A 68,280-nucleotide genomic window follows, 5' to 3' on the forward strand; every position below is an offset into this window, starting at 1 on the left:
GCCCCTCTCGGGGGTCCCCAGGAGCCCAGAGGCCACAGGGCTTCCCAGCCGCTTTCCCTCTTTGGAGGAGAATGAGAACACAGAGGAGGAACAGAGAGAAAAGAGCCCCCCAGCTGCCCCCCTTCTTTCCTCCCATTCCATCTCAGAACCTCAGGGCCCACCTGGCCTGAGGGCATCCCACTCTCGCTGCTCAAACACCTCCAGGGATGGGAAGCTCACTCCTTACCAGAATGCCCAGCCCTCTGTGGCTTCCTTGGTTGAGCTCAGCCATGTGGGCTCAGAGGACAGAGTTCCTCCAAGGCAGAACCTTCTCAAGTGCAAGGTGGCTGGCGACAAGGCGGGACTCACTGGGGGACGCATGTGAGTGACCCCTGCCCCAGGCTCCCGTTTCCTGTCATGATGTGACGGGGCTGGACCACATCACCCCTGGCTGCTCGGCGTTCTGTGATTACCAGGTCTGGAGCCTCTTGCTGGTAGATTTTTTCCTTTATAGAGTTTATTTTCCAAAGACTAAATACTAAACCCTGGGGAAGAGGTAGGAGAGGTGTTTCTAAATGCCTAGTTCCAGCGTAGCTTCTCAGAAAGCAGAGGTGCCTGGGGACTTCTCCCTGCAAATGGAAAATTTGGCCCCGAGGACAAGCTCTCCGGGGTCCAAGACTTGGATCTGGGCTGGGAGTACATGACACAGAGAGGGAGGAAGGGACAGAGCACACCCCCTCACCTGCTGGAGGGTGGTCTCCAGGCCTGGGGGTAAGAGGACTACAGGTGGTGGGGGCGGTCCCAGGAGCCCACGCCTGGCTTGTGAGCTCCACCCCAGGCTCCTCGGTCAGGGAAGGTATCTGGGGTAGACAGAGCCGTGTCTCTCTTTCCATCTGAACACACGTGCATATAACCCAGTGCAGACCACAGGCCTGTGATTGCCCACTCCCACATGGTGCCCACGAACCATGCACACAAGGACAGACCCTCCCCCACACGCCCTGCATGGGGACAGAGGCCCCAGCACGCCATGGCTGCTCCCCCTTCACCCTCTTGCTGGTCACCCCAGAAGGACAGGAAAAAGGCCTACGGTGCCAGATGACCCACTTTGCATCTCTGCACCCATCCCCTCAGCCCACTCCTGGAACCACCCCTCCCCAGTCTGGGCCTCGGTTTATCTCATTAAAGCGTGGACTCTAAGAACAACTTCCCCAACAAGTCAAGCCTCTCCATCCCGGCCGGCACGCAGGATGCTGCCCCCAGGATGCTGCCCCCCGCTGCCGCCCCCCTCCCCGCTCTCAGTCCTCTCGCTGCATCCAGGGGACCCCGAATCGGCTGCCGCTGCGGCCAGTCAGGCTGGAGTTCACTCTCCTAGAGTTAAATTTTCCCCGCCTTTTTGATGTCACATCCTGTCCCGGCCTGCTTCCCCGCCGCCGCCGCCGCCGCCGCCCCACTCCCGCGCGCGAGCGTGGCGCGCGGGTCCCTCTGCGCCACCCCGCCCCCGCCCCTTGCCGGCAAACTTTTGGCACCCAGGCCGCCCAGCCGCGCGCCCGAGCTCTGCGGGCGCGGGGCCGTTAGGAGGAGGGGCCGAGGAGGGGCCGAGGGGCGGCCCGCCCCGCCCGCCCGCCCGCCGCCCAGCCCGGCCGACCGCGGAGCCGCGCGACGCGCTCGAGATGCAGAACGGAGGCTCCGCGCAGCAGACCCCACGCGCCGCCTGCTCCGGGTGCTGAAGGCGCGGGGACACGGCCAGGCGCCGCCGGGGAGCCAGCCGAGCCAGGAGCGCGTCCGCGTACACGCAGCCGCCGGCCGCCGAGCACCCAGAGCTCCCTGCACGCCAGGACGTTGGAGGTGGCCGTGAGACATGCAACCGGCCCGGAAGCTCCTCAGCCTCCTCTTCCTCATCCTGATGGGCACCGAACTCACCCAAGTACGTGCATCCAACGCCATTTTCCTCCCTGCGTGCGAGGCGCCCGCCCGGCCCGGCCTGGGGGAGCCGGCTAAGTCGGGGAGCAGCTCCGCGCAGCCAGGCGCCCAGCGGGGGGGGTTGGGGAGAGGGCCTGAGTGCCGACCGTACCTGGGGTGGAGGAAGGGGTGCAGGCTGACCCCAGACTGGTGCCGGGTGCCCCAGGACCCTCAGCCCTGACCCCTCCCTCCCAGACTCCCTGGGTACCCACTCCCTGCTGAGAAGTTCAAAGGGCAGCATGGGGAGGGGCATTTGGCTGCTATTGTCATCTGGAGGGAAGGTGGAGCAGGATATCCAGGCCCCCCGGCGTTTTCAGAGGAGGGGACTGACCTAACTCCCACCCCAACCCGTTTCTGGAGCTTCCTGAGCCCCTGCCTTTGGCCATAATGCTGCCCTTGGGGCTCCCCGGGCAGGACGTGGGCACGGTGTCTTGGCGACCAGACCAGGAGGGCAGGAGGCATGTCCGGGGCTGGGGTGCATTGTAGACTCAGTGTGGAGGGTGGGGGTTTTGGCCACATGCGCGGCGTGAAGTGTGAGTGGCAAGCGTGTGCGGGGGCCGCTGGGCATTTTAAGTGGGCTTGCCTTCCCTGAGCAATGTATCAATAGAGAGCCTGTCTCCGGCTGGTATTCTCCATTTTAAAAATGCATTTCAGAGCTGGCAGGTCTGGGAGGAGAAGGGCTGCCTGGGAGGAGAAGGGCTGCCTGGGAGCGCTGGGCTGGGGGTGTTGCTTTGGCACCAGGGTGCTGGGAAGAAGAGCCTGCCAGCTTCGGGAGTCAGGCTGCTCAGAGTGACATTAAAATGCCCTTTCCATGGTGCCACTGTGCCACGGTCTGAGCTGGGAGATGCTGGCTGTTAGCAACTGCAAGTCTGGGAGATGGATGGGCTGCCAACATCTTGGCCTCAAGTCCCAGCTGCCCCTGACCCTCTTTCCGTGTCCCCCCACCCTGTCCCTGCCTCTCTCCCTCTTAGAATAAAAGAGGAAACAAAAGAGAGAAGAGAGGGTGTGAGGTGGCTCACAGGAGAGAAGGCTCTGGAATAAGCTTCCCTGGCTTTGCCTTGAAGCCCTTTGGGCTCCCTGGCTCTGCCGAGAAGTGCAGCCCCAGCCCCGGCACCTGGAGGGTTTGTCATCCCACCTGCCTCAGAGACCCCTGCCCTGGGGCCACGCAGTCAGCCAGGCCCCCTGGAGATGTTCTGCACCACCTTCAGGAGAGAAGCATTCTTGGCTGCGGGGAAGGGCAGGCTTGTGCCCTGTGGATGGACAGTTGTACGCATGCATGTGCACACACTCACACACACCCTCCCACACGCTTACACCCGCAGACACGGGTGCACACGGCAGAGAGGAGCCAGGCGGCGTGTGCCTTGTTAGACATCTTGGGCAAGAAGTCCTTCTGGCCTCCTCTCCACCAGGCTCCCTGGGCCTCTGTTCCCAGCCCACAAGGTGCTTTTCCTCCAGACCTTCTCCTCTCGATCTTTTTAAAGATCTCCTGTTCTTGGAAGAAACTTTTGGCTCAAAAGTTGAACCTTCTGTTGAAAGCCTTGTCTCGAGGGTGAGAGGGTTCACCCGGCCCCCCTGACGGCCATGTGAGTGTGGCCAGCCCCCGCACGCACATCTGCAGCCCGGCCGTCCTTTTCAGGACCCTGGTCAGTGCCCAGAACCCACGGGGGGGGTGGGGTGGGGTGCAGGAAGGAAACCGGTGCTGCTGCCTTTGGAGGGCTCCTCTTTCTGAAGCGAGCTGTGAGAGCTCTCGGGGGTGCCTCGCTCCACACAGCCGGGAGGCACAGCCCGCTCCCTGGGCCTGCCTCTGAGGCTATACCTTCAGAATCCTCTGCTGGAGGCCTGTGACCCTTAATCGTGGTGGGATTTTAGAGCAAAGGCTCAACTGGTGAAAACCTCCCCCACCATTTCGAGTCAGTGAAGGAGTCAGAGCGCGGCTGGCCCGGCCACCAGCCCCAGGGAGCCCAGCTGCCCTGGCCCCCGTGGGCCGCTCTGGGGGTGGCCCAGGTGCCTCCCTCCTTCAGCAGTGACCTCCGAGGCCGGGACTGGGACTGGGAGCGTGTGGGGGCACTGGGCTGGGCTGCTCTGATCTGAGAGCCGCTTGGGGACAGCCCTACCTGAGAATCTTGCTTTCCTGACCCCAAAGGGAGAAGCCATGTGGCGTGGTGCCAGGAGTAATGCTACCCACGTGTGCGAGGGAACAAACCACCTCTGGGCTTCAGGAAAAGAGCAGACGCCTGAGCCGTGTGGGCCGCCTCCCTTCACCCCTTCCTCTCCCACTTCAGGCTACTTGTTCCTACAGCCACGCCCTCCGTCTCAGGGCCCCTCCTGGGACGTGGACGTAAGGTTCCAGGGCAGGGCCGCCGTGTTTAAGGATTAGCACGCGTGGAAATGGGAACAAGTCAGCAACGTGCGGGTTCGACCTGCGCTTCACAAGCGCTGCTTGAAGGATTCAGGCAGACGGAGCGGGGGGACAGCACATGGCCAGGCCATCTGTTCTCCCGACAGCTCGCTTACGATGAGCTGCTCAGTCAAACGCCAACTAGTGATCGATGGCCTACTACGCGCCAGGCTCGTGGGCCCAGATGAACTCTGTCCCTAGACAGAAAGATGCCTTACTGAGTCTTGTTCTGTGATTTTCAATAAAAGGCTGGCGTTCCGAGCTCCTTGAGAAACGTGGTCTGGAGCTTCCCAGCTGGGCACCAGGAGGGGGTTGATCTCCCTGTCTTGGGCGGGGGGTGGGGGAGCGGCGCTGGGGCTGCCTGAGCCCCGCCCACCCCAGCCCGTCTCACTCTCCCTTCAGAGGGAAGCAGCCCTGTGTGCAATGGCATGAAAGGGGCGGGAAGCTCTGGGGCAACGACCTTGGACCCGACAGCCCTTACCCTCCCCAGGCTCACCAGCCGCTGACTGGTGACCTTGGGAACAGCTCTTAGCTTCGGCCTCGGCTTCCACCTTTTGAAAACGAGGAGGATGAAGCCAGGTGCTGCTTGAAGATGTCTCCCCGCCTCAAAGCCCCGCTCCGCCCTCTCCAGCTCTCCTGCCCCACGCAGCTCTAGGACGCCCGCTGCTCCAGTGGAACTCAGTCAGCTGGGCTGAGTCCGAGCCTGGCTGTCTGGCTCCTGGGCCACCATGCTGAGCAGCGTGGCCTGAGGCTCTGCCGTAGCTGTTTCAGAGGCTCGAGGGCTGCCTGAACCCAGGCTGTGGGGCCGGTGGGGGGGGGGCTCTTCCCCGGGAGCTGAGGCAGCGGGAGAAGAGGTGCCGTGGGGCCCCGAGCTCACAGCTGGGTGAGCGGGGGAGGAGCAGGTGGGCAGAGGGGCCACTCGCCCAGGCCACAGCATGAGAGGAGCCCTGTATCCGGGGTTCAGCAAAAGCGTGTTGAGGGTTTGGGTAATCTCAGGAGTGAAGTGGGTCTCTGCTCGTCAGTCCACTGGCCCCAGGCCAGGCGTGGCCTTCCTTAACGACCTGACAACCCCAACAGCAGCACCTTGGGTGTGTGGTTCCAGGTGTCTCTGAGCACAGGGCATCCTTGAGGACCAGCTGTTACTGGGGTGGTCCTGTGCCTTCAGGCTTTCTGGCGCCATGCCCTGTGCTGGCCCTGAGCTCGGGGGCCTGGAAGAGATATGAGAGGACCCTCGGGGGAGGTGTGATGAGTGCCGAGGTCAGGCCAGTGTCACAGAGGGGCTGGCGTGGGGTTCAGCCCCTCAGAATCCCCATCTCTTCAAACCTGTTCTCTCCTCCTCAAGTTCAGCCAGTTCTGGAGTGGAAGACCCCCAACCCACTCCCCTGAACAAATTTAACAAGAATAAAACCGTCCGTTCCAATAGAAGCGTGAATTCTGTCACCTGCTTGAGTCTAAACTCGGGCCCGATGACCCCACTGACTTCCTGTCCATTTGTCCCAGCCCCTGGTCTCCCCGCCTTTCAGGCCCACATCTGCTCTGGACGCTGGAGCTTTTGTGGTGAGGGAGCTGGGGGGGCTCGGACACCGAGGCCCTGCCGTGAACCAGGTAGTTCAGAGTGCATGGAATTTGCTCCGTCTTTACACTGAGGTTGGCCCTGCCTCGGGGGCTGGCGGGAGGCCGTCTGTGGACACACAGACCCAGAGGAGCTCCCATTTCTGGGCGGGAAGGCTCTGTGACACAGCGGGGAGGGGGGGAGCTGTGAATTCTCAGCATCAGGCAGCTGCTTCGTCTCCAAAAGCAATTTGCTCCTGGTTGCACTGGCTTCAGCCGTCCCCCGTAAGAAGAAAGGTGATTTTCTGCCATGGGTTGTATTTATTACCAAAGTTACCAGGCCCTGTAATCAGCATTCGCATCCCCGTGGAAAGTAATACAGAACTAATTACTATCTAAACTGAATTAGACGCATGGCAGCTGTGCGCGGGGCTGACGGGCCGGGAGCCAGCTTTTGGCTCCGAGAGGTGCCGGGCAGACGCGCCTCACGCCCGGAGGCCTGCGGCCGCAAGGTCCCTCCCACGGTGGCTGCGGTGACCCGGGAGAAGGCAGGGCGGGAAAATGCCCATCTCCTTGCGTTTCAGATTGTTACACAGAAGAAACTCGCCAGGGGCTTAAAGCACGAGGGAGAAAGCCGGGCAGGAAGGCCGGTGCTTTCTGAGCGTCAGCACATGCTCAGCTCCCCGCCAGGAACGGCATCTGGGTCGTGCAGGAGCTGCCCCGGCAGCCCCGTGTTGCTGTCCTTGCTCCTGAAACAAGGAAACTGAGGCTCAGGGGGCAGGGGTGGAGGGGAAAGTAACCGGCCAGTGGTCAAGCAGGGAGGTGACAGACCCCGGGTGCAGCCCCAAGGCTGCCTGACGCCCAAATTCATGTTCTTAAGTCGGAGAGGGAAAAATACGAAGTAGAGACAGCAGCTCGGCGTCACGAGGACCAGTGCGGAAGCGGCGCCGGGCGCCGTCAGGCCCACTCACGCCGCCTGTGCAGGACTTGAGGGCTGTGTCTCTAACCGTGTGGCCAAATGCTCGGCCGCTCCGACCTTGGAGCTCGGCTTTTCAAAGAGGGACAGCAGGGCGGGAGGTGCCTCGGCCGGTGTGGGGCCCCGCGGGGCCGTTTGCTTCCTGCCTCTGAAGCCGGGGAGCTGGAAAAGCCCCTCCATCCTGGAGGTGGAGGGCGTCTGCCCGCGAGGGGGCCCCGCGTCCCTCACGTGGTTCTCTTTGGCTAAAGCAGGGCTCATGCCGGGAGCCCAGCACCCCCGAATCTCCCCTCATCTGCTTGACGCCCGGGGTGCAGGAAGTCAGAAATAGGACAAGGGGGCTCTTAGCCGATGGGACCTCTAAATCTCCGCACCGCCCAAACACTGCAGTTCTGGTGACACCACTGTTGCATTTGGCGTAGCCTGTAACTCAGGGGAAGACCCGCAGGCACGGGGGCGGGCTCCTCCTTGCAGACACCACGCCCCCTTCTGCTGCACCCAGGTCGAGTCCCATGACCAGCGCCTGGTGACGGTGGGTGACGGTGGGTGACGGTGGCCTCCTTGCTCTCGAGTGGGGTTCAGAAGACGTGGGCTTCCCTCATCTACCTGCCCTGGTGCCGGCAGTGGGGACTGGGCCCGGAGGCTCCCAATGTTCGGTTCAAGGACATTTAAAACCAGGCGGCCAGTCAGAGGATAGGGGGCTGTGAAGAGCCTGGACTGAGGCGTCCAGGGGAGAGAAGGGAGGGAGGATGCTGAAGCCCCAGGCTTTGTCCACGGTGGACGCTCTCACCCTGCAGACGCTCACCTAAGGCAGCTCGGTTCCCTGCAGTAATTGACTGAGCACATAAGACGCCGTCCAGGAGCTTAAAGCTCCCAGCACAGAGGACTCCGCTGTGCACGTGGCTCTTAGAGTATCTCTGACAGGAAAGTCACTCTTGTTTGCTTCAGGTGATAGTTTGGGTGTCTAAGAGTCAAAGAAAGGACAGAGGTGTATGTATAAATGTGATCAATCGCTTTACTGGCCACGCCAGGGTGCTGGCTGTAACTCACGGCCCAGCGGGACTGGAAGACAAGCGCGCTCAGGTTTGGAAACACTTCTGACCTCCGGTGAGTGGGAGCCTGTGCCCCGCCCCGTCCAGGCAGAGCCCGGCCCACGAATCCTGCCCGTTGACTCTGCGTGGGTGGGGTCAGGGCTGAGTGGCAGCTGGGGAGAGGGCGTCCGCCGAGTTACTCCATGAACAGCTCCCGGGGTTTCTGCAGAGACAACCCCAGCCCTGGGTGGAGGTGCCCAGGTTTCTGCGGCCAAGTCTGGTCTCAGTGGGCAGGGGTCCTCGTCGGTTTGAGATGCTGGTGACGTGTGAGGGTGGAGTGTGTGCTCCCGGAGTGGCCCCACATGGGAGCCTCTAGAATCAGGCAGCTCCAAGACCTCTGCTCTGAGCACGTGTTCCATTCTGGGGTGTCTCATGCATCGCCAGTTGGACCCCGGAGTGGACCCTTTGATGTTTTGTAATGATGCCGCCTTCTAATTCATGTCAGGATCAATGACTTACTCAGCAAAAACAAGCCTGTCCTCACCAGCTATGATCAGTTCCCTTAGATGGAAAGTGGGGAACGGTAACTTTTGTGGGGCCCCGAAACCATGCGCTCAGCCCGGAGGACCAGCTGCCTGCTGAACTCTCCTGTCTCTGTTCTTCAAACCGCCACTCCCAGAATTGGACCCCATTTCTGTTGGGGCAACCCGGACAAGATGGGGCTGTGGCTCCCCCTGGTCTGGACGTGGCAGTCTGAAGCAGCATTCAGGAAAGGAGTGTGGAACTCTCCGGAGCCAGAGCAGAGAGTGTGGGAGGAGGCGGGGTGGCCTTGGACTCTGGACGGACAGAGCACTTGGACGGGCGCTGGCCCTGGGGCAGTCGCAGCGTCGGCAGAGCCCCTCCCTCAGGGAGGTGGCCCCCATCCTAGGGTTTGACTAGAGGCCATGCATCCAGGCGCCAGAGGGACCGTGCACCCGAGTGGGCGAGGAAGGAAGGACGGCCATGGTGGTCCCCGTGGCTGCTGGTTCCAGATCCCCATGGGCGCCCCCAGGTTTCCCCAGCCCGAGACCAGGTCCTCCCCTGCTCCAAGGCTACCCTTCCTCCCACAAGAAGGTAGAAGGGAGGGCCTGTGCGGGATGGAGGGAGTAGAGGGCCGCCCAGCTCATCTGTCTCTCTCCCGCCTCCTCCTTTGTCCCCCCCCCCCCCCCCCCCCGGCTGTCCACCCCCAGGCTCTGTGCGCACAGCATGAGGAACATGCGCATAGTCTTAAACAGCAAAGGGGTGTCGAACTTTGTCCTCTGGGGATGTCTCTGCCAAGGAGCAGCAGGGCTGGTGCTGCTCCCAGCAAGTGCCCGCTCCGTGGACCTCAGTTTTTGTCCGTGGATCAGAGACAGTCGGACATGCCTCCTCGCTCGCCCCACAGCAGTGACGGGCTTCGTGTGGTACCGCACCCACCCCCGTGCGCCGTCCCTTAGAAGAACGACAGGGCTGTAGGCAGGAGGATGCCTGCAGGCTTATGTAACGTCAGTCCTCATTTTCAGAGCCGTGAAACCAGCGGCTGAGGAAGTCGGCGCTCTTGTTTTCACGTGCGCTGGTGAATCTGCACAGACCCACCAAGGTCAAGGCTGGCTTGGGCTGGTGCGAGGACAGAACCCTGGCCGGTACAAGGAGCTCGGCAGGTGACGCAGCCTGCAGGCTCTGCTGGGGACCACGGTGGGGAGGGAAGACCTCGCCGCCCTCCCAGGGGCTTAGCTGACCAGGACCCAGGGATGCTCCGGCAGAAATGCCCGGGGCACCGTGCCCCATGGAATCACACAGCTGGTGGATGTCTGTGGCCACACAGATCACACTGCTCCCTCAACTTGAGAGATTTCGCCGTGGCTCATGCTATGGTCTGAATGTTTTTGTCCCCCCTACCGCGTTTCGTATGTTGAAATCCTAACCCCCAAAGAGGACGGCACGAGGAGGAGGGCCTTTGGGAGGTGCACTGCCCTCACGAGTGGGATCAGCGCCTCATCTGGGGGTCCAGGGAGCCCCCTCCACCACGGAGGACACGGCAGGAGGCCCCCACTGAACCAGGAGCGAGGGCCTCGCCAGGACGTGCCACGCCTGTGCCTTGATCGCGGATGTCCGGCCTCCAGGACCATGAACCATAAAGGTGGTCTCTAGTTGCCCAGTTGGTGTCTCGAACGGACCCAAACACCATGACTTCTGGAGGGCAAAGGTGGACCCTGTCTTTGGGCTCGGCCCTGGGAACAGCTGGCTCACCGTATGACCTTGGGCAGATCTTGTCATCTTTCCAAGCCCCAAACGCCTCCTCCGTAAGCGGGAGCGGGCGTCTGTAAGGTCACGGCTTAGCCGGAGGGCGCCTGGGGCGTGAGGCCTGCTTGGGGCGTAAGGACGGTTGCTTAGAGCTGTGAATGTGAGTGAGTCCTTGCTTCGAGGAGAGCGTGTGGAAGTCGGGGCTTACATTCCTTCTAAGGGACACCTGGTGTTGGCCAACGCCATGGATCCTTCCATCCAAATGCCTTCGTCCTTCCACCATCCATAGTTTGCTTTTGGAGACACACTGCAGCTTCTAAATTAAACTGCACCTGCTGGAGGGTTCTTGGACGGCCCTGTCAAATTCTTTAAAAGCCAGTCTTTCTTACCAAATCACAGGTTGCAGACGCTGGAGAGGACCTTGGTTTGGGACTGGGTGAGTGGGAAGTGACCCACCTTGAACCTCCCAGTTGTTAGAGCGGCCGGGGTGCAGGCTCCCAGCTGGGCAGGAAGCAGCTGTACCGCTATGTCCACACACTCCACCCGGGAGGGAGGGGCGCGCACAGAGCCTCTGTTCAGTTCTCTGTCGAGAACAGACAGGTCATGAGATGATGACTAGGATTTAAAGGCGGCCGGGTGGGTGCGAGTCAGCTCTTCCTCCCGCCCTGCTCAGTGCTTTGACCTCCGCGGGGTCAGCTTAGTTCCCCAAGGGCTGTGGGCAGTCCAAGGGGCAGCCCGCATCTGGCAGGCCCCATGCGAGTAGCCCACAGCCACATTTTTAAAAGACGGCTTCCCAGCCGTGCCTTACGGGAAGCCAGAAACCCCTGCTGGCTCCACAGCACAGCCGCACGCCCAGGAGAAACATGACCGGGGCTTTCAAGTCTCCAGGCGGGCCCTAACTGCCCGTGCCCTAGATGGTGGGAGGGAGTCCCGGGCCGGGGGCTGAAGGCGCCCCTCAGCCCTTGGGTCCTCCGGCCTCCAGCAGCCGCATTGGGTTCATGCTTGCAAACGACCTGGGCTTCATCTCCTCCGCTGAAGCGCCCAGCCAGTGGCAGTGTTCTAATGTAGAGTAACTGTAAATCCTGTGGGACACTGCGGCCGTGAAACTGTATCAGAAGTTCTTCAAGACCAGGAGAAGGTTTTGGGGGGGAGGGCTGTTTTGTTTCTTGTTTCTCTGCTTGTTGGGAATTCACTCTCCTAGAACGCGGCCCTGGTGTTGGGAGTTGCCTTCAGGTCCAGCAGTCCCTCCTCTGCGTTTGTCCATCTGTATCAACAGCACCTCCGGTGCGTGGTCTTTGGCCAACAGCAGCTCTTAGGAAAGGTGATGGAGGTCTCCAGGGACATCGAATCCCAGCTCTGCCAGCGGTCACTCAGCTGAGGGTCCCCTCCGAGCACCTTTGAGCCTCTGCAAAGCGAGGATGACCAGGACGGGCACCTTCCTTGGCTGCCACATCTGTTGTGGCATGGATTCACTGAATCCTCGCACACCCCAGAGAGAAAGGTGCTATTATTAAACCCATTTTACAGATGGGGAAATCGAGACACAGAAGGGCTAATTTCCTTGGCCAGAGTCTCCCAACCCCTAAGTGGCAGAGCCAGGGCTCAGAGCCTGCACACGGAGCCACCATCCTGAGATGCCCCTGCGTGTGCTCGGCCGGCAGCAGGGGCGTTTCCCTTCACACACGGTGCCTGGGGATCTGCTCTGTCCTTTCGGAGCTGCTTCTCGTCCCGGGGCTTGCGGCAGGCTGTGCCTCGTGCCGTGGCTGGGTCTGGGGTCTGCAGCGCGCTGTGCCCACCACATCTTGCGCTTAGTAGGCAGTAAGCAAATACCTGCGGTTTCCAAGAGGGGTGGCGTGAGGGTCTTGAAGATTGGGTTGTGCTGAACTTGAAGTTGCTCCAACAAAATAAGTGGTCAGTGTCCTTCTGCGGTGGGAAGCCGGTGTTAGTGATTCGGGCGGGCACAGCTTGCGGCCCTAAATCCCAGTTAAACATTTATTGAAAGAGAAAGGAGGCAGAGCATGGGTGACCCGGCGGGCAGGACCCCAGCAGCATGGATGCTGGGCAAAGCCTGCAGTTCCCGCTGGCACTGGGAGGTGGCGCCCGTCCCCAGCAGTTGGAATTCGCTGCTTCCAACCCAGACACTGCCACAGATCCCGCGTTAACCGGGAAAACAAACCAGAGGAGCCGCTCAGCCCGCGGCCTCGCACCCAGCGCTCAGGCCTGGAGCGCCCGGCTGTAGCTGAGCCCTCTGCGGACGGGGACGCGGCAGAGAGCACCCGGGGAGCTGGTGCCCATCTTAGGCAGGCGCCAGGAAGGTCGGCCCCTTCCTCACGAAGTCCCCTTTCAGTCCCCACCTGGGAAGGGAGATTAATTCTCGCCAGGCAGAGCAGAGTGCTGCCGGGGTGGGGGCTTCCCAGATGCCAGGGAAGCTGAATGGGAGGCCCAGGGAAGCGCTCTCGACCCCCACTAGGAGCCGCGCGAAGCCCTGTTACGATGTGTGACCCGGTCAGGCCTGCGCTCCCAGGGGGCCTTACACGTGTTCTGGCGCCGATGCCGCCCAGGGCTGGGGGCTCGCGCCAGCCTCCCCTGCCCCAATGCCGGGGCACCAGGCCCACCCCCGCCCCAGGGGGAGCCAGAGAGGACACGAACCCCCGCCCCAGGCCCCAGGTCCCTAACCAGGGCCCCTCCTGCACCACACTCATCGCTGGTGGGGCCACTTTAGTAGCAGTGCCAGGAGGCCTGAGACCCAAAGCCCCCCACTCCTGCACCCCTCCTGCGTGCGCGCACCCCTCACATCTGCACCCAGGAGCCCACTGGGCACCGGGAGCTGCCAGCAAAAGCCTTGGGGCTCCAGCTGCCCAGCACTACCCAGAGGGCTTCCCCTTTGCCCCAAGCCCCTCCCTCCCCAGCGCTGGGGATGGAGCCCCCCCCCCCCCACCAGAGGCTGCTTTGGGAGCGGGCCAGGAGCTCGCCCTCTGGGCTGGGTTTCAGGGTCAGCGGGGCTGGCAGGAGCCTGGAGTCACCACAAAGCAAGTCCCCTGCAGGGAGGCAGAGCGAGCCCTTGGGGGGTCTCAGGGCTGCCTGGGCCTTGCTCGCCGAAGGCCTGGAGGGTGGGAGGGCAGCCGCCAGCCCCTGTGCCAAGGCCAGGCGGCAGGCAGATTTCGATGACTTGCAAGGGGGCAGCGGTCTCTTTCCTCCGGGATCACCCCCTCCCAACTCCTGGGTGACAGGGCTCTGCAGACCTCGCTGCCAGCAGCCAGGGGGCGGCGGGGAGCCGGAGTGGAGAGGAAAAATCCACCCATTTCTTGGGCAGATTGCGTCGGCCGCCGCCCGGCCGTGTCCCCGCCTCCCGGCCGCGGCCCCCGCGCTCAGCCCGCGCGGCGCTCAGAGCCAGAGCAGGAACCGGAGCTAGCGGCCCTTCCCGGCGGCGGGTGGCGGGCGGGCGGGCGGGCGGACAGCCGCGGACGGTGAGCAGCGGCGAGGCGGCCACTCTCCTGGGCGCCCGAGGCGGCGCGGCCATGGCCAGGGAGCGCGGGGCGGCGGCGGCGGGCGGGCGGAGGCGGGCCGAGGGGGCGCGGGGACACGGCCGGGCGCCCCTGCCCGCCGCGGTGCCCGCCGCCTGAAGGCTGCCCGTGGCGTGGAGCCGGCGCCGGCGCGGCGCGGGCGCAGGAGGCATTCGAGGCGCGATGTCGGTGCCGCTGCTCAAGATCGGGGTTGTGCTGAGCACCATGGCCATGATCACCAACTGGATGTCCCAGACGCTGCCCTCGCTGGTGGGCCTCAACACCACCAAGCTCTCGGCGGCCAGCGGCGGGACGCTCGACCGCAGCACCGGCGTAAGTGCGCCCGCTGCCCGCCCTGGCGGGTCCTCCTCCCCGTCTCCCTCCCCGTCCCCAGCCCCGGGCCGGGCGGGCGCCGCGCGGGGAGCAGGGCACGCGGGGGCAAGGGCACGCGCAGGGGACCCGAGGCGGCTCGTGCGCGCTGCGGTGGCGACCCCGCTCCCTGCGCCCCTAGCCCCGGCCACTCCTCCGGTTGCGGCGCCCTCGGGGAGACGCTTCCTGCCTTTGCCTGGTCCCCTCGCGGGGCGGGTGTAGCAGCTCAGGGACTCAGAGGCTTGGAGTCCTCAATCAACTAATGAGTCCCCGTTGATAAGGTTTGGAAACTGAGGCAGGGGTCTTGGGGACTTGTCCAAGGTCACTCCGCAAGTGAGGGGTGGAGACGCGACCGACCCCGGTCCGGCTGGGTCCAGCCAGGGCTCGGGATTGAGCGCGCCCTACTTTGCAAAAGCCGGACTGGACCGGCCGGAGTGGGGCCCGGGCGGGGAGCCGAGGGGCTCTTGCCCTCAAAGTCCCGAGGCACCTTTCGCCTCTCGTCCCCGTGCAGATGTCCGTGGGTCCCCCGCTGGCGGAGGGTGCAGAGGGGCCGGGCGGGGCCCCGGAGCCACAGCTGCTGGGCTTGCCCGTCGACTTCCGCGCCCCCCTCCCACCCTGCCGCTGAAACGCTTCTCCCTTCTCGGCGCCTTGGGGGAGGGGGCCGGCGGCCCAGACCGCCTCTGGGCAGGGCTGACTTCGGCGGTGGCTGGAGCGGGGGCAGAGGAACCACCCCGGAGCGGCCGGCGGCGGTGGCGGTGCGCGCGGAGGAAGGGGCGCGCCCCAGGCCCGCTCCTTCTAAGCCAAAAGGAGAGGTGAAGGACACTCGTCTCCTCTCCCGCTCCCTTTCGGCTGTCAAGGGCGCAGTGCTCTGGGAGGAGGTCTCATGGCGACCCCTCCCGAGCTGTCATCCGTCCACCTCACCTGCTCTTTTGGGAACTGCATGCAGCGTTTTCTTCCTAACGACTTTGTTCCTGCCTGTGGGTCCTGAGCTCGGGGGTTAGAAATGAATGAAATGAAATGCATCTACTATGGATTCCCTCCGCCCAACTTCTCCTCCCCGCCCCGCGCTAAAAATAGCAGGGAGGTGGCCTGAGGCGACTGGGCAGGCTGCAGGTCTGGGCTCGGGGAGTGTTTTCCGACAGTAGTGCCTGCCCGTGTCCCTGCCGGTGGGGACCCCTGCGCTGGGCTGCAAGGTGACACCAGCCACATCAGCTCTGGCTTCGTGGCGGTCCTTGGGCACACCTCGGGACTGAGGTTGGGTGTGACCCCTGCACAACATGTCACCAGCAACTTGGTGGCATCCTCCAAATGGCTCGTGGGTGGCAGCCTGCGTGGAGCTGGAAGCCCGGCATCCTCGCGGGCAGGGACTGCCTCGGCCGGGCTGCCAGCGGGAATGTGGCCCAGGCTTGGGGTCGCTGCAGCTCTGGGCTAACAGGCTGCTGGCTCCGGGCTCTTACCTCGGGCCCTTCATCTCCAGCGTCAGGGAGCAGCCGAGCGAGGCTGCGCCAGCCCCCCCCCCCCACTTACGGGAGGAGATCTGATTTCTGAATTACGTGCCCGCTGTGAGTCAGCCAGCCACTTGCTGTCCTGCTTGCTGCTCAGCCAGCCTGCAGCCTCTGGTCACCCTCCCTTCCACCCAACGTGTGAATTTGGTCAGATGCCAAGACTCCAAACATCCCCTAAATTTAAAACTCCCTTGGATTAGAAAACAATTTTTAAAGAGCTCTACCTGTGTGACTGCCTTCCAGCCCTGGGGCTCCTGATGGGAGACGGTCTGTGTTCCCGGGGACCCCGTCCTCCCCAGGGTAGACACGTGTCCTTGGACCACTTCCTTCCGCCCTTCCCCGGGGGTGGATGTGGATAGTCACGTGCTACTTTATGGTCTCACTTCCCCCCTCCCTCTCCCTCCTCCGCCTGCCGCCTCTCCAGGTGCTGCCCACCAACCCTGAGGAGAGCTGGCAGGTGTACAGCTCTGCCCAGGACAGCGAGGGCAGGTGTATCTGCACGGTGGTCGCCCCCCAGCAGACTATGTGTTCACGGGATGCCCGCACAAAACAGCTGAGGCAGCTGCTGGAAAAGGTGAGTCTGTGCAGTGTGTGTGTGTGTGTGTGTGTGCGCGCGCACACGTGCGCAGGCGCGCATGCGTGCCTGCCCACGCCCACACCGGCAGCAGGGCGTGGCCAGCCTGCAGGGTTCGTCCCAGCTCCAAGGCCTCACTCGTCCCTGGCACGACCCCACTGGGAATATTTGTGAATGAAGTGATGGGTGAATGAATGGATGGAGACTCCCTAAGGTGGCCCAGGAGGAGGCCAATAGCCCCACTGAGGAGCCACGTGGGTGTAGAGAGGGGCCACGCAGGGCTCCACCCCGCACCACCGTCTCCCAGTCCTGCCACGTCTGTGGTCCAGAGGGCTCCGCGCTGTCACGGAGCAGCGCCTGGGGGAGCTCCCCTGGTCTTTGCCCCCCTTGTGAGTGGTTGACCTGGTGACAGCCCGGCCAGGCGTTCACCCCCACCCCCGGGGACTGCCTTCTGGGTGCAAAAGCAGATGAAACTGTCGCCTTTGTAACCCACCTGGGAATGGCGCGTGCGATCTGCAGATGCATCTAGCCTCCGTTATTTCACTCGAGCTTCACAAGAACCAGGTGAAGCTGGTGAGATTTTCACCCCATTTTTAGAAGAGGGGCTCTGGGTCCAGGGAGGTAGACTGACCGTCCCAAGCCAAACAGCTGGTTAGCAGGGGAGCCCCTCCCAGCCCTGGGGCCAGCCTCTCGCCTGGCTTCGCTCCCAGCCTCCCGGCCCCCCCTGCCCCAGGAACCCTGGGCTTTCAGGTACCTCGAGGGTCAGGTCCCCTGGGGGCCACTCAGGGGAGAAGGAGGAATGGGTGGTCCTTCTGCTCCACTCAGCACCCTCCCCCAGGAAGAGCACACATGTTGTATCAGGACCCTTAGCGCCCTGAGAGAGGGGTCACACCTCCCACACACCACGCACAAATGCTGACGGACCCGCCGGCACGAAGACAGCACACACATCACACAGCATGTGTACGTCCGTCACACAACCACACACAAATGTCACACACACACAGACACCACACACACATTACACACTACATACACCCCACGCACGCTTCTCACTCACACACACCACACACAAGTACACATAACATACACGCACCCCCTGCACATCACGCGCGCGCACACAGCCCCGTGACGCCACACGGGGAGTTCCGGCGGCCGGTGGAGGGCCGCGTCGCCGGGCCAGGCTCGGTCCGGTTCAGTTCGAGCCCAGCTCACCCCGCAGCCCTCACACAGGTCCCGGTAACCAGGTGCCTTTCTTGGATTTGGTTTCTTCAGCTGTGGAGGGAGAGGGCGGCTGAGAGCTGAGGGGCCGGGGAGGCGGGAGGGGCGAGGAGCAGCCAGGGCGGCTGGGCTCCCCCTCCCCCCCAGGAGCTGTGTGCTCTGTCTTCCGCCACCTGCAGGCCCCCGGTACACCGCTTTATCAGAATTAAAGAAAGATATGTTGAGCAGATTCCACATTTATTAACACCAAACTAGACCAAAGTCTAACTGGGCCTTTAATTATTCAGAATTGTAGAGGAGGGCGGTGGTGCTTGGAGGGGCCGCCAGGCTGCCAGGAGGTGGGGGCAGCCCCCAAACCCTTGGGACGAGGCGCTCAGAGGGTTCCAGAAAGCTCTGTGAGCCCCTGGGAACACAGGCTTGGAGCCCCCTTCCGGCCTGTGTGCACCGCAGCATCACTGCTTAAAAATGTAAAGCCCTGTTTTACACCCTAGTGGGCCCCGCGTTCCCTGAGGGCTTCCAGGGCAGGAGCCGCTGTTGGCCGCCGGCTGCTGCGGCCTCGCGGGAGGGGCGGGGCTGCTCGGCCCAGCCCCCCAGCCCCCCAGGCCCCCAGCCTGCCTCCTCTTCCCCTTTCCGGCCTGAGCGGCCGAGCTGGGCTGAGGTAGGGGTGCGCCCAGCACCATCTGAGCTCCTGTTCTGTCCCCGAGGCTGGGGTCCCAGTTGTGCGGGTTTTTCCTGCCTGGAGTCCCCTGAAAACCCACCTGGGGAGCTTCCAAGGGCAGAGCCGTGGGTCCCAGGCCCAGAGGCCCTGACTTTAGCCCACCTGCAGTCCTGGGAGGAGCCGGGCACCAGTGTGTCGTGATAGCCCCCCAGGGCTGGGCCTGAGGAGCCCTGGGTCGCCAAGGGCGGGCGAGGACCCCAGGCCCTGTCCTCTCTGAAGATGCACTCAGCCCAGAGCTTGAGAGCGGAGGCTTCGGAGCCAGTCCAGGCCCTGCGTGGTGGCTGTCTGCTGTGTGACAGGAGACTGGTCACTTAGCTTCTCTGAGCCTTGGTCTCCTTTATGTGTGAAATGGGACTTGAAATAGTACCCACCTCCCAGGGATAAGTAAGATGGGGGGCTCAGCATAGAATGTGCCTGGAATGTAGAAATCAGTCCATGGATTTGAGAGGGCAGTCGTCCCCTCTGGGCCAGGTGTGTCTGCTACCGCCCCTCGCCCCAGCACCTGCCGCCACCCGGGGTGGGGGTTAGCCTGTGCATCTGGCACCTGTGTGACCTTGAGCTCCTCAGCTGGCCTCTCAGGGGCATGTCCTACAGGTAGGAGACAGGACGCGTGCGGAGGAGGAGGTTCTAGACTGTGATCAGGGAGTGACTGCCCCCAACCCCCGGGGCTCCGTGATCTGCTTTGTGATTGGCCAGAAAGGGAAGCCCGCACCCTGTGGGAAGGACCGTAGGAAGGCATGTATTGTGTTTTAAGGCCACTGAGCTGCTTGGCATCTTTAAGATTTGTTTTCTAAATTTAAGATTTAAGTCAAGGGGGAGGATAGCGCTCAGTGGTAGAGGGCTTGCTTAGCATGGGTGAGGTCCTGGGTTCAATCCCTAGTGCCTCTATTTAATAAATCAGCCTAATTACTCCTCCACCCCCCCCCCAAAAAAACAATTTTTTAATTAAAAAAAGATTTAATTTGAAATTTTTTAACTTGCTAAAAGCATTCCTTCTCTGGCTAATGAACAGCCCAGCGTGCCGTGCGTGGCCCCCTCAGAAACGAGGCTGAAGCCACGTGGGTTCAGCAACTTCGGCTCAGCAAACCTGAGTCCGCAGCCATGTGGGTTCTCAGTCATTTCGGGAATCGTACCCCCTGGCGGTAGGAGTCTTGACTGAGCTCCCACGGTAAGGCTGGGCCTTAGGTGCGGGGCCTTGCAATGGGCAACAGGTGCGGTCCAGGAAGGCAGTAGAGACGGCTGTGTGCAAGCATTGTGCCAACAAGATGATGGTGTTTCCAAGCAGTGCCCAGCCCCTTCTGGCTTGGCGCATCAGGGAAGCCTCCCTGGAGGAGGTGGCATTTGGGCTGGGCCTGGAAGGATAAAGGAAAGACAACTTTTCTCAAAGAAGTCTGCAGTTCTTCAAAATGGTGGGGCCAACAGTTGAGTGGGGACAGGGAGACTCGAGGTAGCGAAGCAAATATATTTCAGTTTCCCGGAAAACAGCTAAAGGGAACAGAGCAGGAGGAGTCCGAGTCAGCACATGCTGTGTCTTACAAGCCTGAATGTTTAAACCGAATTCGCGTGTGACTTTCAAATAATGAGCCATAAAGTCCAGGCGTTGTTCAGTGCTGAGGTGAGCAGTACCCGGTTTCTCCGACTGAGAGCCTTTGGTCGCGCTCTCTCTTTTTCATTTGCGGGGGTGGAGGATGTGCCGTAAGAGGAACACGCCACACCGCCATCTCCTCTTTTACTGACCAGGCAGAGGGAAGACTGGGACCCAAGTGATTTTGTTCCTAAAAGGGGGGTATTTTCAAATCCAGCAAAAAGTCAGAAATGAAGATTTGTGGAATGCAAGCATCGTTCCCCTAGTAATTGGATTATTTTCTGCAAAAATGACCCAAACCATGCTGCAGTGACCCTGAGCCCCGCCGCGCCTCCCCACAGCCCCGAGCCCATTTGCCCGGAAGCGCCAGTCAGTTTCCTGAAAATAAAACGCACTGGCAGGTGGCTGCACTGAAACTGTTTTTCTTTTAAGCTCTCTGGAATCCTGTTGAATATTAAAGTTCCATCTTGAGGCTAGACTCAATTCAGATCTGCCCGTGAAGATGTAAAACAGCGATTTTTCATTTGCTGGGTGATTGATTCCTGACTCTGTGCTCTGAACGTACACGTTTGCAGAGCAGTCATCTGCCTATGATACTGTGGGGCGTGATGGATGGTGTGCAAGATGCCAAATCAGGGAGCCCGGTCCCTGCTTCCCGCGCACTGCGCTTACACAGGCAGCCTTCCCAGCAAGACAGCCAGTGAGGTCTAGGGGGACAGAGGAGCTGGGGGAAGCCCAGCGACACTGTTCGTCTTCGTTGGTGTTTATGCCTGCCTGGCTGACTTCATCCTGCCGAATAAAAAGACTAGAAACGATCATCTCTCCCTAAAAAAGAAATAAATCACCCAAAGCCACATGCCTGGAGCTGTGACCGGTGAGGAACCGGAGGCTCCTGCACCCCTGGTTATAAGAGCACGTCAGAGGAAGCGCTGACCCAACCAGTTTGCTCTGCTGGATGATTAACTAGTAAATCACACGCCGGCTGCTTCCGCTCCCTGGGCTGGTCATCCGTGGTCGCTTTTGCGTATTAGGAGGCAAATAAGATTTTGGGCACCTGCTGCAGCTCCTTTCTTGAACCCGTTGCCTTTTTGACAGGTGCAAAACATGTCTCAATCCATAGAGGTCCTGGACAGGCGGACTCAGAGAGACTTGCAGTACGTGGAGAAGATGGAGAACCAGATGAAAGGACTGGAGTCCAAGTTCAAACAGGTGGAGGAGAGTCATAAGCAACACCTGGCAAGGCAGTTCAAGGTATGTGTGCTGCTCCTCCTCCCTCCTCCCCTTCCTCCTCCCTCCCCACCTCTCCCCCTCCTCCTCCCTCCTCCCCCTCCCCATCTTCTCCCCCTCCCCTCCCTCACCCATCCTCTTCTCTCCTCCCCTCCCCCTCCCCCTCCCTCCCCATCCTCTCCCCTCCCCCTCCTCATCTCTCCTCCCTCCTCCCCTCCTCCTCCCTCCTCCCTCCCCCTCCCTCCTCCCCCTCCTCCCCCTCCTCCTCCCTCCTCCCCCTCCTCCCACATCTTCTTCCCTCCCCCCCTCCTCCCTCCCCCACTCCTCCCTCCCCCACCCCTCTCCTCCTGCCTCCTCCTCCTCCCCCTCCTCCTCCCTCCTCATCCGCCTCACCCTCCTCCCCTCCCCCTCCCTCCCCCATCCTCTTCCCTCCACCCCTCCTCTCCCTCTCCCTCCCCCTTCCCCCATCTGCCTTCTTCCTCACCCCCTCCTCCCTCCCCTTCCTCCTCTTCCTCTTTCTCCCCCTTCTCCTCTCCCCTCCTTCCCCCTCCCTGAGACCAGGTGTGTTTCCCTTCATGTTCCCCCTCTCCCTCCAGAATAGCAATAATTTGGGGGTGGGGAGGAGCTCAGTAAGCACTGCTCTTTGCCTCGCCAAAGGCAGCTGTCCTTGGAAACAGAGAGGCCGCCTGCAGTCGCCCTGGTTTGGCGAAATTTACCTCGAAAGGGGCAAAGTTGAAATGCGGTTTTCACGCCTATTAGCTTCCAAGGCCAGGGTCCCAGGGCCCGGCTTCTCCAGCCAAGTCCCAGATTAGCGGAGAAGGGATGTGGTTGGTCCTTGGCGAGCCACAGCTGCTGCAGGTGAATCACATTAGCCCAGGATTAGCTTAATTGATTAGAGCCATTGCTGAGCAGGGCTCGCTCTGGGCAGCTCTTCACATCTGACCTCATTTAGCTGTGACGAGGCGCACTGTACGTGTGCCGGGGGGAGGGACACCAACACCCTTCCCGCTTCCCAGCAAGTGTGCCTTTTCTCCACCTAACTCTGGAGCTGGTTTGACCTGACGCCATATATACATATGTACGAGTATGTATATAGACACCTGGAGTTTACTCAGCTTCGAAATGACTAAATTGACAAATTATATGCACCTTAATTAAGGTATACATGCATGTTAATTAGAAACCCAGCCCAGATGTAAATGAGCGGGTCAGATTCCACAGCCCCTGGACCAGGAAACGCTGATGCTCTGTCTTCCCGTCCTTTTTATGCTAATGTTTTCCTTTGATGTGCTCCCTGCATGAGGCAAGACCTAATTCGCTTTTAAAAGCAATACAGTCTATAGACGAAACGGCCAGCTAATGAAGTTATAAATCTGTCTCATAAATAAAATAAAAGCTGGCTGATCCTGGGGAGGAGAGATGAGCTGACGGCTCCTGGTGGACGCAGGTGGGCATGTCCTTGCTTCTGACATGCACCACGAGTTATCTCGAGAAGAGATTCTGACCTGCCCAACCGAAAAGAGCTCATGTCTCTCCTCGGAAGGCCAGCACCCCCTTCCCTGGGGTGGACTGATTCCTCTGAGGACAGGGGTGTGTTCAGTAGTTTGGGGCTAGCTCGCCTTGGCAAGCACCATCCACACAGGCCCCTGTCCCGGCTCCCAGATCTGGGCCTGTGGCTCCGGGGGAAGGAACGCGGCCTTTGCTTTGACCTCCCTTTAGCTGACTAAACACGTTCAGCAGAAATTGCTGTCAGGGCATCTGAGTACCTGTTCAAGCAGTTTGTCTGGGTTAACTCGAGCCTTGCAGTGTGATTTTTTTTTTTAAGTGACCATGAAAATCTCTGTCTGTCAGTAGCTATCTGTTGAAGGCAGGTTAGTGAGCTAGTTCCTCAACAGTGTTCGTTTTCTTGCTTGCAGGGCTAACTTAAAAGAGTTTTTTCAATGCTGCAGTGACTGAAGAAGCAGTCCACTCCCATGTAACCCTGACAGAGGACAGAGAGCTTTTTTGCGCCCTGCATTTTTACTATCACTTCCCAGTACTTAGCACCATGTCCCTAAGGAGCCTGAGCACAACCAGGATCTCTCCTGCATGCGACTGTAGATGCATTTCATGAATAGTCTGAACCCTTGTCAATGCATTTTTTGAAAACAAAAACAAAAAACAAAAAAAGAAAAAAAAAGAAACTTTGTGTATGTGACTTAAAGCATGTAACCTTAAGATGTTGCATTCTAAACTGACAATAAAGACCTTTCCCAAATATGTTGGTGTTCTGAAGACTGTTTAATATGCTCTTCTAACTCCTCTGGACCAGAATAAATAAACCTATAAATAAAGCAGGAGTGTGCACATTTTCCCTCGCCCAGGGAGAAGCCAGGCCAAGGCAGGGAGGTACAAGTTTCTGCACGCATCGCACTGAACCCAGCTTATTTTAACCTTGCAGGCAATAAAAGCGAAAATGGATGAACTTAGGCCTTTGATCCCTGTGTTGGAAGAGTACAAGGCCGATGCCAAATTGGTATTGCAGTTTAAAGAGGAGGTCCAGAATCTGACGTCAGTGCTTAACGAGCTGCAAGAGGAAATTGGCGCCTATGACTACGATGAACTTCAGAGCAGAGTGTCCAATCTTGAAGAAAGGCTCCGTGCATGCATGCAAAAACTAGGTAGGCCCAGAACCCTGCGGGGCGCGGCGCCGCCCCGCCCGCCGCCCCGCCCAGCTCGCACAGGCTTAGGGAGTGGTGCTGAAGCGGACAGCGCCCGCGGGCTCCTGGGCCCGGCTACCCCGAGAGACAGCAGGAGCGCAGGCGGCGCGCAGAGGCCGGCTCGCAGGCCCGCCGCGCTGCCCTGTGGGAAGACAGGGTGACGGCAGACGTCACGCACCATCTGAAGACTGTGCGTGTGTGTGCGTGTGCGTGTGTGGACGTGTGTGCTGGGGTGACTGTTTAAGACACACGTTTCATAGGGCTGGAGGCACACATTTCAGATTCCCTCCAGCTTGGGAACGAGGGCCGAGGGACCTCCCTGAGATAGCCAATCAGGCATAAAATTCGATCACTTCGCCGTGCAAGGCTTGCCTCTCACGGTGGGAAGGGAGTCCCTCCTGGCGCCTGGAAGGGGTGGGACGAGGGCTGACAGCTCCTGGCGCCGCTGGAGCCTTACTCCTGGCTGATACCCACTCGACTTACCAGCTCTCCTGTTAGCTGCTTTAACAAACCTCGGCGTGCCAGCGTCTGAGTCCACTTTTAAATCGCCCATTTTAAATCCCGATTCCATTTTTAGCTTTCCTTAGGAAAGATTTGCCGGCCCTGCTCCCCAGCTGTTTCCTAACACAAAGGTGGTTCGTTTTCATATTGGACACTTTTTAGAGCAACTTAGGGTAGCTTTTCGGGTGATGCTGTTTGATGAAGATGTTTCCTTAGGCTTTGCCTGATGTTCTCCCTTCATCCCCCCTTTTTTTTGTACTTTTATTTTGCCCCCTCTTTCCCTGAGAAGGAACAATCCTTTGCGAAATGCCCACTGGAGTGAACAATAACTTCATCCCTTTTTGTCTGCCCCCCCGACACACACACACTACAAATGCCTTATTATAAACTTAAAACACCCCCGAAGAACAAACACTTCTAAAAGAATCCCCAGTGCTGTTCAGTGGAAGGGAGAGAATGTTCAAAGGGCAGGGAGCTGGAGTCGGCCAGCCTTTCTGCTTCAGCAGGTTCCCAGGTCTGGGTTATTTTTAGTGCTGTTCCAGGTGCCCTAGTAAAGGCGTAAGCTTTGAAGCTCCCGGCCCCGGAGAGGACAGTGACGGGCGTGTGAGAGCGAATCCGTCGTGATGTGTACACGCTGGCTGCGTCACGTGAGGGGCCGTCTGCCGTGGTCTGTCACACGCGGTCACGGCGCCCAAGTCCTGGTGTGCCCGGGGCTGGGTGACCTGGGACTGTCCCGGAGGGGTCTGGGCCAGGCGGTCTCTACCAGCCCTTCCCATCTTGACAATCCGGCAGTCAGTGGGAGCGCTCAGAATGGTCCTGGTTCTCGGGCTTGTCCGCGACGGTGGGCTGCTGTATGACCACCCTCCTTGGGCACTGTCTTTGGGCTTCTGCCCAGGAGGGCCCTGGTCCCCCCTCAGCTCCCCAGACCCTCCAGCCACTCCCACCGGGTGTCTCAGCCTCTGAGAAATCCAGGGAGGGGAATTCCTTTGCTACTTACTTCCCCACAGCAGCCTTTCCCCTCCCTGGTAGACAGACCATGTAGACTAGCGAGAAGCCAAGATTAAACCTCCACACTTCCCAATGCTCAGGGAGCAAGACGGAAATTCAGAGTGAGGAGTTACAGCTGATGACAAGCTAAGGGCCTTTCCGAGAGGCTGCCGCCCCTCCCGGTCGCCCGGCCTTCCCGTCCAAACTTGGCCTATTTTTGGAGTAAGTGTGGGGTTTCACCTCTGAGCTTAATTCCTTCTTCAGAAAGACCTTGACCTATAGATGGACCCGCTGAGTCTGCAGGGGCCGTGGGCGGGATCTGTCTTTAACCAGTGGTGATTCGGGCGGATGTCATACGGAGAACCCCCGGCCTGGGGGAGGCAGTGTCCTAACATAGTAAGTGGCACTCGCTGGCCATGTGGCTCTCCCAAGACACTGACCACTTCGCATTTCAGCCACCTCTTCATCTGTAAAAGGAAGGTATAGGGGTCCCTGTGCCCTGGGGTCCCTGTGCAAGTCCACGGACACTACTCACATCATGGGCTATGCACTGTGCCCGGCGCAGAGTAGGAGGTGGCCGGACACGTAGGCACATAGGTAGTAGGGAAAGATAGGCAGGTGTGATTGGTAGATGGAGAGACAGCCAGGATAGGGAGGGAGGGAGGGAGGTAAGCCGACGGATGGTAGGTAGGTGGGTGGGTCAGTCGGTCCGCCGGTCGGTAGGGGGATTTAGCTGCCACTGTTTCTCCCTTTTCCTAGGTTTCCGTTCAAGCTCAGTAACAGACCCAACTGACGTCCTGTGGCCGCCTGATTTAGTCTTTATTTTGGCCGTGCAAATACTGCCATCTTAGCAGCAGTCTCCTCGCAGGGAGGTTGCGGATGAGCGGGAAACGGGGAGGCCAGCACGTGCACCGGGGCGGGGCTGGGTAGGGGGGACGTCTGAAGGGGTGGCAGATTCTGGGGGGCAGCAGGCCCTTCCCCCCCACCTCCCCGCCCCCGCTCCCGCCCCCGGGTCCGAGGCCGGCTGGTAGAGGCCTTGGTCTAGGGAGCAGCGTCTGGTTGCCCCCTGGTGTGAGGACAGGGAGGGTCCCTCCACAGCTCCCCAGAGGTGCCGTGATCAGTTCCCTCCTTGTCCCCAAATCCATGTTGCTGAGATTCCTGACCCCAGAACACACTCTGGGAGAAAAAAAAACGGATGGCTGGTCCTGCTGGCTCCCTGCTTCCATTTCAGAAGCCCTCTCTCCACGGGATTGTATGTTTTTTCCTGACGGCCAGAACTGGAACCTGAAACTCCGAGCTCTAGAACTGGGCTCTGGGCTGTCTCTCCGGGCGTCCTCTCGGGAGGCAGGTCCTCGTGGCTCCTCCGCTGCTCCTCTGCTCCCGAGAGAGGGAGAAGCAGAGCTGCCCGGCGACCCCGTCCCCCTGAGCTTTTACCGTCACCCCACGGAGAGCCTGCAGAGCACAGCCCAGCTCCTACACCGGAGACTTAAGATCAGCACAAAACCCCACTCGGCCCGGCCGCCTGGCCGGGGCATGGCACACGCCTGTCAGTGTCAGGCCTCAGCTTTCTCGTCTGTAAGACACGGGAAGCCAGCTGATTTCAGGGCTTCCCCGGGTTGGACCGTCCTGGGACCCCAGTGCTCACAGCCTCCGCAGGAAGGGTCAGTGCGGCAGAGAGAGGGGCCCTTACCTCCGCCCTGGGACTTGGATGGAGCTGGTGAGTGAGCTGCTTCCGAGCATAGTGGATGACTTGGCACACGCGGGTTTTGCATTCAGGATGGAGAGAGAAGTTTAGGGTGCCTCAGTCTCTGTCTGCGGGGGACGCATAGAATAGCAGGGAGGCAGGGAACCCAAGTCCAAGTGCTGCTCACGGCACGGCCTCGGGGGGTCCCGGCAGGCATCAGGCAGGCCCTCTGGGTTCCTTCCCGGTAGTGCTCGGGGTTTCGCATGGCGAGAGGTCTCCAACCGGCCTGGGCCTGGTCGTGCGGCCTGTGTGCAGGGAGGCTGCTGCCCGCCGGGTCGCTTCGTCTGCAGGGACGTTAGTCTGTCTAAGCTGCCAGCTTTGCAAACTCTTCCGGCTTAACTGTCCCTAGTCTTTAAGGGGCAAAAGCCGGGGCCAAGGGAGATGCGCCCGGAGGCCAGGCAGTCCCAGGACCAGTCCGCCTGCTGTGGGGCACTCAGCCCCCTCAGTCTGGTCTCTGGCCTGCGTGCTCCGTGGGCATGTCACTCCAGGCCCCTTTGGGAGATCACCTGGGCTGTCGTTCAGACATGGCCTCCTTCTAGGAACAGCAAGAGGCAGGTGACTTCAGCCACGGGGGCCCTGCTTTGTCCACGCTCCCAGCCAGCTCGGCGGGCGGCCCCCCCGAGACCCACCCCAGCCTGCTGGGCTCAGGCCCTCCCAGCTGGCTGAGCTGTGTGGGAGCCCAGCCTCCTCTGCTGGGCACCTGCTGGCCTCTGCCCTCCCCTCCCTTCCCTGGACAAGAATCCTGAGCACTCGTGACAAGAGAGGGACACTTTCCCGAACTAAATGCGCCAAGACTCCGCCTCGCAGCTCTGCCTCGGGGCTTTTTCAGACCCTGTCAATTCCCGAGGTCTTGGCAGAACCAGTCTGGACAGAGAACCAAAAATAGCTCCCTGACTCAGGCAGGGCGGGCAGCCTCCAGCCCCAGCGGAGAGCTGAGCCCGCAGCCGGGAGGTTGACGGGGGGCTCCCGGGCCAGCTGGGCCTCCTCTGCCAGCTCTAACCCGTGGTTTTAGGGCTCCCTCCAAGGGCCGGGGGAGGGCGGGCTTAGCCCCTCAGGCAGGGGAGGGAGTGGGAGACCCCGGGGCGGGGCGGGGCCGCTGCAGAACCCCCCCCCACCCCCGCCCGCAGACTGGGTCTCCTTCTCCTGGACGCAGTGGGACCGTCCAGCGCAGCCCCTGGCCTGGACTTGGCCACAGTCTCAGGGCGAGTCCCCGGTGCTGCTGGTGGCTGCTGGCCTTGCCGGCACTTCCTCTGCGTCGGGCATCCTGCTAAGGCTCCCCCCCGTTAACTGCTTAACCCCCACGGCCACCTCAGACGTGAGGCCCCCTGTGCAGATAAGGCAGCCCTCCATCTAGGCCGTGCTCCGCAGAGGCACCCTGTCCCCCCTCCCCAGGCCCTCCACCAGGATGCGAAGCCAAGCAGGGTTTTCCGAGAGATGGATAATTTCATCTCTCAGGACCTGAGAGAGGAGTCATCCTCCCGTTTGTCCGTTCATGCCTTTGGGCCGCACCCCAGGCTAGCCGTGTTGGTGGGGTGGGGGGGTGCAGGTGACGAGCGAGTGCCACGGCGTCCCGCCTGGGGCGGTGAGAGCCAGACGCCCGTCCGCCCTGGGGGCTGAGGGCCCAGCCTGAGGCAGGGAGGCAGGGTGCCAGGGTGCGGGCCGTTCAGAAGGGAGGGGGCTCTGCAGAGACATGAGTGTGGGTCCAGGCACAGAAGACAGGCGGGCAGGCGGGGGGGGGGGGTGGGGACGGCGCCCCGGTGAGGGGTTGGCCTGAGCGAAGGTGTGGAGGCAGAAGAGCCGTGGGGGTCCACCTGCCACCTGCGCCTTCTGCGTCTGTCTCCGTGGGGGGCGCTCATCGCAGGTCAGGTGTGGACGCTGCCGGCTGGGATAGGGCGTTGGCGAGAGCGGGCGTCCCACTGGGAGATGTGTCTGCGATGCAGACCAGCAGGGGTCCCACCCAGCTCCCGAACCTTGACAGCCTTGGGGCCATGGCACCTTTGGGCTTGTCCTTCCAGGCGGCCAAAGGACCTCAGCGGCGGGGAGGCCCCGCACGGGACACTTGGCCATCTTAGTGGGCGCTGGCCTCCCGGCGGCAGGGAGAGGGCTGTTGCTGGTGCGAGACGGCCCCTAATAGCTCCTCCCAGTTCCCATCCAGTGCGGAGGGCCTGCTGTCCCCCAGGGGCAGCCCAGAGGCCACTCCCCGGGGTCATAGGAACAACGAGAGTGCTGTGAGGGGGCCCTCCTCCCGACGGGACCCTCAGGGAACCCCACCTGGAAGCCCCAGGACCATCGTGGGATGAAAGCGTGGTCTGGGGCTCTCGTGGGCAGCCACGTTCCCACGAGATTTCCAGAAACCCGCCCGCGCTTCCTTCCTTCCAGTCGCAGTAGACGCCAGCTGCCCTGGACGCAACGTCCGTCCCGCTTGTCTCTGCCGCGCCTCACGGGCTGGGGGTGCTGTGGGCGGGGCGGGCAGACGTGCGCTCCGCAGGGGCCGCGTCCTGTCTGCGGACTCACCTGCCCGCCCCACCCATGGGCTGCCGGGGAGCCTCAGGCCGGGAGGGGACGGGATTTAGGTGGGAAAGTGCGTGAGTCCTTCTGAGAGGGGAACGAGCCAGACACACACGGGGAAGGGATGGGACCCTAAAAGTAGCGGAGGCTTCGTTTTTGGTTCTTGTTTGCTTTTTTCAAATCTGGGCCAGCGGCAGCAGCCTGGGGGAGCGGGGCAGCATGACTCGATGAGAATTTGGGCGTAAAGCCGCGTTTCTTCTGCTTACAGCCGGCTCCTCGTCCCTGCCCAGAGCCCCGCGTTGCCCATGCGGGCTCTCCCGCCACCACAGCGCGGCACCGCCAGGCGCTGGGCAGGGCCGGGTCGAGGGTCCCTCCCTGGGCTCGTTCAGTGATGCTGATGCGTTGCCTCGCCCCACTTGGAGCTGGAGGAGGCTGGAGAGGCGGGCGTGGCCCTCCCGGGCCTGGCCGGGGGTCCTCCGCGGGATTTTCCTGTCCAAGTCGCGGTCCCTGGGCTAAGTCACCGGCACTCTCCCCTGAACTTCACAGCCGGCCGTGCACAGAAGCTCAGACGGGGCAGTCTGGCAGAGCCGGCCTGGCCCGGGGCAGGGGGGTCATCGCAGAGACCTGTCCTCCGAGCAGCGCCCGCTTCCTGCCCGAGGGGCGGGTCAGCTCCTGGGCTCGGGAGCACTGCCCCTCTGAGGCTGGCTGGGGTTATCTATTCCGGAAGGCTGCGGGCGCTGTGCACGCAGGCTGGCGTCCAGGTGGCAGGAGGGGGTTCCTGCTTGGCTCTCTGACCACCCCCGGCCGGGGGCGGTGGGGGGCAGCCGGAGGCCCACGGGGCTGTGGGAAGGGCGCCAGGCTGAGTCGGGAGTGTGGGCCCTGGCCTCAGCCCTGCCTGAGTGGCGGTGCGGCCCCGAGTGTGTCCCAGCCTCCGCCTGTGAGGTGGGAGGGCGCTGGCGTCCCCACCCACGCTCCGTGCTCTTAAATCCCAGCCTCCAGCCCCTGGGCTCCTCCTCCGGGCAGAAGGGGGTCCTCACCCTGCGGGGAAGCTCACAGGTCCTCCCGTGGGAAGGCGGCCTTCCTCCCAGCCTGGCTCTAGCTGCTGGAGGGGCGCAGGGCGCTGAGCCCCGTGTCGTGCAGGGCGCCAGTCCCGGAGTCGCTTCTTGAGATGAGTCCAGCCTCACGCGCCTCGTGCCCAATGAGTCCAGCCTCACGCGCCTCATGCCCAGGGCGGCCTCTTACCCAGCAGCTCTAGGAGGTCCAGCTGCCGCTGCCCCAATTCCCAGAGGAGGAAACTGAGTCTTGGGGAGGCTGACTGCCCCCTTCCCCGGAGGTGCAGCTCCGCCCCCCACCGCCCCCAGGCCCGGGAGGCCCTTCCCTCGCGCTGCTGCCTGGCCCCCTTGCTCTCTGCTTGGGGCTGGGGGTGTCTTGGGAAGAGCAGGGCAGGCGCCGGGCTGGACCAGGGTGCTCACTCCCCTGGGCTGTGTCCTGTCTTCCAGCGTGTGGCAAGCTGACTGGCATAAGTGACCCGGTGACCGTCAAGACCTCCGGCTCGAGGTTTGGGTCCTGGATGACGGACCCACTGGCCCCAGAAGGCGATAACAGGGTAAGCGCCCCCTTCGTCGGGCCTGGTCTGGGGTCGTTTGGGTTGAGCTGGGGAGGCTGTGGACGAGCGAAGCTTGGTGCCCCCAGAGGTTTGTCCCAGGTCCCTTGCTGAGGTCCCTGCCCGAACCCAAGTCACAGACGGCAGGCGGGGCAGCGGGTTCCACACGAGGATGACGGTGGCAGCGACGGGTGGGGGGAGCCCGGGGCGCCCTTCCCCAGGTGTGGCTCTGTCCCGGTCGCCCAGAGGCTGCCGCTGGGCTGAAACCTCCCCAGCGCGCAGCCCTGCCCCCGCACCTCGTCTTAATGACTTCTCATTTGTGTTTCGTTTGCCTTTCCTTTCATGGCTGATGGAATCTCGTGTTCTTTTTTGATTTAGGAAAAAAGCCCCGTTCTTTTTTTCGTAGACGTTTCCCCCGGGGTAAAACTCAGAAAAAAAGGAGCCCAGAGGCACGTCTGCCTTGATCGGAGTGGGGGGGCCTGGCTCTGTTGCTGGCGTCCCTTGGGGGTGTGGGGGGCAGGGGCAGGCTGGCTGGCTGGCGCTCGGCGGCGCTCGGCCGCCTGGCAGGGACCACGCCCGTCACCACAGCATCCTTTGGGAGCATTTCGCCGAAGGGCGGCTCTGCACGCCCAGGGCCCTGGTTCTCGGAGGACAGGAGCTTCGGGCTTCGCCGCCCCTCGCTGGTCCACCAGCCTGGCCGCCAGCACCCATGGCGACCATCAGCACTCCGGGGCCTTTCTTAGCCAGCCTCTTAATAAACTCTTAAAACAACACAGCTGCTCCCCCGGGCAGGTGGGAAAAGCCGCTTAGCAGATCAAGCGCCTCTGAGCCTCGTCTGGAGAATTCTCACGGGAATGGATCTTGAGTTTTCTGATCTCGGTGCCTCCCCCTGCCCCACCCGCATCCTTTAGAAGGAAGTGATGGCCTCTAGTTAGAACGGGGGTGGCACCACCCTCTCCTCCCGGGGAAGAGGCCCCGGCTCCACCACCCCTAGCAGGCCCCCAGCCTCCTCTCAGAGCTCGGCCCGCGTTGGCCGGCAGAGACCGGGAGCCACTGGCTGCAGGCGGCAAACCCCAGAGACGACCGGGCTGGGGTATTTCGGGGTGAAATTTGTGCTTGTTTTGTTTTCTGAATCGTGACAGCTAGCTGGTGCTTGGAAGTTTTCTAACAATTCAATTGGCCAATTAATTACGCATTAATTACCAATTAACAATTTAATTGACCAGTGATTACCCCGGCTGGTCTTCAGTTTCATCCGCGTCCCACCTGGAAAATCCCACGTCTGGCCCGAGTTCCCTTACAGCGAGCCCTTGCCGCAGATGTGGGTGGTAATGACAGTAATACAGGCGTGACGGCCAGACCATGTCAGCAGGCCCTGGGCGCAGTCCTGTGTGCCTGTGGGGCGCGTTCTGTGTTTATCCTGGAATAGCCACGTCGGTGCCCACGAGGCAGCTGTGCGTGCGCCCAGCCCTCAGTGGAGCGCCGCGTGCCTCTCCTGGTGTGGTCCCACAGCCACCCTCCAGCCCGGGCATCGGAGTGGGCTCTGCTGTGCTAATGAGAAAGCCCAGGGCGAGCAGGGTCACGTGACCCGCCCGAGCTCTCCGGAAAGGCCGATCAATGGTCTTATTAACCATTCTGAGCCGAGTCTGCTGAATCCGTCCCCTTCCACTGCCCTCTCCCCACCTCCTGCCTGCAACCTGCTTGCCCCACCACACACATCCCCCAGAAACACAGCAGGCCCATCGGGATTCGTGCCCTTGGTGCGTGCTGCCGAGGACGAACCCCGGTCTGGAGTGTTTCACCCCAGTCTCTCACCGCCCGTGCACCCTCGGTCCCCACTTCCGTGTCAGCCTCCTCTGTTGCGGTGAGCGTCCGTCCGACAGTGCTGTCTCAGACACCGAGCAGCAGGGCTCCTGGGCAGTGAGGGTGCAGGTGGGCGAGGCCTTCGAGGCGGTGATGGATGCCTTAGGAAAGCACCTGTCTCTCTTCTGCCTGATGACTTGATCACCCTCCAGGAAAGGGGGCCCGGGTGGTGGGAGGCGGGAGGGGGAGGCCTCCCTGGTGGGGGCCAACTGCATGGGGAGAGGGAGGGACCCAGCTCTCTGGCCGGGGACCTGGGGGCCGGCCGGCTCCGAGCCTTTGGGCAGTTGGCAGCCCTGTCCCAAGCTGTGAGCGCAGCAAAAGGGGCCTGTCCCCAGGCCCCGCCATCGATCTGGAAGAGCGCTGTTTTGTTTTGTTTTGATCTTTTCCGTGCTTCCATCCAATTTTGATCACACGCGCACACACACACACAGGAGACCAATAACTGGCTTCAGAAAGGAAAGAATCGATATTGGCTTCCGTGAAGGCGGCCACGGGGCGGGAGGCGAGGTAACGGGGGTGTGGCCAAACGGGGGCGGGGGGGAGTTGCCGTGGGACCCCAGTGGGGGAGCCCTCGAAGGGGCTTTTCGGTCCCCTGCCTCTGTGCTGAACTGTTAGAACCAGGTTAGCTCATTTATTGAGCACCAGCTGTGTGCTGGGCAGTGTGCGGGGCTCCTGGGTCCTCCACCCTGCCCAGAAGTGGCCATCCCTCAGCGGTGGCAGGCCCACGTGGTCCCGGGGGCACCCAGACGCCAGAAGCCAGGCCCTCGTGCCCCCAGGCTGTGCCGCTCCCCCGGGGGGGTCCCCGACCTGACTGCGGACCCTGCCGGCTCCGGCGCCCGCCAGGCCTCCCACTGGCCCGCTCCCACCGCGGAAGTCCCAGGCCCACACACGTCACACGTCCGGCGTCGGAGAGGGAGCCCCTGGCCCCCAGGAAACCCGTGCTTCGGAGGAAGCTGTCTCGTCACTGAAACGCAACCGTTTCACAGACAGCAGGGAGCTTAGCGGAGTGTCTGGAAGTCCTTCCCGACCATTCGCGCAGTGTCAGAGTCACCCAGGCATTTTATACGTTTCCTACCGAATCCCCGCTCCGGAAGGTTAAATTACCGAAATCCGCAGGCACACCGTTCGGTGTGGCCGGAGGGCAGCCCAGAGTCCGCACCGCTCGGTGCACGCGAGTGCCCCTTCCGGTCTTTTCTCTGTGCGAGCAGGGACAGTCTTGGGGCCCCCTTTTCAACCCTCACTCCCCAGTGACGTCTCTGGCGAGGACTGCCCCCTGCCTCCCCTCTCGCCCGGTCGGTCGGCTAAGGGCTCCCTTTAAGCAGCTTCCCAGCAGCCCCAGCAGGGTCTCCACCATCGAAGGCCCACTGGGGGGGAGCCAGACGTGGGAACACATTCCTCCCGCTGAGGGCGAGGCCGTTCCTTCCCGACAGGGTGCAGAGGGGGTGCCACGTGAGCTGGGTCTTGAGAGAAGCAGTGAGCCCCCCGTCCAGGAGGCGACCAAGTTGAGCGTGCCGGGGAGGCCCGCACAGCACCGCGCACCCCCGACACCCCCAGCACCGCACCTGCCCCGTTCTGCCCCGTGACCCCCATCGCTGGGGGCTGGTCTGAGGGAGGCTAAAGACAGTAAAAGCCTCACGAGACCTAGTTTTTTTTACAAATCGTGTTAAAACACAAAAAGCACATGTCTCTGAGCGTCTGAACGGCGCCTCGGGAACAAGGTTACAGGATTATTTTCCCGTTTAACCGCACGTGTAGCTCGGCATCTGGAAGCCCCCACCCCTAACCTCTGCTGCAGCCAGAGCCCCCGGCGGAGGAGGCGGCCGTCTCACTGCCGGGCGGACGCGCCGGGGCGGCTTCAGCCCAGGTTTCCCTCTGACTGGCCGCGCTGCCTTCTCCTTTGCTCCCACATTGGTTGAAAGTGACTAAAGCGTTCTGTGCGAGGTCTAGACGGCTTTCGAGTCAGCCGGCACCTAAGCGATTGTCGGAGCCCCTTCCTCTGTGGGCCCAGACGTGGGCCTCGTGGTTGGTTTGGACGATCAGAGCCTCTGGAACCCACGCTCCTTGGGGAGAGGCACCCCCAGACTGGGCGTGACAAGGAGGGGTTACCCTCGAAGTTTCCCCAAATGCCAAGTTAATGAGGGTCTGCTCGCCAGACCGCCCACTGTGACTGCCTGGCTGACAGGGGAGGCCTGATGCTCGCCCCGCCTTGGGTGTGGGGCGTTGTCCCTTCCGGGCGACCTCGCTAATGGTCATCCACGCAGACTTTCCGGTGCTGGGCGCTTGTCCTCATCCGGGTGCAGGCAGCCGTGCCCTTGGCAGCAGCGTCCTGCTGGACGGCGGTGTCACCCGCTGGTGGAGTGCCCACCCCCCACGTACCTTGCACACCAGCCGTGTGCCCTCGCCGGGGAGAGCAGTGAGCAACCAGCCGTGCCCGCTCACCCACAGCCTGGGGGCACCCCAAAGAGACGCTCTATTTGGGGGCCTGTGGGGGTGGCTGTGGGCCAGTCGGTGCTGGGCTGTCAGCTCCCACACCCGTCGGCACGGTGTCCCCACCCAGCCTTTGTCCAGATTGGAGGCTTTGTCCTCTGGTGAGGAGACAGTCCCGTCCCCTGAGGAAAGGCGGCTTTGCAGGAGGACACGGCCCTGCTCAGCCTTAGTCTCCCCTGGCCCTTCCAGCGCCTGCCCGGGCGGGGCCCCTCCCTCCGAAGCGCTGACGGCTCCGCTCTCCCCGCAGGTCTGGTACATGGACGGCTACCACAACAACCGCTTTGTCCGCGAGTACAAGTCGATGCTGGACTTCATGACCACGGACAACTTCACGTCCCACCGCCTCCCGCACCCCTGGTCCGGCACGGGGCAGGTGGTCTACAACGGCTCCATCTACTTCAACAAGTTCCAGAGTCACATCGTCATCAGGTTCGACCTGAAGACGGAGACCATCCTCAAGACACGCAGCCTGGACTACGCCGGCTACAACAACATGTACCACTACGCCTGGGGTGGCCACTCGGACATCGACCTCATGGCGGACGAGAACGGGCTGTGGGCCGTCTACGCCACCAACCAGAACGCCGGCAACATTGTGGTCAGCAAGCTGGACCCCGTCTCCCTGCAGGTGCTGCAGACCTGGAACACCAGCTACCCCAAGCGCAGCGCCGGCGAGGCCTTCATCATCTGCGGGACCCTCTACGTCACCAACGGCTACTCGGGGGGCACCAAGGTGCACTACGCCTACCAGACCAACGCCTCCACCTACGAGTACATCGACATCCCCTTTCAGAACAGGTACTCCCACATCTCCATGCTGGACTACAACCCCAAGGACCGCGCCCTGTACGCCTGGAACAACGGCCACCAGGTCCTCTACAACGTCACCCTCTTCCACGTCGTGCGGGCTGACGAGCTGTAGTCCCACGGGGCCGCGTCCTCGCCCACGTGGAAACGCCTGTGACGCAGCTGCCGGAGCAGTCCGAGCCAGACGAACAGTGCTAACTTTGAAACATCATCAGCGACGTGGACTCCGGCGTCGCGGGGTGGCGTTGCCGCCGTGTGTCTCCAGCCCCAGCCGGAGGGCAGCCGGTGTGGGAGGAAGTCCCCGTGTTTGCAGCTGGAACTGCAGTCCAGGGCTCCCTGGCCCCCTTTCTGGTCAATGAACGTACTAAAGAAGCAAGGCGATGACTGTTGGCCAATCCTCGCCGAGAACAACCCACAGTTAGGCTCGCATGGACTTGTCCGTAGATCATGGTCAGCTCGATGGACATAGTGTCGTGTCTCCCTGAGACCCCCCCGCCCAGCCCCGCTCGGCCTCGGAGGGGCGCTGTAGGCTAGTGTCGCCCGCATCCCACCACCACTGCTGTCCCTCGACCGTGTGTTGTGTCTTAGATTAACTGTGCCAAGACTCCAAGTAGCTGTGGCCCCGAGTCTCGTCCCGCCGAGCGGTGGCCGGCGTGTGCGGGGCGGACAGGTGTGCGCCCCGCCGTGTGACTCCGAGTGCCCCGTAGGCCCATCGCACCACGTCCTTCTGTCGTTTCCTCCAGGTGGTGAGTTGTACAATTAGTTCATGCCATGAATGTTGTAGATGCAATGCCGTAGTTTGGATTGATAAGTGAATGGTTTTTGTTTCTAAGAAGAAGAAGAAAAAAACACACGTCAGTGTTTACCCTCCCAGCGGGGCGACCACGTTCGTGTGGATGACAGCTAAAGGCGGTATCCTCTTCCTGTTAAATTACCTGAATGATGTAACCTCGGATGAGAAGGGCCCATCGACGGGGCTTCGTTTCCAGCAGGAAGGAAGTGCTCCTGAGGGCAACCATAGGCGGAGAGGACGTTTTTTAAGTAAAACAGAGAGCAGCTTTGTCCTATCTGGTTATCTGAGGAACAATAAAAATACTAGGAGATGCGTTGGCCTCATTTGTCGTTTCTGAAGCTTTTAAAAGGAGCGAGACTTCAGATCCCTGCAGACGTAGTCCAGCGTGCACGTGCCGCCCTCAGACGGGGACGAAGGGGCACAGTCTGGACTCAAGCCCCACGGGGTCTCTAAGGCCCATCCCCCGAAAGTCAGAGCCGGAGAAGCGGCTTGGAGGTCCCCTCCCCGCTGGGTGAGTCTGAATCCAGGACTATGCCACTGGGAACCCCACCCCCAGCTCCTCCAGGTCACAGCTGGAGGGCGTCTGGGACAGGCGGGCTGGGGGGACCCAGAGCCCCTCTGGCCACTTCACCCTCTAGGGGCCCTGGGGTGAGGGAGTGAGCGGCCAGCCCCGTCTAGGGTCTGGGCCTCTGGGCCTTGGACGTGGAGAACCTCACAGGCCAGAGGAGCTCAGGCGAGCACACCGGGCCTGCCGCTGCTGTTGGCCCCGCCTCTGAGAAGACCGGTGGGGGGTCTCTGCAGGACGGAGCCTTTCGAGGCCTGGGAGCCTGTGTGGCAAGAGAAGGAACCGGTCAAAGTAACTCTCTTCATGAGAAGGAGTCAGGACTGGCCTTAGCACTGGAGGCCGAGGCCGGGCCTGGCACGTGGGGGCCGCCCACTGCCCTCCCCACCCTCCCCTCTGCTCGGGGCCGCGGGCCTCCTTGGCAGGTGGGCAGCAGGGCAACAGCCAGCTGCCCCCGTGAGGTTGGCCCAGTGGGCACCACACACACGCCAGCAAGCAAAGGTGCTGACGTGCTCCTAGGGGGCCTCCCCGAGTCCCGTGCCCTGTCCTGGACAGAGGCTGGGCAGGTACCAGGCGGGACTCAGGTGGGGCGCAGCTGTGGTCACAATGCTGGGTTGCGCAGTGTCCACCTGAGATCATCTGAGAACGTCCGACTCTGGTCCCCGGGGCCCCTCGGAGGCTGGAGCCGCTGAGATGTGGAGCCGGCGGGGCAGCAGGCAGCTGCGGGTGTGGGGACCATGCTGGCTTACTCACAGTGGCCCTTGTGATCCGGCCCCGGCCAATCTTTGGGGAAATGTAGGATGAAGAATAGGGCAGAGGCTCCCCGGCCCCCCCAGGAGTAACACCCTGAAGCAGCAGATGTCCACTGGCCAGGTTTCACCCACAGCCGGGCTCACCTGGGTAGTTCCCTGGATGGCGGTCAGCTTCCCCCGTGAGAGCCGAGAAATCGGGTGGGCCCTGAACCACTGGGTGGGGAGGGAGGGAGACACAGGAGGACTCTGGGAAGGCGCTGGGGGTGTTGGCCAGCTGCTCCCCACTTGTCGCGGGGGAGGGGCGCCTGCCTGGCCACTCCTGGGACCCCCTCCCCACCTATCCCGGGGGCCACGTCTCTACCCTCTACCGCACACCGGGCCCTCGACCCCCATCACTGGCCACGCAGACTGCACTGTACTGCGGGGGCGGGGGCCGGGGAGGGCCACCTTGTGCCTGGCACCGGCCACCTCTGACCCCATCGCACCTTAAACCTTCCCCTCTGCCCGCTCCCCTGCGCTCACCCGAACTCCCCAAGTGGGTCTCCACCTCCAAGCACACTGCACTCTGAGCCCTTCAGTGTCCTCACCTGCGCCCCCCACCAGCCTTCCTGCCCCCCCCAGCTCAGAGCTCCCCGCCTTCTGGACGCTTCCCATCCCCCATCTCCAGGGAGGAATCAGTGCTGCCTCCTGCCTTCCCCGCGTCCTCCCTCCATCGCCCAGGCTCTGGGCCACCCTTCTTCCCAGCAGCTGATTCTCCTGCCCCCGGGAGGGCTGGATGTGCCAAGCCCTGAGCCCTGAGGAGGAGAGAAGGGGGCAGCACGGGAGACACCCAATCCCTCATGAGATCCTCATTAGCTGGAAGCCCTCCCCAGGCAAGAGGGCGCGCGCAGGACGCGGGCGCCACTGAAACTTTCCTAAGTGGGAGGCCTTTCCATGCTTTCACGTCCGCAAGTCCCTTGGACTGAGCCCGCACACAAAGCCCTCACCGGGCCGACGGGAGACTCTGACTTCAGTAAGACACTCCAGGAAGCCACGGACTTCCCCTCGCCCAGCCACCCCGCCTGCATCGCGGTAGAAGGACCGCAGGCCGGGGTTGTTTCGCAGCTGCAGCTGCAGTTGTGGGCCGGCTGCTTCCTAATTTCCCCTAATGACCCAGGAAACAGCAAATACACAAACGCCTGCTTCCAGTCACCAGAAGACAAAACAGTGGCCTGATAGGTTCAGAACGGATTTGCACCCTCAGACTGTGGATTCGCTGCGGGACGTACTCCTCCAGGATATTAAATACGCAAGAAAAATGGTTCCAACCAGAGAGCAAATAAAACCACCACCCTGCCACTAAATCTCCCGGAACTCCAGGAACTGGATGTATCGGCTGATGGCAGAGCACCTGTAGATGAATTTTCTTTATTAAAAGTTTGGTTTGGAAGCAAAACCCAGCAGTTCTCTGGGGAGTCCCAGAGGCCAGAGCACCAGACTCCCAGCCCTGCGTGCCTAGTTTCCGCGGGGGTCTTCTTGAGGGAGGCGGGGGCGGGTGACCTGCCCCCCCACCACTGCCCACAGAGGTCTCCTCTGGTCCCTGGAGTCCCGACGCCCGTGCAGAGTTCATGGAAGCCGTGCGCTGAGGGCGACCAAGCTCTCACAGGCCACCAGGAAGGAGGAACAGCTCGGGTTCTTGGGAATCGCAGGGTCTCTGGGCAGGCGCCAGGCTCCGTCTGCGAGAAAGGAGAGGATGGCGGTGATTCCAGGTGTCTGGGCAGGCCCCGGTGGGGGGTCGGTCGTTGTCCTTTATTTGCCGGGATGGGGGAGGTAATCAGACTTTGTTAGTCAGTTATAAATGGAGGTGCTGGGGACTGAGCCCAGGACCTCGTGCGTGCTAGGCATGCGCTCTCCCCCTGAGCTCCACCCTCCCCGCCACCAGGATGTCGTCTTTATCGGACCATTTCACGGAATTCCATTTGAAGACTGCAAGTGGTAAAGACGGGCACGGGCACCACTGAGAAGCCGATGTTAGCCCCCGCCCGCCATGACCTCACACCGCTCTGTGCAGGAGGCACCAGGCTCCCCGTCCTCAGCTAGGACAGCCCTTCGCCTAGGGGTTTGTCAGGGGGCTGGAGCGAGGATTTGGGAGGGCGGGGGCTGGGGTCGAACCCTTGCCCAGACGTCTGTGTAGGTGGGGCCCAGGAAGACGTGCCACCTGTCACTGAAAGAAGCAAGATCTGGAGGAGGTGGCCATGGGGGTGCTGGCCCGTGAAGAGTGAGGCTGAATCCTCGGACGCACTGGACGGGGCTGCCCCTCGGCCCCAGGAGCGCGCAGCCGGATGGTCCATCTGATGCTGTGCGTCACCAGACCCAGGCAACTCTTGCTGGTTGCCAAGGGGCCTGTCTGCTCACCAGCTGATAGGATATCCCCTCCTTGATGGCCCAAACCTGTGGCACCGAGGAGAAGCCCCCGTGAGAACCACCTCCATGTGGTGCCCTGTGGGTGAACTGTTTCTCAAAGGGTCTCCTGTGGCAAGATTTTATTTTAATAAATCCACTGTTACAGATGATTTTCACAGGCTACAAGAATAAACCAGCAATGAGAGGTAGCAAGTAGTGCCCTCGCCCCACTTGTGTGTTACTCTGCATCTTGCCGTTTTCACATAACTTTCCCTGAAGGTGACATTAGGGACACGGAGCCCTTCCTTTTCGTCGCTTTGTGCTCGTCCCCTGTGCAGAGTGGCGTGGTGTGTGTAACCGGCACCCCACGGCATGTATTTGGGTCGTTTCTAACAGTCTGGTCTTGACAGCCACGCCGCTGTGAACAGCCTGTGTAAAATCACCCTGAGGCTGCACGTGGTGTGTGTCTTTGGAATAAAGGGTCTAAGGGCCAGCGCTCTGTCCTTCTGCCCGACGGGGTTTGAGTTTGCCTCCTTCCAGCAGCCTGCCGGAGCGCCGGCTTCCCGGAGTGCCCGGGGCGTCTTTGGGGGGTTTCCAGCCTGGGAGGTAAGACGCGGTGTCCCCGAGCTCCTTGAGTCTTCCCGTCTCCGATGAAGAGCCAGGACGGCGTCTCTCGCGTGCCTCTGGGCCGCTGGCGGGGCCTCTCTGGGCCTCTCAGCTCGGAGCTCTGGCCTGTTTTCTCCCTGCTCAGCTGTTGAGATTTTTCTCCCATATCAATGTTCGGAGCTCCCTGCACCCGTGGGAAGTCAGCCCTTGTCTGTGATTCTGTGAGTGGCAAACATCGTGCGGTTTGTCGATCTTTTCTGGACAGTGGTGACAGTGGGAGTTTTCAAACGTGTTCAGAATTGCCTCCGTGCCAGCGCTTCTGGCCGGGGAGTCACAGCTGGGACGGTCACGGCTGCGTTCCTCTGGCGTCTCCCTCAGCGCCTTTGGGGTTTGTGCCGTGTGAGGTGCGGGTCCAGCTTTACCTTCTTCCAGAAGGCTGCCCCGCTGCCCCAGCACGGCCCGGCTGCCCCAGCAAGGCCGAGCGTCCCACGCCCTCGGGGCCCCACCTCGGGCTCTTCTCTTAGTGAGTCTGTGTTGCTGGAAATCCTTCCATTTGCATAAATTCCCATCAGTTTGCCTGTAGGTGGACATTCACGGCCTCTGTGAGGCGGGCACTCGGGCCATTGCCTCTTAAAGTGCTCTTGAAAGGCTGTGTCCAGTGCTGCCACGTCCCTGTGCTCGCGAGGTCTCACCCCGGGGTAGTTATTCCATCTGAGTGGGACTTTTGCCTTCCCCGACTTTGTCAGGTCAGCAGAGATGTAAGTGGCCTCGGGACCCTGTGTCTCCCCGAGGCCATTCTTTGTTGTTCTGGACAGAATGCCGAATCCAGGACTCTAAAGCCAGGAGGGGCCCGCTTGGGGCAGACCCTTGGCCCCACGTGGCACCTCACCTCCTCCGAGCAGAGGCCCACCAGGGAGCCAGCGCAGGCCGCGCTGACTGGAGCCCCACAGCCCTCCCCCTGCCCTGGGCTGACGGTCGTCTGCGCGCAGGGCCCGTCCTCCAGCCGGTGGGTCACCAGACGCTCATTCATCATCACGCAACAGGCAGCGGAAGGTGCCAGAACGGTGGGCAAGGATCCGGGCCCGCCCTGCGGCCCCGGCCCGGGCGCGGGTGAGTCCCCGCTGCCGCCCGAGCAGCGCGGCGGCGGGAGGCGAGGCCCCGGCCAAGGAAGGCGGAGGGCTGGCGTCCGTCTCCGCTCCACGCTCGCCGGGAGTGGCCAGCAGGCGGGGCAGAGGGACCTTTCCTCCATGTGCCTCCGTCCCGCTGCCCGCTGCACACGCACACCTGCGCACGCGCGTGGACGGGCACACACTGGCTACTTCCAAGCGCTCACCCAAGCTTAGACACGGGGCAGCGAGCCGGCCCGGATGCGCCCTTGGCTTCAAGTTTTGGTTTCCGCTTTGGTGAAATGGGAGGGGCTGCTGCCTGCTCCCGAGGGGGACTTCTGCGTTAAAGACCTCACCCCCCGCCCTGGCCACCCCGGCCTCCCAGCCAGGTCTGAGCCCTGCGCTGGCACAGGGAGCAGGGCACGGCTCAGGCGTGAAGTCACAGGGCTCAGGCTGCAGTCCGGCACCCGCCCCCAAACCCCGCCGCGCACACGGGCCGGGCCGCAGGGGAGGGCTGCCGATGGGGGAGGGCTGGTGGGAGCAGCAGGCGCCACACAGATGACGTCAGGGAGCCCATCCCCCGGGCGAAGTGCCCTGTGGCCCCTCAGACCCCTCCCTCCCGCCTGGTGAAAACTGTCTTCCTCGAGCACTCCCGTCGTCCTTGGCTGCCCTGCAAGGCACCAGCAGGCGAAGGCAGTGGGGCCACAGAGACTAGTTAACACCCGAGCAGGCTGGCGCAGCTCGCTAGCCGCAGACCCGGGGTGGGACCCCGTCCCGGCCACCCAGCCTTGGGCTCCCACTGAAGGAAGAGCCGCGTTTGGGGAACTCAGGGCGAGGTCACACTGTCTGCTAACTGGCCAGAGTCCCCAGGAAGAGCACAGGCGCCCCACTCGGGCCGTTTGTCCTTCCCCGAGTCAGGCCCGAGAGCGAGGACTGTGGCCTCCCAGGCCGCGCCCACAGCGGACTCTGGAAAGAGACGGTCACCTCCTTAGTGATCGTTCCCTGCCGGCTGCGGGCTTGGAAGCAAGGTTGCCAAGAATGCTGCTGTGCGGGGCCTTCCTGTCGTTTCGTCTTTGCTTATTGAGGTCTCGGCTCATTCCTGGGGGACTGCCCCACCCGCTGCGGCAGCTTCTCCCACCCAGGGCTCTCGGATCTGCTGAGCAGCGTGTTCCGTGCCACTAGCTCCAGCCCAGACCCCCGGGCCGCCCCCGAGGCCAGAGACCCAGAGATGCTCGGCACCTCCATCCAGGCTCCCGACTCCCGCCGCCGCCTCCTTCAGTCAGCAGGACAGGCTCTCCCATCCACTGCATGTCTCCCTTACGCGGGCGCCAGTGCCCGTTAAATTGGCCGTGGCAGGCCGCAACGAAGAACAAACCAGCGGCTGCGTCCGGCCACTCAGAGGGGCAGGCGTTACGGCGGGAGGGGCCGGGAGAGGAGACGCTTGGGGAAAGTTCTCCCACGGCCTGGCCTGCGAACCTGGGGCTGCAGACGTGGTGTCCGGAAGAGCTTTCCCATGTCCTTCCTCCCGGGAGGCCGTCCGCCCACACTCATCGGGGGAAGGCGGGCGGGAACGTCGCCCGGGGCGGGGAGACCCGGGGTGGTGAGCTCCAGGCCAGATGTGACAGCCAGTCCCCAGGGCACCCTCAGTCCTGCGCAGGAGCCAGAGACAGACAATTCCAGACGGTGTCACGAGTCTCTGCTTCAGTTTTGCAAAACTGACAGTTTCACCCACAGTGAAATAAAATAACAGGAAAATTCTGGCAGCCTCTTCCAGCCCTTAGTGGGTCTAGGAGCACAGTCCTAGAGTAATCCAAACATCCCGTTCTTAGACCCGCACCTCCTCTTGCTCTCCTCCCAAACGCGGGCTTCCGAGAGGAGCCATCTTCCCAAAAGAACTCAAAAGGGACATAGAAAGTTAACACCCAGGGCCTTTCTGTGCGCGGTGGAAAAGGTGGTAGATGCTGGAGCTTAAGCTGACACAGTCAAATCCCTGCCCCAGCACTGGACACCGTGTGATGGCGGCCGCACCACTGCCCGTGGAGGGGAGGGGGTCCAACAGGACCCACTCGGATCACTGCCGGCGACCCCTGAGCCACGAGCTTCCAGGAAGCACCCAGGCCGGGGCCGGACGTGGGCGCAGGGGCTGCAGCTGGGGCCGAGCGGTGGGGACTCTGGGACCAGGAGATGTGGGCCGCTGGGCTGGCTGGCCTGGCTGGCTGCTCCCCGGGGCCCCTGTCCGCTGAGCGCCGCGTGCTGGACTCCGGGCCGGGCCCTTGAGCTCATGACCTTATCTCGGCGTCGCGCAGTCAGCTGACTTCACGCAGACCTCAGGGCGGGCCGGGGGCCAACCACCTCGCTGTGCTCCCAGGCCAGCCTCACGGACCAGAGTGAGCGACGGCCAGAGCGCACCCGTCTCAGAGCCACAAGGCCACGCGGTCGAGGGACGACTGCCCGTGTTGGCGCAGGCGCCCACTTCCAGGTCGCGTGGCTGAAGCCTCACGCCCTTGCGCCGGCTGTCCCTGCGCCTGGCGCGTCTGCCCCCACCGTTCACGTGGGCAGCTGCCTCTCCTGCGGGAGCGCATCCGTCAGTCCAGCGGCAGCGTCTGTGCTCTGCGCCCCTAGACAACAGCGTGGGGGACCTGCACGTGCGCCAAGGCCCGGGACCCACCCTGGGCCTGCACATAGTAGGTGCTCAGGGGGCATCTGACGAATGAATGACAGGTGTGCTCCCAGGACCACAGGACCCCAAGGGCAACGCCAGTCAGGTCGGCAACCAGCTTTCAAAACGCAGGTCAAACCTGGAGGGAGTCAGTCCTCCAGTCCAGCAGAACAAATCCTTCCAGACGCCCTGAGAGGTGCCCATCGTGTGCTGAGCCCTGGGAGCGAGACAAGGTTTTCACCCCCCGAGGCATGTGGGTCCTGTCGTCAGGGCTTGGGGACCGGAGACGTCCATCAGTGACGCTTCTCCGTGACACACAGGGTGGGGCCTCTGCCCGTCTCCTTTCCACGTCTCAAAACGCTGATTCAGGGCAGGACACAGGAAGGACGAGAAGGAGCCAGCAAGCCTCGAGCCCCTCAGGGGCGGCGGAGGCCTGCCACGCCCCCTCTGCGCCCGGCCCGCTCGCCTGGAAATCGCCCAGCCCCGCCCGCGGAGGCCAGGGGAGGCCGGCCCCCCTCCCACTGTCCGCCCGCCTCCCCCTCCACATGCAGGAGCCCAAGCAGTCTGGAGGGTGTGAGTAATTCAGGGCAGCAGAACAAAGAGCTGAGGCCCCGCGCGCAGACAGAGAGTCAGGCCCGAGAGCCCAGCTCGGGGAGCCCCTAGGGCTGGTGCCGAGGACGAGCCAGCGGCGAGGCGTGGAGGCGCTGCTTGACGAGCCGCGGCCAGCCGGCCCCAGAAAGGCGCTCGTGAGCTGCCCTCCTGCACACAGGTTCGGCCCCAGCTGTTCTGCAGGCCTTCCCGGAACGTTTGCTGACGCCCGCCTTCCAGGTCCCCATTTTAGCACAGGAGCCCCTGGAGGACAGAGGCCCTTCTGACGCACTCACTGCCCAGTCCCCAGGCCCGCACGTCAGCCAGCCCATCACAAGGGCCCAGCAGAGCGCCTTGGGATGGATCAGGTCCAGCGTCCAGTTCTCTCGCGTGAACCCCTCAGGCCATCCCCGCCCTGGCCCCAGACTATGTCCCTGATCCCGGAGAAGCCCGAGCCGTGACCCCCACCAGCCTGGCGGGGCCCAGCCGCGGAGCCCACCAGCGTGCAGGCAAGTCACTCACGCAGTGGGACGACGGCCTTGCTGGAAAGCGCAAACCCCGTTATTGTAGGGACACCCCGACCCGGTGCTGCTGGTTTGAGGCCTGCGGCAAGCTCGGGGCCACCCCAAACCCACTGCTCATTTAAGCTGGGCTGCAAAGGCCCCTGTGTGTCCCGAGATGGGGCACCCCTCGCAGCAAAGTGGGAGCACAGAGTTTGTGCAGATATTAAAACCATCGGGTGACGGACATGCCAGGCAAAGGCTCAGGGGTCCAGAACTTTCCCTGCTTGCAGAGCAGGGCAGTGGGGCCACTGGGTCTGGCCACCCTGGGGGAGCAGACAGGAACACCGTTTGTCAAGGCTGCGTGTGCCGTCCAGCTGGGGAGAATCTCTCCATGACTCCCGCTCGACACCCAAGCATGAGCAGTGAGTGACAGGCGTGCCCAGGAGCTGGAGCTGTGGGTCAGGGTCATCCTAGCTCGGACAGGCCTGCTGGGTCCGGCAAGGCCGTGGCTCTCAACCTCACTCCCCTTCTGAGCTCCACGATCTAATAAGGTCCTTCTGTCCTTACGTCCTGGGGTTCCATCCATGGGCACCTGCTGCATGACAGCCTGGCCCAGAGCCGTGGGGAACACACAGACCTCAGACCCAGATGTCTGCGCAGAGAGGAGTGAGCTCGGAGCCTCAGCAATGTCCGTCCTGTGGTTGCTCTGATGGGTCAGTTGATCGGGGCCATAGGTTACTGTTTCTGAGCTCAGTTAACCAGATACCATTCACCCTCCACCGTTCACTGCCTCCTGGGCGGGGGTAGAGCTAGTCAGGGACAAGCACCAGGCGTGGAGGTCCAGGGGGAAAGCAATGGGGAGATGCTGTCGAGGGGCCCGGACGGATCCAGATGGGTGGTCAGGAGTCCGGCACCCTCTTGGAGGCATAGCCGTGTAGCTGGATCCAAGTCCCCAAGACGGTCACAGACCTGGTACACGTCAAGCCAGAGGCAGTGAGCTGGGTGTCCGAAGCATGGAGAGGGAAGGGCAGAAGCCCGAGGAAGGGGAGAGGATGCAGATGAGGGAGCAGAGCTGGTGACACACGGCGGTCACAACTCCAGGGGCTTCGGCTGAGAAGGAAGTGGCAGCTGGAGTCAGACGCGGAGCCCGGGGACAGAACTGCTCATGTGAGGCCCTGGGCTGTTCACGGCACCATCAGAGAGCAGGAGAGGCTGGTGGTGCGGGAGAGTGGGCTGGACGGTCAGGAGGAGGCCCCTTAGGACGTCGAGAGGGGAGGACTCAGGAAAATCGGCCTGAGATGGGGACTGGGCTCTTCCCTCCGGGACAGCAGGGGCAGGCGGGTGGAGGTGGTCCGGGGCGGGTAACAGGCGCTCCTTCCTGCCTGTCCTGCTCTCAGCGGAGTGAGTCAAGGCCAGAGTCAGGTGGACGGAGGCGGGTGAGGACCTGGGAAGCCTTCAGGGAGAGGAGGCATGAGAACACTGGAGTGAAAGGCAAGGTGGCCCCGGGTCCAGGAGCCCATCTGACCTTGTGGCTGGAATTCAAAGGAGACCCACCGCAGCCTGCACCACGGTGCCGTTTCACGGGAACTCCCAGCCGGTCCACGAAGGCACAGCAAGCGAACCACTGGGGGCGCCTGGCCAGTGAGCGAAGAGTGAGGGGCGGCTGCAGTCACCTCGGACGGGGTCACGGAAACCCAGCGGGGCAGGCAGGGGAGGGGCCGCATGCCAGGAGCTAAGGTCCCAGAGCAGGTGAAGACCCAGAGGCTGGACAGACGGAGGCTTGGAACCAGGATTCCAAGCAGGAGCTGCCCCAGGGCATCCAGGGAGGGACTCACCACCGGGACCGCCAGGCTGGGGGACAAGCCAGCCACGGGAGTCAGGAGCCGAGGGGCCACTGGGGTGGGACCGTGCAAAGAACTCAGACGGGGCCCCGAGGGAGGGCGCTGCCCCGCAGTTCCCACTCAGGAGGAGGTGGGGGGCTTTGCAGAGGGGAGATTATGTGGAGAAAGGAGAGCCCCTCACTGGGGGCCGAGAAACACAGCCTCCCCTCAGGGGGCTGCAGGGAACAAGGCCCACCCCTGGGGACCAGCGGGCATCCAAGCAGGAGGATGGAGGGAGGCGTCTCTGGGGCAGACCCCAGTTCAAGGGCTTCCCAGCGGGATGGGGGGGGCGGGGTGAGCCCAGACAGAGATGTGAAGAAGGGAGCGAGGCACCGGGGTCGGGCTGGGGAGAGGCGGGCGGGGCCCAGGACTGCAGGAGGCAGCTGAGAGCCGCGCGGCCTGACCTAGCCCAGCTCCGCCTGGTCTCAGGGGCCTCCCCGCTTCTGGATGAGGAAGGACTGGACCGCTTCAGCCCCAAGAGGTGGAGACGCCGAGGGGCAGGCTCGGGGAGGGGGTCCCAGCTGAGGCCGAGGCTCCGCCCCCACAGGCTGGGCTTCCTGGCACCGGCGGCGGCAGGTGCGCCAGCGGAGCGGGGTGTCGGGGAGCCGGGCGGCTGGCTGTCCGAGGGAGTGTGACCTCCGCTCCCGCCCAGCCCCCGGGGTGTGCACATCTGAGTGTCCCGGCAGCCTGGCCCCCCAGGGCTTTATTGAGGGGCAGCTCACCCGGAGGGCCCGGCCCCACCCTGGGGCCCCGTCTGTGTTCGGTGCCGGGTCGTTTTTTGTTGCGTCAGCAGCGCAGCCCGAGAAGCCTCTGGGCTCCAGCGGCAGAGCCCACCCCGCACCCGCGTCTCCGCCTGTGCCGCGAGGGGCTGGGGCGCCCGCTTCCTGCGTGGGGAGGGGCACCGCGCTCCCCTGCCGCCTCCCTCAGCCTTACGAAGGAGTGCGCGTGTGAAAGGGCCACGTGAAACTCAGGCCGCCGTGAGCTCCGCGGAACCGCTGGCTTTATAAGCCAGGGAAACGAGCCTGCGTCTCCCTTTCTGGATGTAAGGTGGCTGACTGCCAACTTTGGAGAGAAGTCGGCACGAAGGAGCCAGGGGTGAGGAGACGGGTTTCCTAAAAGGCACCTGCCAACAGGGAGGCCTTTTAAAGGCAGAGGAGCCTCGGGGTGCGGGAAGCCTTCTCACTTGGCTTGGGGAGGCAGCGGGGCCTGGCGGGCGCTGGCCTCGCAGACTCGGCTGCAGCCACCAGCTTCCTGGAGGCTTAGCGTTTCCAGGGACCGCCTGCGCTGCCAGTCACAGACTCAGAAAGAGACCTCTCGTGTGAAGCGACCGCGGGTCTGACCCACGGCCTGATGGCGGGCTGCATTAGTTTTCCTGATACTTCAGAATGAAGGGCAGTGGACGGACGGCCCACGTCTCCTCCCTCCTCTCTCGTCCATGCGGCGCTGCAGGGATCCAGGCATCTCCATCCGTGGGCCGCCAGGGGCTTCTCGGAGCAGGAGGAGGGAGGCACCATGAGGTCGTCACTGGTCAGAGTCAGTCCGCGGCCTCACCCCGAGGGCAAGGGGGGCTGGGAGACGTAGCTTCCTGGACCCTGGGCAAGCAGGAGATGGGGGGTGATGGGGACCAGTCCTTGCCACGGTTATTGACATAAAATCACACCTGGGGCCACACCTGGGGCCACACCTGGGAGATGCTGCGCTGGCATCAGAGAGGCCGGGGTGCAGGGCTGGGTGAACTCGGGGAGGTGACTCAGCCCCTGAGCGCATGTCTGCACGACCCCAGTGGAGAGTCTGCCTGGGTTGGCAGGGGCGTCAGGATCAGACACCAGCCCCGGCCCAGCGCCAGGCTCAGCCACTGCCCGCGTGTGCGTGGGGGAGTGTGTGTGGCCGGCGTGCTTCATCCTCACGTGCTGCACAAACCCCCACAGGTGGCCTTAGCAGACCACCCTCCCTTCATCCTTCAACCTCAAAAGTGGGGATGGGGTGACTGGCCCCAACCAAGCTCCCACCCTATAGATAAATGGGCAAAGATGACCAACCCCTCACCGACCCCAGAGAGGAAGAGGGTTTTTAAGGTCACAGGCAGCTTGTGTGGGGCCAGCCCTGCGCCGGGCACTGCTGCTGTCGGCAGGCAGGGAGCGACGTTCCTGAAGGCAGGCTGTGGGCCTCCCGGCCGTCCAGCCGGCAGTCTTCTCCCCCAGGGACCCGGACAATTCTGCTCCCCCCCCCCCCGTCTGCAGGTGAGCACGCTGACGGGCACGCCCCAGACCCGCCCCTGCGGGTCCCGGCTGCGAGGAGGCTGGACCGCTCCATGGGCAGCGGGCAGCCTCGGGCACGGAGCAGGAGCAGGCCGCGCCGGCCTTCTTGCGGAGACAGTCCCAGGCGGATGAAGCAAGGCTGGGAGGCAGGCAGCCTGCCGTCACCACTCTGATTTCCACCACAGAAAACGGAAATTCAGTGGTTCCTGAAATTCCAACAAGAGGAGGTCAGGCCAGACTCAGGACTGGGGGCTTCCCTGCTGGCCCGGACGGACCAGGAAGTGGGGTTGTGGGGCTCCAGCGGGGGCCTCTGTCGCAGCCGCACGGGAGAGTGGGCTTCTACTCCGTTTCTCCAGGAGCCAAACCAGGGCGAAGAGGAACCAGGCGGGGAGGGGGCCCGGGCTTACACCCGGGCAGCGACAAGTGTGGGAAGCTGTCACTCCTGTTGGCGCGCGTGGGCAGCACCGGACAGTCGGACAGGAGAGGCCTAACGGGCGAGGGGCCCCGGGACCCGATGGAGGGCAGCAACGAGCCGTCTGGCCCCTGGGCCATCTGCTCGGCGCTACAGCTCAACTTCAGCGGCGCCGACAGTGACGTCGGCAGCCTGTCCGGGGCGTCTGGCCGCATCATTTAGCTGCCTGATGACAGCAGGAGAAGCAGGGTCTATCACCCACGTGAACGCGTAAGGTATTCTGCGACCGTGATTACATTTTGCGGCCTGTAGTGGGAGGGCGCGGTGCCTCCGGCTTTCCTGATGGCGGTGGCCAGCCTTGTGCCTCAGGTCTCAGTGAGGATCAAGCCCCTCGGGGCCTCGGCCAGGTGGGCTGTTCTCAGGCTGAGCGGAGGCCAGGGGGCACAGGGATCAGGGGTTCACACGCAGGCCACTGTGACTGTGTGGGGGACAGAAGAGCAGCCCCCCAGCGAGGCTACGTCCTGCCCCAGAACCCACGAACACGTGCCTCACGTGTCAAAGGGACTCAGCAGGTGATCAGGTTAAGGACTTGATCGGAGAGACTGTCCCGGAAGAGGCGGGCAGGCCCAGCGCCACCGCGAGGGTCCTCACTAGGGAGGGGAGGCGCTCAGTGCGGAAAGAAGTCCTGAGGAGGGAGCCGAGGAGGAGGAGGTGCCGTCAGCCCGGAGACGGAGGGAGGGCGGGCTGGGAGCCAGGGAACACGGGCTTTCCCCGCAGCTCCCACGAGCAGCTCTGACACCTTGATTTTAGGACTTAAACACTCGTGTTATTTAAGGCGCAAAGTTCGTGTGATTTGTCGCAGCAGCCCCCAGAAGCTCACAAGGCTCCCACAGTGTGCCCTGCGCCCCCACTGCCCGCCCAGGCCCAGGGCGCGCTGCCGAGACAGAGGGACTGCGGCAGGGTCGGGGCTGAGAGGGGAGGCTGGCTCTGTCCAGAGGCACAGAAACGCCCCCGACTCAGACACCTGCCTCTGGGTGCTCCGGGAAAAGGGAACCCTGGGCTCCTCCGCCTGCCACAGGGCCGCCCCCTGCACCCCCAGATGGGAGGGGAGCAGGTGCTTGTGGGTACAGAGGAAGGGGTGTGAGTTGGGGAGGGGACCGGAGGTGGGCAGGGAGAAGCCGGGGCTTGGGGCTTGGTCTGGCTGTTGGGGTCCCCCCGCCCTCCTAACAGACCCTGTGCTACATGACCCCGGACGGCCGAGCACATTCACGGCCCTGGCCAGGGGTCAGAGGTGGAGGTGGTGGCCCCAGGGGCCACCCCGGGTCACGGTGCACTGTCAGGCAGCTGGTTTGCTGCCTTGGCCCCCCACCAAGGTCCACGAGGGCAGGGGCCACGTCCACCCCCCCCAGCCCACAGCACAGGCCTGGCACAGAGGGAGGAACAGGGGTGGGGGGAGGAGGGGCAGGAGAGGGGGGGCAGAGGGGAGGGGGCTGCAGACGGAGCCCCCAGGACACCCCAAGGAGCCCCAGGAAGGCTCCGAGGCCCCTTCAGCCCTGAGCCTGCAGTGCGCCAGCGCAGGTGGCGGCCTGGTTTCCTCACTTCCAGTCGCTGCTGGGGGCTGAATCGCCTGCGCCCCCTCCCCGGAACGGGAAGGGAACAGCCAGAAGGAGCCTGGGACATCTGTGACCCCGGCCCAGCGGGGAGCCGGCCAGGACAAAGGTCTGTCCGACAGGGACCCAACCTTGTCCGAGCAGGGAGCCAGAAGCTGCTGGAAATCACCCTCTAATCCGGGTTCTAAGCCCCATGATCTAATTTCCCGCAGGACTGAGCTAAAAGACACCTGGGGGGTTAGCGACAAATTTAGACCGCGTGCGAAAGTGCTGAGTCACGCTTGCCTGTTTGGGAAAACAGAGCTAATGAAGTTGCCGCCCGGGAGGCAGAGGCCGCGGCCAAGCAGGCAGTGGAAGAACCCGTGGTGGCTCGGCTGTGAGCAGCTTGCGCAGAACCGAGAGTCACCAGGGGCGGTGTGACCCCCACGGCGGCCCCTGCCCCCAGGCCTGGCAGAGCTCTCCAGAGGGGCCTGGGATCACAGGGCAGCCCCTCGTGGTATAGACCGCGAGGCCCCGGGAGGCAGGAGCGCAGCCCCAGCCCCGCCCCCCTGGGGGCAGAAGCAGAACCGTGGGGCGGGGGGAGCTCAGGTGTCCACCTGGGGAGCCAAGGGGGCCCTGCAGTGCCTGCTCCGGGAGGGAGGGCCGAACTGCGACTGCCCGCTCTCCTCCAGGGCCCACCCCGCCTCCCTTCAGCCAGCACCCATCTGAGCATGTCTGGGCCAGGCCTCTGCTCGGTGCTAGGTACGGCCGTGAGCAAGTCTGGCCCTTGGGCGCTTACAGTCTGGCTGTGAAGACACCTGGGGTAGGGCGAGGGGCAGCTGCCTGAGCGACTCTGTGGCGTGTGTGATGGACGATGCTGTTCCTGGTGCCTAAGGAAGGGAGTGAACTCATGCACCAGGCCGGTTTGGGGGAGGCAGGCAGGGATGGTTAGACCCATCATCCCCTAGAGGAGAGTCTTTTGCAGATGAGACAACGGAGGACAGAGAGCGAGGCGTCTTGCCTGCAGTCACCTGACCCTCGGCTGGTCACTGGCGCTGTCAGGATTAGAGCCCAGATCCCCATGCCCAGTGCGCGAGCTCCGAGGGCCGTACTGTACTCCGACGCCCTACCGGAGTCTGTAAGCCTGAGCTCCAGCAGGGCTGGCGTCCAGCCCGGGCGAGGCCCTGCACGCAGCCAAGCGGAGCCTGGGATCGGGAAGGGGACGGAGGGAGATGTCACGGCCGTGAGACGCCCCGCCCCCTCCCAGCTTCCGGATCCTTCATCTCAGGAAGAGCCTCAGGAGCCTGGTGGTCGTCCCAGCCGGAGGGAGGGTCTGGACCCGTGAGACGGGGGATAAGTGTCAAGGATTTGAGTGTCCTGGGGCCTTGGAGCAGGACCACAGCCCCGTCCATCGGTCAGCCCTCGGCTGTGCCCTCCCTGCGCCCAGGTGGCCCGCATGCCCTGCACAGGCAGGGGACGGAGGCGGCCCTTGGGTACATCTGCCCCCTCACCAGATGTCACTGATCTCAAGAACAGGCAAAGCAGGCAGTGACGAGGCAAGACGCTCGCCAGGAGCCGGCGACAGCACAGGGCTGGGGCCTCCTACTATTCGTGATTCTCCTCCCCCTCGTCCAGGCGCCGGGGGAGCAGCCTGCTGGGCTGAGCCAGGGGGACACGGAGGCAGCCTGGAGTGCTGGGTGGGGGCGTCTCTCTCCCTGTGTGCCTCCCACCCCCGTCGTCCTGCCTGGGACCCCACTCAGGGACGAGCCCGAGCTGACCGCGCTCCCTCTGTGTTCCTGCCCACCTCTTGCCCCCTCAGCCCTGAATCCGGACTCTCTGGACCTCGCCCATCCCACGCAGTGACTGCTGCTTCCTGGGGCCTCAGCCTGGGCTGACCGCACTCATGTTCAAGCCCCAGCTGGGGTCCCTCAGAAACGCAAATCAGCTGCTCTCTGGTCCCAGCCGGGTCAGCAAGGCCCGTGATGCGAGGGTCCTGGGCCGGGGAGAATGTGGGCTTCTAGGAGCCCGTGTGCACGGTGGAGGCAGACAGTGGCCGTTGGGCGCAGGGCAGCGACCAGCACACCCACAGAGGCTCCCCCAGCGCCTGGGGCCGGCAGGCCGTGTCTGGGGATCCTGGGCTGTAGCCGCAGCGCCCGGCCTCCGCCCCCTTCTCCGCAGGACCTTCTCCCGGTGTGCGTGCCTGTGTGTGTCCCCTCTTCCCTTCCCACGAGGACAGTCATGTGGGATGAGGGGCCCACCGTCCTCCAGTGACACCTCGTCTTAACCTAGCAGTCCCCTATCTTCAAATGAGGGCTCATTCTGGGGTCCCGGGGTGAGGCCCTCAACATGTGGAGTGGGGCACAATTCAGCCAGTGACAGGCCCCGCCTGCTCTGGCCTCTCACGGCACACAGTCCTGCTGCTCCGATCCGCCCCAAATCACCCTCAAATTATCACGTTCAGGCTCCCTTACCCTCCCACGAAGGGTCTCAGGGTCCATCTGCCCCCTCAGCACCCACCCCCCGAGGCTGGCGCAGACCTGGGCACCCAGAGGGCGTCAGAAGCACCTCACGAATGGACTAGAATGTGCTGTGGGAAATTCTCCACCCACCAAATCCAGCCCAAGCCCCAACAGAAGCCCCTTCAGTCCAGCCAAGGGGAGGATTCCTGTCTGATGGCCAAGAAGGAATCCGGGGGACCCACGGCCCAGGGGGAGAGGGGAAGGCCCGCCGCTCCCACTGCCAGGTGGGCCCAGGTGGGCTGGCCTGGACGGCATGACAACAGGGACAGCTCACCCTGGACTGGGTCCCTCGGGATCCCCATCAGCCCTGCCCAGACCAGGAACCCTGAGACGAGGCGTGCTGGTGACACAGGAGAAACGGGGCGGGAGGGGACGGCGAGTCCCGGGGCCCGGCCAGCGCCCTGGACGGCCCCGCCACGTGCGGGTCCTTGGCTTCCCGCAGGAAGGCGTCCGGGAGCCAGCCGCAGTCGCGTGGGGGTGGATTTACTCAGGGACACACGCTCCACAGACAGCGTGCAGGCTCCCAGGGACCAGAGAGGGGGCCGTGCAGAGCGAGGGCTGGCGTTTAGGGCTGCGGACCGTCATAGGCTGACGGGGGCGGGGGCGGGGATTCCCAGGAGTCGGCCGCTGCCCACATCCCGGCCTTTCCTGGTCTCCTCCGGGGCATCCTGGCGCCTGTGGGGGCCCGTCCCACGCTGACGTAGTGCAGTGGGCGCATCGTGCAGCTCAGGGTCGCTGGGAGTCGCCGCTCCCGTTGCTGTGTCACTCCCTGAGTGGCTGTGCCCGGCCCCTCCCGCCTGCCTCACCAGGTGTTCCTTCGGAAACTAAGTCTCTGCGTTTCCCGGAAGGCTCTCGAGCCCACATCCCTCCTCACCTTGGCTCCCCAAGATCGTACACAGGAAGTCCGACCTTCCTGCTGCCACGGTTTGGGGACAGCGGGGTGGACGGGTGTTCGGCACCACAGGGAAGCCTGCAGGAGACAGTCACACCGGGGCCTCGGACTGAAGGGCGGGTGTAAGTTGGACCCCAGGCTGATGCACTTTCCTGTCTCCGGGGGAAGGAGAGTTCCCGAGGCCAGGAGGCCCAGCAGTGTAGCTCATGCCCTCAGGTCCCCAGGCCCCACCAGGGCCCAGAGGGCGGTCCCAGGGACGCTGAGGAGGAGCTGCAGGCAAGGGGGGCCTTCGGCTCCCCTCCTGGGCCTCCTGTCCAGGGACCTGCCGGCACGATCCCCGAACCACAGGCTGATCCAGAGGCCACTGTCCTCCCTGGAGCCTCCGCCGGGAAAGGCCCTGCTCCTCCGTCCCGTGGGCCACCCCTGCCCACCTGCAGGACTTCCCCGTCCCCTCCGGCTGGGGAGAGTCAGGAAGCAGACTGGCCAGTGTCCACCGGGCACCCACTGGGAGCCAGACCCTCCTGGGCGTGTGGCCCCCAACCCTGTCCAGCCCGGCCTTTCGTCCTCACTCCAGACTCACACCTCAGCTGCCCGCCAATGTCTGCACAGAGTGGGTCTCCTCTTGCCCTAGGGCCCCCGGCCACCAAATTCTTCCCGCTGCTCAGGCCCGATCCCGGGAGGTCCGGGTTGCAGCCAGCACTAAGTGGTATCAACTCAGCTCCCAGAGCCGCGTGCCGCCCCCGTCCCGCCATCTCTGGGACCCCCTTCGCCGCTCCCTGCAGCTGTCACCAGACAGCTGTGGCCCCGCCTCCTGGTCCCACTGCGCTTGGCAGCTGGGTCCCCACCCCCACCCTTCTTAGGACACCGGTGCCCTTGGCCCTGCCTGCCACCCTCCTGCTTTGTCCATCAGCTCCTCCCGGAGGGGGAACCGCCCCCTGGGATGCCCTCCCCATCTCAGACCCTGGACCTCAGGGGGCGTCTCCACCTGTCATTAGAGCTCAGCCTAATGCCACCTCCTGGGGGACACACCCCTGGACCCACTCCCAGGCAGCACCCCCTCTCTGGCCACCCCACCAGTGCGGTCGCCCCCTCTGCGGTCTTCCCCGACTACCTGCATCTTTAGGAGGGAGAGGCTGCGTGGGTGGTCTCGCTCACCCACTGCTGGCACCCCCAGACCCCAGCAAGCCCGCAGTGACGCTGAATGTCGCCAGGACCCCACAGCTGGGGAGCGCAGGGCCCGGCCCAGACCCCACACACCCCCCAGAGCCCCCCGGGCAGGCCGCGCTGCCCCGTGCTCCCCAGGCCCTCCAGCTCCGAGTCCATCGCGTTGCTCCCGCTTTCCTCCCGCGGAGGTCAGAGCCGCTAGAAGCACACAGGTCGATGTAACGCAGCCCCGTGCGCCTCCCTGAGCCCTGGGCTCTGGGCGGCCCCTTCCTCCCCACCACAGACACCCCAGGCGTCAGGGCAGCCCCGGAGGGGCACACACAAGCGTGTGCGGGGTAGATCAGCGCCTGGGGGCTGCCGAAACAAGCAAATCACCGCGCGCTGGTGAGCGCAGAGCAACGCAGTGAGCCCCTCGGGCCTGGAGGCCAGGGGGCCGAGGTCAAGGTGCTGCCGGCCGTGCTCCCTGCCGAGGCTCCCTCCAGATTCCGGCAGCTCCAGTGTGCCCTGGCTTGCGGCTCTGTCCTCTCGCAGCCTCCTCTTCTCTTGTTACCGGACTGTGGTCCCCTCAGTGGACGGGGTCTCATCTGGAGGCCCTTCACTTAATTACATGTGCAAGCACTCTTTCCGAGTAAGGTCACAGCTGCAGACTCGGGGTGGGCGTCGCCTTGGGGTGGGGGAGGCAGGGCCACCACTCGACCCACGACGGCGAGCTGTTTTCCTGGTCGTGTTCTGCACCTGCAAAGCCTCCCCCGCCCCCTGCTGTGTGAGGGCAGCGCCCCATCCGCCCGGCTCTATGTCCTCTGGGTCTGGCGCAGGCAGACACTCTGTAAGTGCTTGTCTGTGCTCCGGGCCACCCCAGGGGGGTCCTCCCCAGGCAAGCAAAACTCCAGCGTGGGGACGCTTGCAGGCTGGGCCAAGCGCCCCCAGCCCCGCAGCGTCCGTCCACCGCAAAGTGGCCCCGCAGACAGCTTGGGAGGCGCGAAGGTCAGACTCACTGAAGGACTTCCGTGACTGTGTGCGGCACATGGCCCGGCCTCCGCTGCGGGAATCGCAAGCAGGCCTCGGAACCCAGACAAATTGGCACCCAGAGATGACGCGCGGGCGGGTGGTGTCCCCCCGTCAGGCTGGCAGCTCATCAAGGCAGCGCGGGAGCCGCCAAGGGGGTGAGATCACAGCAGCGGGCGGACTCCTCATCAGCTCGCGGAAGTTCAGAACCGGGGAGGAGGTGAACGTGCCACCGAGTTCTGCCGGCTGACGGCCCCGGCGCTGGCGGGAACGCTATGGCAACCAGATGCGAGCGCTTAATTACATCAGCCCGCGGTGCCTTCTCACAAAGATTAATGGGGAGCAGACACCTTCACCTCTCAGTCAGGGAGGAGAAAGAGAAGCCGGCTCTGTGGACACGAGCAGCCGGCCCCTCCGCCCTCCAGGCCGGTGTGCCCGCGGACCTGCCGGGGCCGTGAATCCGAGCTGTGCACCGCCTCCCCCCTGCTTCCCGGGGGCCCCACGCCAGCTGGCCCTCTGGCCGTGAGACAGCCGCCCGGTCTGGCTGGGCCGGCCAGACCCAGAACACGGCTTCGCCCGTGTTCTCCTGCCCTCTGGCCTCTGCCCGGGCGCTGAGCAGGGCGGGGTCCTGCCCACGGGGGCTGGGCAGGGCGTCCGGGGGAGCCCTGGGGGCGGCCACGAGGAGGGTACCGGTGTCGGCAAGACCCTCCACCTCGGGTCTCAGCACGTGTCGGCCAGTGGGTGCCCCGGCCCCGTTTCCCAGAGTACGGGCAAAGGCTCAGGGCAGCCAGGGTCTCGCCTCTCACCCGGGACAGAACCAGGGTCCCACCCCAGGCCCCTGGGACGGCCGAATCTGGCTCTCCCCACAACACGAGACTGTTGGCCCTGAGGGACGAAGGCATTCACAGGTTTGGGGGTTCGAGGTGCACATTCAGCCTGGCCACTGCATTCCCCACCCCCACTGTCCCCGGGCGGCAGCTGGCGGGAGGTGACAGCATCTCCCTCTCACCGTGTGACCTTGTGGGTTTGCCCACTGGCTCCTGGCCGGCCAGGGCTCTGTGTGAGGGTGATGTCGCCTATTAAACAGGGTTTATCAAGTCCCGCTGTGGGCCAGCACCCAACTAGCCCGCTTGCTGTGCGGGGAGCCCCACGCCTCCTCCCTGTGCAAACTCTGGCAAGTGGAGCTGAGAGGAGAGGTGAATTCTCGCTGAGGGAGGACGACGGGGCGGGGCTTCACCCTGGCCTGGAGGCCGAGAGGACAGCGCAGCCTGTAAAGCCCACTCCTCCCCCTCCAGGCCCCCCGCCGCCCTCTCCCCTCCGGGCCCCCCGCCGCCTGCCCTCGGCCGATCTCAGAGCAACAGCTGCCCCTCCTCCTATGTCCCCACCGCAGGCCCAAGGCAGCCGTTCAATGAGCAAAAGCTGCTTCTCTGGTTTCCACTACACACCCCTTCTTCCAGGGAGCCTTCCTGGGCTCCTGGACCTACAAAATCATGAAGTGGCAGAAGCAGGGTCATGGGGTGAAGCCAGTGTCTCTCGTTGTCCCTTTGAAGCTCACTTGGTGGAGAAGTTCTTCTTAGGACGGGATCTCAGACACGGCTGACTCTGGTCATTCCGAGGCACTGAGACCCATTCCTCCTGCCTTGTCCACAGACCCAGCCTCAGACCAGAAAGAGTGTCTGGCTCCACTCCGTGTCTCCCCTCCCCCAGCCTGAGGGCAGGCCCTCCTCTCCATCCTCAGCCCCAGCTTCCCCTCGCCCTCCCAGGCTCCCACCCTCAGGGGTGCAGTCTAGAAAGTTCTCATTGACCAGTGCTGTCAGACGGGCCCAGTCTCCCGGCCGGCGGGTGCCCGGAGCCCACACGCTCCCACACTGTGCTCAGGGCCTTTAGGGGACTCCCGGGGGGCCTCCCCACCGTGTGGGCTTCACTGGGGGCCTCTCCTCTGCCTGGCACGCCCCATCCCCCACCCACAGCCTCTTTCTGCAGGGTCCCCCGTGCAGACACACACACACACACACACATGCACACACAGACACACACATACACACACACAGAAACACACAAACACGGACACACAGACACACGTACACACACACACACAGACACACACACAGACACACACAAACACGTACACACACAGACACACACGTACACACACACAGACACATGCACACACAAACACACACATATACACACACACAGACACACATGTGCACACACACACAGGCACACACACAGAGACACACACACAGACACACACACAGACACACACAAACACATACACACACAGACACACACGTACACACACACAGACACACACATACACACATACACACACACAGACACACACACAGACACACACACACACAGAGACACACACACACACACACACACAGTGGTGCACCCTGAGGGGATTCAGATGGAGGAAAAAAAATAACACGGGACACTGGCCCTAGGAAGTTAAGGTGCAGATGAAAGGAATGACCTCATTAAGCCCGGACTCTGGCGTCTTCCCGTGCACAGAGAAGTGCTAAATCCATTGACCTGAGGCGTCTGGTGTTCTCTAATTAGCAGTAATATTTTGATGTTCCGACTACCTGGTTTTTTTTGCAAAAGCTCCTGTACGTCCTGGCTCCCCCCTTACCTCTTTGGAATAGTCCCTTCACAGTTGCCAAAACCGTTGACGGGAAAAAAAGCACAGCGTCAAAGCTGAGAATTCTGTCCTACTCGGTGGGCTGAGCCGGGAACAGCCCCTCAGGCCTGTCTGTGCACCCGCTGGGCTCCCTGGGGGCTTGACCCTGCGACACAGCCGCTCAGATAGCGCCGTGACCCGCGATCGCGTGTGCGTTACAGGGCACCGGTTCTCGCGGCCTGGATCAGCCAGGACAGTCTGACAGAGTCCCAGTCGCTTCAGATAACAAGGGTTTAGGGTTCAGTTACACGCATGGACGTGTGCGTCAGCCCCAGGCCCTGCTCAGGCCGAGCACCCCCGGGGGGAGCGTTCTGGTCCCAGAGGCGGAGGAGACCGGCACTCGAGGGTCCTGCGCCTGCTATTAAATGCTCAGCCCTGAGCGCCACACCCCCTTCTGCTCAGAGCTCATTGGTCAGAAGCTGTCACACGGCCCGACCACCCTCAGGGACCCAGGAGTGCCGTCCAAGGTGCCTGGAGGGGGACTGCAGTGGTGACACCCGCAGTGGTGTGTCCCCACAATAGCCTGCGCCCCCACACCAGGACTGCAGCCCCTGGAGCTGGCAAGCCCTGCAGGCAGGGAACCCCTGCGTGCCAGGTCCAGGCGCTCAGTGTTTGCTCGCTTAATAAATCAGTTCTCTCGGAAAACAGGATGCTCCAGGTTCTTCACAGGCACAACTCCCAGAGAGGCTCTCCATCAGGATTTGGGGGGCAGACCCCGAAGTGCGATCACATCCACTCCGGAAGCCGCCAGCCTGGCTCATGGGGCACTACGAGCAGAACCCCCGTCTGGGTGACGCACCCCCGCCCCTCTCGGAGCAAGGGGGCTCCTGCTGGCCCCGCGCTGTCCTCCTCCTCCTCCCCCCCTTCCTCCGTGACGGCCAAGGGGAGAGGTCGGGGAAGCATCTCTGAGACGGCTGATGGGGAAAGGCGGGGACCGTGGTGACCTCGCTTCCCCGGTCCTCACTGTGTCCCCGGCCGCCAGCCCTGGCTCTCCTGTCACGCTAGCCCTCCTGTTCCTCCTGTCCTGTCACCCGCCCCTGCTCCTGTTGGTGGCTGGCAGAAAATGACCTTGGGAGCACAGTGATGTGGCGACCCAGGCACAGCCTGGTGTGAGTCCAGGCTCCGGCTGGAGGTGCAGCCTGCGTGTCTGTCCTGGGGAACTGTTCTGTACAATGCGGCCGGAGAAACCCAGGCCTCCCCGGGCTCTGCGGCACCCAGCTGCGTGCCCAGGCTGCTCCGCGCCCTCTGGGCCTGTTTCCTCCTCTGCAAAGGGTCCTGACGTAAGTGACCCCTGGGATGTGGAGGGTTGGAGGCTTCAGTCTGACATGGGGAGCTTGGGCCAGGCTTGCAGGGAGTCCCTGGTCCACAGCCCGCACCCCTGCTGTAGGGGAGGGAGGACGTCCTGGGCTCAAATCCCTGCCCCTCTGCCCACCAGCTGGGATGCAGGCAAGTCTCACCACCAGCCTGAGCCTCTTCTCTGCTTCTGTGAGGTGGGGATGGTGAGTCCCAGCCTGCCTCGTGGGGCTGTTGAGTGGCTTCCAGGAGGTGAGGCTGTAAGATTTCCAGCTCTACGTGAGCGCCTGGAAGAGATGCAGTGATTGTCAGTGGGGATGGCTTTGCTAACTGCCCAGTAAAACGTGTCCTGAGTTGACTTCACATTCAGCATCCTGCTCAGGTGCAGAGGGCCCAGGGCGGGGCTCATGGGCTGTCTCATACACACACACACACACACATGCACACGGACGTGTGCACACACACGTGCAGAGGACCCAGGGAGGGGCTCGTGGGCTATCTTGTGCGCACACACACACGTGCATATGCACATGCAGAGGGCCCGGGGAGGGAGGGGCTGGTGCACCATCTTGTACACACACGAGGGGATAGGACTCACGGGGGGGGGGGGGTAGTTCTAAAAGCAGATTCCTGCCTCTGACCACCAGGGGCCCTGATTGGGAGAGTCTGCCTGGCCCAGGATTCCCAACAGCCTCCCTGGTGACCCTGATACACACAGTTCCTGTTGAACGTACCAAGATTTCTCTTGCAATTCCAGACCAAAGGTCGGGTCTGCTGTTTCCTCCTCGATGCCGTGCTGAGCTGCCCACCCAGAGCTGAACTGCCCGTCTCATCCTCTGAAAAGAACCAGCACAGGTAACTGTCAGTTAACTCTCACTTCCCGAGGCTTCATCACGCGCAGACCAAGAGATGTGGCTTAAGTACATTCTCCCATTAAAGGTTCAGTGAGGTGGGGGACCCGATGGGGGCGGCATTACGTTCTGTGTCACCAAAGACTGACCTTGGCGGCTTATCCACTTGCAGATTCTTTCCTTCCCCACCTAACATATAAATCCAGAGGACTGCCCTCAGCGCCTCAGTGACATCAGGGACCCAATCTCAGCCCCTAGGTCACAAAATGGTTGCAGCAGCCCCGGGCATCATTTACACTGAGGGTAGGGGAAGGGAGAAGGGAGAAAGGCAAAAGGGGTCAGCAGCTGAATCGGCCTCCTTTGATCAAGAAAACGGTGGCTTTTCTAGGAGCCCCACCCGCCAGACTTGAGCTTACATACATCTCCACCAGAACTGGGTCTCGGGGGCCAGCCTAGCCCTGGGGTGTGCAGCTGGGGATATTGCATTGCTGTGCCAAACAAACAAACTGTTCCTAAGGCGGGAGGGGAGGGTGGAAGCTGAGGAGGCAGGATACAGTGCTGGCCACTGGGGACGCCTTCATCCTCCCGAGACAGGATGGAACTCAGACCAGAAGGCCTGAGGGAGGCATTTAGTCCTGGTGAAGCAGTTTGGAGCACAGAGCATGCGTTGTGCAGCTGGTAAGGAGCCCCGACTCCGGCAGCTCCTTCTCTGGTTACTGCAGAGGTGCCACTGGTCCTGGTCCTTTCTGAGCACGCCCTCGGTGGCGGGCGGCGCCTACGGGGCCCTCAGTGCAGAGCCCGCACGTAGCCTTCGGTGGGCTGTGTTCGCTCACATCACCGCGGTGCTCCTTTACTTTCCGGCTGAGCTCCTCGGCAGAGACCGGGGCCCCAGGCGCAGCGCGCCCCCCACGCCGGGCGGGCTCTCCCTGCCCGTCCTGGGAAAACACTGGGCTCTTCTTTCCTTGGAAATGACCGGCTTTGGCCTTCCGGCAGCTGCCTTGGAGGCGCGAAAACTGACTAAAAAGAGCACCCCGGGCCCTAGAACAGGCCAGCTGTGTCCGTCCCGGGTCCCAGGGGCTCTGACTGAGGGTGCGGCACCTCCTCCCCCGCGGAGCCCCGTCTGGCAGCCCGGCGGCCACCAAGCGCGAGGCCCGGGACAGCTCCCGCGGCCCACCAGGCCTCGGACGGAGCTCGGGACCGGCCTCCCGCGGCAGCGGCAACACGAGGGGTGGCCTGCAGTCTGCCGGAGCGAGGGCTGGACCTTCCGGGCTCTGACCTCCGCCTCCACCTCGAAGGATGGCGACCTCTAGGAAGGACTCTCTGAGAGGGCTCCGCTCAAACCCCGTTCCAAGCCCATTCGAGGGTCTGAGATGAGGGGAGGGCTGGCTCTTCCCCAAGGGAGAGATTTTTCCTCCCTCCCTCCCTGCCTCCTTCCCTTCCTATCTTCCTCTGTTCCTTCCTCAGGGCTGCAGCGCCGATGGGTGGCAGAGCCAGGGTCCAGACCCGGAAACTTCTGACAGCGAAGTCTGAACTCATATCCATCTAGTGTAATACGCTTGTTTTTCAGTTCCAAGGTAGTAATTGGAAAATGCAAAACAATAAAAATAAAACCAGCCAGATTCTCCCTCTCTCCCTCTCTTTCACACACACACACACACACAGACACACACACACATACACACACATGCACACGCACACACACACACCCCTCACAACTGAATGAGAGGCGCTTTGCCCAGCAGTGCGCCGGTGTATCACACAGCCTGGAGGGCAGGCCGGGGCCGGTGGGGCAGAGGAGTCCACCGGGGCCGGGGCCGGGGCCGGGGCCAAGGCCGGGCAGCTTTGTTCGTGGCCTCCGAGTCCCTCTGAGAGCTGCCCGCCAAGCCTGCAGGGCTGTGGGTGTGGCCGTTGCTTCCGAGTCCGACCCCTAGGCCGGTGGGTGAAGGGCAGCATGTCCTCCGGGGAAACAGTCTCCCTCAGTGGAGGGTGCGTCTGAGCTGGGGATGTGACGGGAGCAGGGGTTTCGGTGGGCCTCAGACAGCTCTGCGTGGAAAACTGGGGTGTAAGTGGGGAAACTGGAGGCCAGTTAGCTCCTCCCGGCCTCTGGCTGCAGGTGCCCAGAGCGCCCATGAAGCAGGTGGGAGGCCTCCCGGGATGGGAGTAGCAGGTGTGTTTCCACGCAGCTGGGAAGAGGTGGAGTCTGTTTGCACTCTGGAAACTTCAGTTCCTCCTGTCCATTCAGCCAAGGAGACCAGAGCCTCGGGACAGGAGGACGCCAGCCCACAGGCAGGGCTCCCCCAGGAGCTCTGGGCCCTGTCTTCATAAGGCATCCCCTGCACCTGCCCATCCTGGGAGAGGCGAAGTGGTCCAGGCTCGCCGTAACTTTGCTCCAGACGTCCTTGAGCGTCCAGATGTCCACAAGGAGCTTGTCCTGACCTCCCAGCGATGAAAGCAGGTCTCTCTCCCGCTGAGAAACACATTCACCAGCACGATGGTGCACGGAAACCCACTAGCCACCCACAAAGCCCTCGAATGCCAACCCCAGCAGAGGGGCGGGGCTCCGCCAAGCCCGTGCCACCGAGCTCTGTGAACAACAGACCGTCTGGCCGGCAGCGTCCCTGCGCCCTGAGCCCAGGGCAGCGGCACGGGCGCGCTTGCCTTTCAGCAGACTGTCCTGCTGCTCCTTTCAGTGCATGGCCTGGGGTGCCCAGAGAGGAGCCCCCTCCAGGGTCGGCGCTGCTGCCGCAGCAGGCGAGGCGGGTCCCTGGGGAGGTGGGTGGGAAGGGAGGAAGGGGCCTGCGTGCAGCTCCTGGCCCCGCTCCCCCCGACACCTGGGCGGGCCCGTCTCCAGCAAACTGGGGTGATGCTAACAGCCTCCGGGCTTGCGTCGGGCAGGGTTTCAGGGCCGGAGGGAGAAAGACGCGTGGAAGGTGCAAACCAACACCGGCTTGGCTGGCGCGGGGTGGGCGGGGGAGGGGCGGGGGAGGGGCGGGGGATGGGCGCGGGGTGGGCGGGGGATGGGCGGGGGATGGGCGGGGGGTGGGCGCGGGGTGGGCGGGGGAGGGGCGGGGGAGGGGCTGCGGCTGCTGGGGTGCCTCTCGAAGCCCCGCGGTGGGGGGGGTGCTGGGAGGAGGTGCATGCCCGAGGGGTGCGCAGCGGAGCCGTGGGGAGCAGCTCAGGGCAGCGAGGCCGGGAGGGCAGGGGCCCACGGGGCTGCGTGGGAACCTGGCCCCAACTCCGGCCGGCTCCCGGGGCCACGCCGCCTGGGCCCAGCTGCGCTTCTCCATGTGGGGGTCCGGGCTGGCACCCCTCAGTGTTCCGCGGATCCTGGGCCTCTCCGGAGGGTCTGCAAAGGGCGAGGGGGAACCAGTGCGCACAAGTCAGTCAGTCCCCGTGCACTCGGGGCTGTGAACGAGCTAACGAGGCAGGGAGAGCAGAGGGCGTCTCCCAGGTGGAACTGAGCCGGGCCTCCTCCTCGCCCTTCCAGCGATGCCCGGGTGGAGTGAGGTGCCGCCGGCCTGGAGCACAGCTGCCATCCCGGGAGGGGCCATTGTTCCTTCTCGGCCCCAGGAACCTGGCCGAAGAGCAGAGGGAGGCCCAGGCCGCCCCTTCCCCTGGGCCACGCTGGCTTCCTTCACCCGGCTCCCCCCGGGTCCTCTGAGGTCTGGGGTAGGTGGTCAGGCCAGTGTCACTGCCAAGGAACCACAAAGGGGGCGCTGGGAGCCGCCGGGAAGGACCCACGGGCTGGGGGCATCTCTGCGTTGTGCCCGCCGCCTTCCCCTGCCCGCCTGCGACGCCGCAGCGGCGGCTGTAAATCACATGGCCGGGCATTTGTTCCCAAGGCGGGAGGCCCTATTTGTCGTTGCTAACAGATTTCCTCGGGAGGGGATGTGCGCAGCCGTCTATAAATTCAGGAGGCGGCGGAGATGAATACCTGTGTCGTGGACTCGGCCCAGGGGGAGACGGATCTCCCGCGCGCCACTCAGAGGCAGCTCATTTGTTTGGAGGCCCAGGCGGGGAGGGGGGATAGAGGCCCGAGCCTCCCGTTTGTCTGGTGACGCCACAAAAGCTCCCTCACCCGCCTCAGCACAGGGGTCTGGGCTACCCTCCCCTGTGGACACCGTGAGCCCAGGTGGACACGGACGGGAAGGACCCTGGGGCGGGGTGGGAGCAGGTGGATGAGCGGGCGGGGAGCCAGGGGGCAGCAGCTGAGGGCCCCAGGGCTGAGGACACTGGCTCTGTTTGCAGGCGCTCAGCCACAGAGCTGCACAGCCTGGAGCTAAGGAGCCAGAACACGGCAGGACGCCGGGCAGAGACGGCGGGGGCGCAGATCAGGGTTCTGCACACTTCCCTCCCGCGGCCCAGCCACTGTGGGAGGACACTTTCCCTGGGCATCATGGAGCCTTTGGCCCATGGAACGTGGGCCCAGGCGACAGGCGGCGGGGGCAGGCACGGGCCCTAAGAGGCCTCCACTTTCCATCTGTCCTGTGGAGAGTCAGCCCCCACGCCCCAGCCAGCTCCGCCCCTCCTGCTGGTCCGAGTGAGGCCCACGGGGCCAGCCCGCAGGTGGAGGCAGGAGCCAGAGGCAGACGCGGAGGTCGTGAGACAGGCTTTTTGGTTACGTGGCAGAATCTGGCAAAGGAAGGGGCGGAGGACCCGCCTGCCCGGGCAGCCCTCTCTGTCGCCTGGGACGACAGCTGCGTGGACTACCAGTGCCCTTCCAGCTCGCCCCTTCTCCGTGGGACCTCCAGGTTCTCAGCCCAGAGGCTGGACGCAGCCTGGGGAGTCCGTTTGCCTTCTGAACTCCGGCAGGGTTAGGAGGGGCTGTCATTTCCAAGGACCACCCTGCCTCGCCCCCAACTGGGAGGAAGTGCCAACCTGCTTGTTTCCTTGGGATTCATTTGGCAGCTGCTGTGCCCCAGGTCCTGGGCTGGGGTCCTGATCCCTGCTCCCAGGAACACGTGGGCTGGAGGGGGCGGTGGGGGAGACCCATCAAACCCCAGCTCCTCTGAAAGGAGAGTCCTGGGCTGCGCTGCACCCGCCCAGGAAGCCGGCGCGGAGAAGCCAGAACCCTGCCCCGTGCATTTCCCACACACTCTGCGCCTCCTTTCTGCCCTCAAACCCGCCTTGCTGGCCTCCACCTCAGGGCCTTGCACACACTGTCCCTCTGCCCACAGCATGTTCTACCGAAGACACCGTGCCTGACCACCCGACCTGAGTTGTCCCCAAGCCACCTGAATCACCCGGGTTTCTTGGTGACAGTTTCTCTCCCGATGGGCATGGGAGCAGAGGCCTCGCCAGGCTTGTCACAGCTGACCCCAAACTCCTGCCTGGGACGCCAGGCAGAGGTGCGCTGGATAAATGATGAATGAATGAATGAGTGAATGGAGGTGATCTGCAGCTGACTTGACAGGGGCCCCTGCTCAGAGCGACCCCTGGTTGGGACAGTCTGATGACCCGTCCCTCGGGGTCTCCCAGGGCCTCTCACGTTCTAGCTTGAATCTCCTTTTCCAGACGTAGCCCCCCAGCCTCACGTGACCCTGATGGCCCACACCGGACACTCGACATGCCCAGTGAATGTCCACCTCCCCCGGGAGCCTGCCCCCCCCCCCCGGATGGGGAAGCCTGCGGGGCTGAGAGGACGTGGAGCACTGGGTCACAGTGGGCACAGCTCCGCCCCTCCCAGCCCGGGAAGGCCCCCGAGCCTCGGCCTGCTC

General features: G+C 63.2%; 1 protein-coding gene and 1 long non-coding RNA gene across 3 annotated transcripts; one reads left to right on the forward strand and one right to left on the reverse strand.

The window, feature by feature from the left end:
• The first annotated feature begins 1,469 nt into the window (after positions 1 to 1,469).
• OLFM1 (olfactomedin 1) lies at positions 1,470 to 37,165 on the forward strand. Of its 2 annotated transcripts, none has more exons than XM_074362650.1 (6): positions 1,470 to 1,906; positions 15,961 to 16,110; positions 20,730 to 20,885; positions 23,302 to 23,521; positions 30,800 to 30,906; positions 35,501 to 37,165. In XM_074362650.1, exons 1-6 carry the CDS (start codon positions 1,841 to 1,843, stop codon positions 36,173 to 36,175), a joined length of 1,374 nt encoding a protein of 457 aa, XP_074218751.1. In that variant the 5' UTR covers positions 1,470 to 1,840; the 3' UTR covers positions 36,176 to 37,165. The 2 variants fall into 2 exon arrangements, with proteins under 2 accessions (XP_074218751.1, XP_074218749.1); XM_074362648.1 differs by lacking the exon at positions 1,470 to 1,906 and adding an exon at positions 13,638 to 13,995.
• LOC123616680 (uncharacterized) lies at positions 36,996 to 45,609 on the reverse strand. The gene is made up of 2 exons (XR_012506647.1): positions 40,365 to 45,609; positions 36,996 to 39,882 (listed from the first exon to the last, which is right to left on the reverse strand). It is a non-coding gene; the product is annotated as an uncharacterized LOC123616680 (long non-coding RNA).
• Between the last annotated feature and the right edge of the window lie 22,671 nt (positions 45,610 to 68,280).

Source organism: Camelus bactrianus, chromosome 4, assembly GCF_048773025.1.
Source record: "Camelus bactrianus isolate YW-2024 breed Bactrian camel chromosome 4, ASM4877302v1, whole genome shotgun sequence".
NCBI classification, from domain to species: Eukaryota; Metazoa; Chordata; class Mammalia; order Artiodactyla; family Camelidae; genus Camelus; species Camelus bactrianus.

What these genes read in the sequence shown, in the direction of transcription:
- OLFM1 (XM_074362648.1), top strand. Translation starts at nt 13,846, where the DNA reads ATGTCGGTGCCGCTGCTCAAGATCGGGGTTGTGCTGAGCACCATGGCC. An exon ending in TGAGGCAGCTGCTGGAAAAG is followed by an intron (nt 16,111 to 20,729) that starts GTGAGTCTGTGC and finishes CCTTTTTGACAG; the next exon opens with GTGCAAAACATGTCTCAATC. An exon ending in ACCTGGCAAGGCAGTTCAAG is followed by an intron (nt 20,886 to 23,301) that starts GTATGTGTGCTG and finishes TTAACCTTGCAG; the next exon opens with GCAATAAAAGCGAAAATGGA.